The sequence below is a fragment of the Protopterus annectens genome, chromosome 1.part1 (assembly GCF_019279795.1).
Source record: "Protopterus annectens isolate FY-2018-M chromosome 1.part1, PAN1.0, whole genome shotgun sequence".
Lineage (NCBI taxonomy): Eukaryota > Metazoa > Chordata > Ceratodontiformes > Protopteridae > Protopterus > Protopterus annectens.
Window position 1 is genome coordinate 739971218 of NC_056726.1, and position 72089 is coordinate 740043306.

Sequence of the window (72089 nt, forward strand, 5' to 3'; positions counted from 1 at the left end):
AATGTTCCTGCAAATACACAGCTGTGATTACCCATTCTATGCACTTCAGCTAACTGCTCCAAAATGAAACATACAGCTATTCTACTCTGGTTAAGCATAACAGTTGTGCTTAGGGCAACATGGCAGCCTTTAACATTCTTAGGGTATATCCAATCTGTCAAACAACAGTATCACACTTACCAGTAACAAGACCTCGGACTCCAGCCACACCTGATGTACCTATGAAAATGTGAGGGACAGGTATTGTCAGCAATAACACATGTTGCAGTGTTACAAGGTAATATGTGCATATATCCAATGTACAGTAGCTAATGTGTTACTGCCTACATTGCCAACATTCTGAGTATGTGTGCACAACTGTACATTAAAACCAAAGCCTCCCCAATGCAGATAGACCTGACATCCATGTACTGGTATGCAGAGTGTGCCACAAGGACTGATACAGTATTACACTGATGAACACAGTCAGCTTACCTGGATACTCCTCTAATGTGGACACTGTGGCACCCACCTCCAGGATGTATGGGGTGATGGATGGCTGGGAGCTGGTGGCTGATCCCAGGTTTGCAAGGAATTCCTCTGTGGCCAAGAGGGTTGTGCTGTTGCAGGCCCTCCACCAGTGGCAGCATGGTCCCTGGCCACAGCAGCTGCCCTTTGCCATGCAGCATCAACCATATCTGTGGCCCCTCAGTGTTGGACATTCTCGTAGGTCCTGTTCTGTTGGGAAATTTAGTAGACTGCTGTCACAAGGTCAGCCCACAGTGCTTCACACTGGTCATGATTTTGGTGACTCCTTCGAGAGAAGAATGTGGTGATGCATTCTGAGGTCATCCAGGATAACATTATTTTCTGTAGCTGTAAATGCTGGGTGCTTCCTGCAAGACATTGTTCTTGAAAGACAACAAGAGGGAAACACATCACAGGGCCAGGTATGTGGACTTCCACTATGTACAGACCCTGCACAATCAAAATGGGCTGCACTATCCCCCACTCCCTTACACGTTATACCCCAAAGTCTATGAACACAATACATGTGTGGCTACCACCCAAATAATAGCAATAATGGTTATGTCCCTATTTCCTGTAACAGACTCTGCTGTATGTCTCTACACCCATCACTGCAGTCTACTGTGGTGTGGCCCCAATGGGCAAAGTCACATTACTATGTCATACAACCACTGTCAGACAAATAGCTGCATGCTGTAACAAGAACTATATAGGGACAGTACAGCAACACCAGTGTGCCACAATGACAGACAGGAATGCAAACCTGATGTAGTTTATCTTCCCTGTAGGCATCATACCTCTCCACTACACAGATGTTTGCTGAATGTGAATGTGTGCCTCATACATGTGGCCCTTTTGGCATAAACATGTAGATGTCTGACAAACAGTTGGCCAATTATTGATGTTTTTTGTCAGAATATAGAAAATCTGGTTGTCAGACACCAGACCCTTCAAAAACACTTATGCTACAGTAATCTCCATTAGTCTATTCATAGTCTTACTTTGTATGGCCAATATGTACACTCTATCACTGAGTTTGGGCCTGTATCCCCCCACTAATTATGGCTATGAGTTGAATTCCTGCTGTAAGGGGTTGACAGGTATGTTAGCCATAGCTCTCAAGCAATGACGTGTGAATGTGAACAAAACAGTGACCGAGCCAGAGTACATCAGAGACAGTCAGGGACACCTTTACAATGTCTGAACTATTTCTGTGTGACATTGACAGACTGAGAGGAGGTGAATTAGAGTACATTGTATGATATTACAGCTCTATACACCCATATTTACTGTCAGTATGTCTAATTCATAATTCAATAGCTTTCATACAGGAGCCGACCATTGTAGGAGGGCGAAACAGGTAGTGCTGTGATTTGATTCAAAGTAGGGAAAGTTGAGAGGCATGCCTGTCACTGTTGGACAGCAGAGTATCACCAACATGTCAATGACATAGATGTGCTACAGGCCTACTGTTGTAATCCTTTTTTCCCATATCTACATCCTCCAATCTGCATCCCATATGGGCACATGTATTACATACCTGGTAGAGTGAAGTAATCCTTTTTTTGACCAGATCTTCTGCAAACAGCTTGCTAAATTGTAATGTGTCTGAGTAAAGCAACATACAGACCATTTCCCATAGGCAGTTGATTGCCTTTTATAGGGAATGTTCATTAACAGGTAATTGCCTGAGCACCAATCTGTGGCTCATACTTGATAATTGCATCCAAAATAGCTGGGTTGCACTTGCATTAGCCAATGACATGGCAACACAGTGCAATATTTATGGGCTCTATGTAGGCCTTGGCATCTTTTTTAGTCTTTGAGATAGAAATTCATGAAGTGCAGAGACTACAGCATCACAGAGGGTAAGTACAAATATTGTCCACTGTTGAGATTTCTGAGGTATGTCCACAGTTTTGCATAATATGTTTGGCCATTGTCCCATGACATTGTGATTATCTGGCAGTTTAGTGGTAAACATTATGGGTTGAGGTCAGTAAGGAGAGAGAGGCATGTGGGTGCAAGACATCATACCCATCAGAATATGCATGCTGATGCAGTAGCTGCTAATCTTTCAACTCACTATCTTTGTAGGGGCAAACTGTGAAACATGTCCCTGTCAATGGACCTTTGCCTCCCCTCCCCACTCTTTATGTACAGCTTTGTCTGGATCCCTTTTTCTAGGAGGCTATGAGGTATGGTAGGTCTGCAGCAGCTAGCTTAATGTAAAGCTGCATATCTTTCAGGCTGCAGCTGCTGCAGCCTAGGACACAAAGAGGGGAGTGTGAACTCTTTGGAGGACACAAAATGCATATGTAACTGAGGCAGCAGTGTCAACTGTGTTGTCACAGAAGAGCCAGGGTAAGGGTACGCTTTATAGTCCAATCAAGGCATGTGCATAAGGTACATCTGTTATGTAACAGTGCCAATTACAGACTAGAAGGCAGCATATAGTTTGGCTATGCAAATATGTGCAGTGTGTCCCTAACTACAGGCCTTTGACTTGCAAACATGGGTAACAGTTAATGCAGTAGCAACAACCTGTGTGGGTTAAAATAGCATGGCTCAATCATTACTTGCTATGTTCACAAGAATGTAATTGATGTGCAATGCACTGAATTCAAACACAGGACTGTGGGTGGTAAAATTTATTTATTTACATTTGTTAACTGGGTAGTGTTCAACTGGGCAAGTAGCCTGTGACCTGGGAAGAAATGCTCCAGACAAATTAACCATTGTTAGCAACACAATTAAAAAGAAAACAGTAGCAAATAAAGCACAAATACAACAGTACAGTAGTTAAAAAAGTCACAGTCCGATAATACAATAATCAAAGATGCTAAGCAAAAAAACTAATAGTTATAGGAATATTATATTGAAATTTACAGTAGTACAGATATGTTTATTAGAAGCTCAACTAGCAAACAGGTTGTAGTTGATTGAGGTGAAGTAGAGTACAGAGTAAATGTACTGCATGCAAGGCATTTAACAGACTGAACTACTGAGTCAGTGCTGTAGCAGGTGTATTTGCATGATATATGTGCATGCATACGGTCTGTGACACTTGTCTGCATCAATAATTATGTGCATGGCTTTCAAAGGCAGTTGTTGTGCAGCAAGATCCCAGTTGTACACATGTACTTTGCCAATGCTGCCTTAGCAGATGTGTTTAAAGATGTTGCTGCTAAAAGGGAACAATTACCTGCTATCATACCTCTGAACCTTTTAGAGCAAGAAATCTGGACAAAGCCATAAATAAAAGTGGGACAAAGGCCCAAAAATAGGGGCAATCTATAAATATTGCTCTTACAAACTTAGAATGTTGATAGATCAACAGGTTTTGCATTAGCATGTGTTTTGTGAAGGGTGTGAAGTGTGAAACTGAAATGTCTGTTGTGATTTTCTAACCTCAGTCTTTAATGACTTGCCACTACTTTGCCAGAAAAATACGATTTTATGAAGACCGGGCCAAAAACTGGGGGCAAAACTCTGGACATTCTGCAACAATCTGTACAGTTGACAGGTATGCCTGCTATCTCAGGCTTCACATTCATCCGTTATTATTTTATTGGCTGTGTACTGGTGTAGTGTTTGCATCACAGTCCCAGGTACACTCCCATTTTTACCATTATATGTACTTGCAGTCTGTCAGTGGCAATCAGTATATTTTGCTGGAAACAGCTGTTTTAAGTCAGAGCTCAGTCGCCTAGTTGGCTAATGCACTATGCTGTAGTTGACAGGGTCCTGGGTTTGAGCCATGGTAGAGGTGATTATTTTGCAGATGTGTCTAACACTGAGAAACGCATAAGATGATTAAGGCATTTTTAAGCTCATTTAAGCAGGTTTGAGTGGTGTGCCATGAAAGAAAAGGGGGTGATAAGACAGTGGTAAAATGGGACAAGCAAGGGAAAAAACATTCTGAAAAGCAGGTAGGGCTGTGCAGAAAGGATGTAGGAAAGGACCATAGCTTTCCATTTCTTGTACAGCAACAACTGTGTAGTTTTTTACAGACTTTGTACATGAATTTGGACCCTCAAACACCAGAGACAGGGATGTGGACAATATAAATGTGTCATCAAGCCAATTGGACCTAATTAGTTGTGTCCAGTCTACACATGTGCAAAATGTTGAGCTATGTATGGGGCAATATTATTATATTTTTTTTTTGTGGGACAGGTGCTCATTTTTATTTAAGGAGAAAGTGGAATTTGGGGAAGGGATGCAGGTATATATGAGGAGGTACGTTGGGTAGGAGTGGTTGTATTTGCAGACAGAAAATACAGCATACAGGGGCAGTGTGTGCCACCTGAGGGGGGTAAACACCTTGGATGGGGAGGTTGTTGTGGAATCAGAGATGTATGTGCCCCCCAGACAGCAGCAGCATGACTGAGCTGCCCACCCATGGGTAGTCAACACTGCTTCTTCACTGTCCCTAAGGTGGCTGTGCTGGAGGCTGGGTACCAGCACCAACAGGCCCCACCAGGATTTTGAGTCTGCCCTCAATCCAGTGCAAGCATTGTTCATAGATCTTATGCACAATCCTGTGCACCATGGCCGGTAGTTGATCTTGGGTGACTACCGCCCCTCCACCATCGCTTCTCGGGGGTAATGGGCCTCATCCTCTGAAGCAGTTCCACCCGAGGGTGGTGCAGGGAAGGCAGAGGGGACACCACCAGCCTGGATACCCCGATGCACTGGTACCCGATGTCATGGCCAGCTGACGTAGGCTAGGCGGATCAGCAGGAACTGGTCTACCCTGTCATGCTGTTGTGATAGAGGTATAGCAATGTGTATAGGTTTGTTATTAACAAAATATTTTGTTAGCTATAGCATCATGCCAGAACACTGGAAATAACCCATTAACATATCAATGCATATTACATGGAACACAACAATAAATAAACTAACAGTCAGTATATTAACAGCATGCCAGTGACAGTTACAGCATAAATCCAACAACATAGGTAATTCAACAAGATATGTTAATATGCAACCATTGTAATACATAACAATAATATAACACATGCCCCAAAATAAAATTTAGAGAACAACACATGTTAATAGTAAGCCATAACCAATGTATAACAATAAAACAGTTAGATAAAGATAAGGGGTGGGGAGAGAAAGAAATGCAGTCCATTAATACTGGTATAGGCTATATAGTTTACAACAGTACTGCTATATAGTCTACAGGTCTGTCCTTCCTTTATGTATAACAGTGCCCTGCAGCTGCTGCAGCACATACATACCTCTCAAGCTATTCACATGGGACAGTATGGGTCAAGCAGTAACACCTGTGGGTACACAACTACAGAGAACACCTACACATCAGGTGGACCTATATAACTATCAAGGTGTACTGTGGACTGATGTAGAGTGACTGTACATTTGACATAATCATGTCAATATCAATGAAACATCTGTGACAGAGGGATTATGCAACAGTAATTACAGTCCATGACAGCGTGATACTTGAGAGACATGTATGTGCACAGTACAGAGAGTAAACAACTATCATACTGTCCTTGGCAGGCATGGGGATAGATCTTCAGCAAACTTTCACAGACAATCCAAGCATACAGCCATAGCAAGATTTCACATTTTATTTATTTTATTTTATTTTATTACTATTGTACTTTTTGCCTTTATTTCATGAAGTCTTAGCACATTCCTGGTTAATGCTGTTAACAGTCTGTTACATCTGAACACACAAATTATTTACTCATAATAAGGGCTACATCACCCATTTACCTGTATTTCCTGTGGAGAGAACATCTCTTAGCAAAAGTAACTGATTCAGTAATATTTATTACTACTTGGCATTGGATTCGAACCCTGGTCTGTGTGTGGCAAAATCTACTTTAGACAGAGCATTTAACAAACTGAGCTACTGTGCCACTGCTGACTACTGAGTGACTGATATTTCCCTAGAGCTCATCTGGTAATAGTACTGCAGTTTTATACTAGACTGCATTGACAGCTGAACATACATGCATGGGATTCATGCATGACAGAGATACTAGGTAAACTATACATTACTACATAGAATGCAGGCAATAATATAACACATGCAGGCAATAATATAACACAATATACTGTTAGTGGGTGGAAATATCTGTGAAGTCTACAAACCATATCAGATTATTGTGTTGGCTACTACACTCATATATAGTTGCAGATGATATATTTGCAGTATACAGCTATTATACAGTCATACTTGCCTGCAGCACGGTGCCTTGGAGCATGAATGCATGTAGCTGAAATGCAATGGTTAACACAAGACAATCCTGATATACACAATATGCCTTGGGTGTTCATGCTTTTGCTTTACATGTTAGTGCAAAACAGGTGTCATAATGCATTTTTTATACTACAGCTCTGAATCTACAGTTATTGTGTAGCACTCTTTATTTGCTATACCTTGAGGCAGGTACTGGTATTCTTTTGTGTTTTTATTTCAGAGCAGATGTCATAATCGATTTCATGTAAAACAGCCCTAATTACACACATATTGCACAACACAGCTTTATTAGGGGTACCTTCATGTAGTTAATGGTATAGTTTCAAGTCTTTATTGCACAACAGTTGATATAATGCAGGTGTTGCAGTACAGCTGTAATTCCACAATTATTGCAGCAGAAACTTTATTTCATTTACAATATCAGGGTTAATGCTTTAGTCTTCCCTGTTTATTGCACTATAGTTGGCAGTACTCAGTTATTGCAGTACAGGCCTACATCCACATTCATTGCAATACACAAATCTTTACTGTAAGTACCTATCGGCAGTTAATGCTTTACTCTTTCTTGCTTATTTGAGTATATATTGCAAATTAATCTGTACTCACCACACTCACAGCACAACCTGGCCAAAAACTATGCATGCCCTTCTAGGTTGCAAGTTCTCTCCTCTGCAGCTGTAGGAAGAGAAGCACACAATTATGCATACCTGTCTATCAAACATTCTGATTAGCTATTGGTAAAACAATGCTAACAGTACTTACAAACTTGTGGGGCATTCTCAGCACAAGCTTCCTGGACCCAGCTGTCCAGAAGATCCCCCTTCTACTGCTTCAGCTCATCATAGTGGAGGCAGACCTGCTCGCCTGTGCATGGGATACCTGTAGCACTGGTGAGATCATGTGCTAGCTGGTTCCAGGCCTCTGCCCTGCACTTTGAGCCCTGGAACTACCACTGCAGCAGCTGGTCTTCATGGTCTTTCACCAGGAGTCCAACAATGACCCTGAACTCCAGAATGCCCCACTGCTGCACCAAGAAGTGTGCAGCCTATCCAATGTCTACATAGTTCCGGCACAGTTCAAACTCCAGCCAGTTATGCTGTATTTCTGTCTGTTATGCTATGGGTTGGGAGGGTGGCCTAATGGTTAAGGTGTTTGCCTTACAAACACAAGCTGCAGGGTTTGAGTCTCACAAGGGATAATTGGCTAGGCTGCTTAAATTGGCTTCTTGTACAGGGCAGTTAGCCTAAATCTATTGGGGTTGGGTGGGGAATGGTTAAAAAGTGTTTGCCCACAAACAAACACAAACAAGGTTTGGTTGAATCTCACAGGGATAATTGGCTAGGCTAAAACAGCTAGCCTAGTACCTTAGCCTAGTACTAATCTATATCGAACCTCTATAATATAGCCTGTTTTCCCACCCTTACATGCCATTGGGCAATTTTTAAAAATGTGTCATGTCGCTTGGCACTGTGCAAACCAGTACAGCTGAGCTGAGCAGTGCTTAAACTGACAATGCTTAGCAGTGCTTAGCAGTGCACAAACTAGCTAAGCACAGCCAAGCAGTGCCTACACAAAGATTGTTTTAGCAGTGGTTATTATTGCTTAGCAAGGCTTAGCAGAGCTTAGCTGAGTGCAGCAGATTATGATTCAAAAATAATTGGCATAATTTATATTTTGAAAAAACTGCTTAATTTCCTTTCCATGTATTTAAACACCACGCCTACTGCACATAAGTCCGTAACACTATCCACTTGGCTATGGGGGATATTGCTATACATTTACAAATACCTCTGAGCCAAGTTTAAGCACTGCTAAGCACTGTGACATGCTGCACAAACCTGCTAAGCTATGATTATCCTTGACCTTTGAATCAAAAATTAAATGCATGTAGTTTCTATTTTTAGATGTCTGACGTGTCAATTGCTGTGCACAGTGCCATGCAAACTTAAAAAAAATCAAATCCATTAATATCATGCACTTGGAAAGTGCAGGGGGATGTTACTTATCTGGGAACACAGTTAACAACACACACCCTACACTGATTCAATAACCATGTTCCACAGCTCTCCCTCAGCAATGTGCCATCATTAATATGCATGGAGTGCTACCAAGAGGAACCTCGTACATGGACACAGTAACTTCAGTGTAGGCTCTACACTATGCCTACAGTGAATTTATTAAATCTGGGGATGAGTCTCTCATAGCCCCTACTTGTACAGTTAAATTCAATGTGGTTTTGATGAACCATGGTCAAAGAAACATGATAAAACACTCTTAATTCAATGACAATCACTAAGATGCTCATTTATTAATTTATGTATTAGTGTGTAAAGTAGAATCATTACCATTATTTGAACAGGTAATAAACTTACAGGTTTTAGAGTGATGTATCAATGCTCAAGGCTAGGAACTCCTTTGTTAAACTGAGTTTGCTTATTCAAAACAATGTATAGATAAGGATTCTTGCAGCCAAATTTGCTGTTTCTCTATGAAGTCCACATTCATGGTTAAGCAGAATGACACATTTATCCTATAGACTTGTATCTTATTATCAGAAAATATGCTAGCCCATTAGAAATTATTGCTGACAATTTAGTTAGGATTCTTTCAATATGTATACTGACTGAGAGTGCAGAGTCTAACAACTGGCTCATTTACTCCCTGGAATTTGTTGAGTAACATAGTTTTGGCTCCTGAATAAATATTGCAAGACCTCTATCATGAAATCAGAGGTAAGCTGTTATAATGTTATGAGTTAATTTACCTTTAATGGTGTCACTAGACTATTCTCATTGAATCAGGATAATATCATCTACATTCAAACACAAATTTAAGTCAATGTCACAAATTGTAGTTATATTTGTAACCATTGAAAGGGGAATTATCTTCTCAGTGCATTGAAGAACTTCTTAAGTTCCTGTAAAATAATAGAGATTTCAGTTATTACCATGAACATGAAAACATGGGCACTGTGGAATCAACACAATTGAATTCAAATCTGAGCAAATTTTTGTGATAATAGTTGCATCTTCATGAGGTTTCCCAATATTACTTTAATTGGGTAATCCCTCTTTCAAAACATTTAGCATCTAGTAGTCCACATAACTGAAATCAGGCCAGTAACTGAGTAATAGTAATGTAGTCAAGTCTCCATTATTTAGCTTCTGCCTCTAAGCACTGCTCCTCTTGATCTGCTAATTAAAAGAGCCATACAAATTACTCCTTTTTCCAACATTGATTCCTTTTTTGCATTTGGTCATGACCTGCTGCCCATAAAATATTGTAAATGGCTCTATCCTATTTTTTTTTAGCATGGTCACATGTAAATCTATACATGCCTGTCACAAATGTTTTGCCTGTGAAATTAAAGACATAGGACTTCCTGAGCTTCCTGAGATTACACTGTAAATCCGCTCCACTCGAATACAAATGTGAATAAATTAGATAAACCAAGATTGTTCCTCACCATGGCAAAACATTCATGGGCAGAATCTCCCTTGGGGATCACCTCAAATCATTAGTAACCAAATTGCATGGAAATTTAAAACTGGTTTGCTAAACAGAAAATCCTCTTTTCTATACTATTATGAAGGTTCAAAGTCTAGGTCACATCTGTGGCCTCCACTCTGCTAACCATGAAACTAGGTGCAAGCATCTCAAAGCATCCATATTTACAGCTCTTTGTCTTTACTGGAATTGGGGCTCAAGTTATATCCCTCTTACTCAAGCACTTGTTTTAGCTATGCTTTAAAGAAGTCTTTGGCTCCTTTTAATTTTGTCAAGAAAGATAATTTATATTCTTTAGCTGGGACTTTAATAAAACATTAATACATTAGCAGTTTCAGTCTTCTGTGCTGTGAAGGTAGGTGAACCCCTAGAAGTTTACAAACAAGGTACATAACTGTCAGGCAATATATCCCTAGTTATCTTATGTCTGTCCTTTTCAATACCATCTCTTCTAAGGCACATGAATTACAGGTCACATCAGAGTAGGCTGTAGAGTTTTAATCACCACAACAGTGAACTCCTTAATGTTAGACACCCAAAATATTCTAGCTTTTCCTTAGATTAGCAAATCTATACTTGAAAACCATTCCATCTACATGTTCACACATCCACTGCTCTCACTAAAACATGCTGCACTCCTTAACTGCCATGTTGACATTGTTAGTATTCATATGTAAATGTCAGCTTTTCTTTGAGGATCTAACACTTATTTTTATTTACTAGTTTTTTGTTTGTGGTCATGGATCTTTCAGAAAGTTCCAGCAGTCATTTTGTCAATGACTGTGATAACTCCAGGAAATCCAGTGAAGTGGGTGAACTTCGTAAACTGATTGGCCAGCTCTCTGAATTGGTCGGTGTGTTAATGTCACTCATCCAGTCACTAACACAACATTCTACACAGTCTCTTATTCCCTGTAACCAGGAAACAGCAGGATGTCCAGCTTCAAAAGAAGGGACAGTTACCGGCTTAAACAATGGATTCAGTGTGAGACAAGAGACTAGTTATGGCTTAAGGAACAGTTTGGATGGGTTTCCCAACCTTTTTTCCTCTGGAAGCGTAACAGCAACCACCAGTGGAGTCGCTAGGTCGCAAGTTAAACAAACAGTTACTTTATTACCAGCTACTGCAGCTGCTACCAACAAAGGTATTGAAATTCAATTTAAAGACCTGCTTGAGTTTAAATTTGACTTTAAAGAGCCGATTAGACTTCAGGCAAATAACAAACATGATTCTTATGTTGAAATGGTGTCTAAAATGAACAATTTACTTTTTAAATATAAATCAATGGAAATGGACAATATATATCTGAAACATTGTATTCAATCCAATATAGTCCCTAAGGGGCTTCGAGTGTGTAAATACCCCAATAATGTTAGGGAAGGCTCACAGTTTCATAAAGATTTAATTACTGCATTTGATAGGTGCGGTTTAGATATTATGCAAGCTATCATAGTCAACAATGAAGTAGAAATGGAGAAGTTATATGTTACAATTGATGAAATCAATCAGAAAATTATGAATGACTTGTTATTTGTTATTGAAACTGAGAAAAACAAATATCATGACGTTGAAGGATGTTGAGTTAAAATGCATGAAAGTATTTGAAATAAAAGCTAAGAAAATTGATAGACATGTTTGAGTATGGTAATAACATACATTACACTTCACCAAAAAGGGGGGGTAATAATAAATATTCCAATCATGAATCTGTGGCATACAATGAGGTTTTTGACAACCATGACATGTGCAATGACCAAGGTCCATTTCATAATGAAACTGACCCTTTAGAATACCCCTCCCCTTGGAGATCCGAAAGGTTTAAAAAGAAAGAACCCATAAACTACAACAACCGGAATTTTTACCAAAATTGAAGGAACAGGCAGTGGAAATAAAAACTGCAGAAGACATAATTATCAATGAATGTGTATACAGTTATAAATGCTTTAAAATATTTAACTACACTAATCTCACTGTCACTAAAACACATTTCAATTTGTCTTCCAAAGGTTTGACCTACATTCCCAGGGTCAAAGCCAACATGGTTGATTTATTGGTGGATGTTAAAATGTTTGTGAGACAAAAGAACTTTGAGATACTTTTTAATGGTTTGGATAAAAGAGAGAGTACTAGTATTTTAAAGAAAAAGAATACTTTTTAACCCACTGTTACATCCACAGCTCAAAAATTTTGAAAATGTTTTACAGAAGCGTCTTAGAGATGAGCTTAAATTTAATAAAGTACCCCCCAATCTCACAAAGGGTGAAATCAACATCCTTGATTCTTGTAGAACAGACAAGAATCTCAGAGTCATGAAGCCTGATAAAGGAGGAGGGGTAGTTCTGATGGACCAAACAGACTATGAAGTCAAAATGCTAAACACGTTGAATGATGAAAATACATATAAAACAGTGTCCTTGAATGAGTTTAACATTGTGAAAAGGAAAGTTTCAATATGTCTTAACGACTTACTTCTTGAGGGGCTTATTGACTTAGAAACTTGCAACTACCTACATGTTGAAAAACCCAAAATTCCTTCTATTGTTGGTATACACAAGGTCCACAAGAACCATTTTGACCCACCTCTTAGACCCATTGTTACAGCAGAGGGCTCTTTGACAGCCCCCCTAGCCAAATATATTGACTTCCATTTGAAGCCATTTATATTGGAACATTTCAACATTTTAAAAGACTCGTGGGATTTTTTGAAACACATTGATGCCCTACAGAAAACAAATACACCATTCTTATTTCTTTGGATGTGGTAGACCTATTTACTTGTATTCCCCATGAAACAGGTCTTTTATGGTTTGAGCAATTTTTGGAGAGTCAAATTTCCATTTCTTTTAACAAGTTTTGTACCTGTTTGATTCTTATGGACTTAATTTTGAAAAACAATTTTATATACTTTCAGGGTGAGTATTGCAGACAATTAAAGGGTGTAGCCATGGGTGCACATTGTGCCCCCTTATATGCCAACATTATATTACTCAGTTGGGAAAATAAATTCATTTTCAATTCCCATTTCAAAATGTTGTGGAATTACTATGGTCATTTTTTGGACGACATTTGTCTTTTTTGGAATGGCACTGCTGACCAGTTTCTTGAGTTTTACGAATATGTCTCACATACCACCGATTTTCTAAAATTTACTTACAAAATAGACAGTTCCCAACTTTGTTTTTTAGATGTGAGCATACAGAGAACAAATCAGGGGTTGAAATCTAAAATGTATAGGAAGGAGACCTTTTCTAACACATACTTGCATTTTTCTAGTCCTCACCCCCTCCTTATCAAAAGAAGGCAATTGTCAAGGGTCATCTAGTAAGAACTAGTAGGATAACCTCAGATGAGACAGATTTCCAGATAGAATGTGAATTTATTGCAAGTATGTTTCGAGAAAGAGGTAACCCCGATGATTTGTTAGAAAGACTGATACAAGAAGTTAAAACAGCAAGGGCCACAAGGTTTTTGCCTATCCTGGGGAATTAATAACGAGTGAAATAGGTTTGCCAGTTTTTCAGATTTGAATATGAACTTTGAAGAACCCTTAAAAGTAGTATTTAAAAAAGAACATAACATTAAGAACATACTTGAGGGTGGAAAACAGGTCACACATCTCTCAAACAAGTTGGGTACACATAAATGTGGAAGCTGTCATTATTGTGTCAACATCAATGAAGGTGAGAAAATATATTTGAAAAGCAGAGGCAAAATTATCACCACTAAAGGATTTGCAAATTGCAATACTTGTGGTTTGGTATACATGGTGACCTGTGAGGCATGTGATTCCTTTTATATAGGGAAAACCGAGAGAAGGCTGAGACAAAGGGTGTATGAGCACCTATATGACATAAGGAAGGAAAACACTAACAATGCTTTGTTTAACCATACTTTAACATGTAAATCTGCAAAATTCCTATTCTTCATCATAGAGGTATTACCCCCGATCCCAGGGGTGGTCTTTGGGAGGCCTCTTTAGAATACAGAGAGTTATTTTGGCAATTAATGCTTGAGGGTAGCAGTCATCCAGGTTTAAATGAAATGATCTCTCTAAAACCTGTATTAATGTTGAGATCAGCCAAGTTATAACCACTCACCCATATATCAGTTGTACTTATATATGTATATATATATATATATATATATATATATATATATATATATATATATATATATATATATATATACACATTTTAATATTTTTCATACATACATTTTTATATGTTTTTCAAACATTTTGCACACAGGTACATTTTTTATGTATTAATTAAAATGGTTTTTAGAGCATACAATATTTATATATATATTTTACTAAGTATTCCTGCCTGTAAAGATTTTGTTTCACCACTAGATGGTGATATTGTTTCTTTGATTTTGTTAAGAAATCTGCAATTTCAACAACAAGGATGTTAATTGAATGCATTAACATTTTAATTAGTTAGGAGACACCATTGGTAGATTCAGATAGCATCAGACATACATTTAGCACACTGAGCACTGTTTAGCTTTTCTGATGAAGTGCATGTCGACGAAAACGCGCTGAGAACTGTAGCAGCGTTATTGTTTTTATTTCTGTTCTGTGAGGTTTGTTTGTGGAGTGAAAATAAACATCTCTTGCTGATCTGCTGTGCCTGTCTTTTGAGTTTACCACTGTGAGTTTGGGTACATTGACCACTTATTTTTATTCATAAGATAATTTATATTCTTTAGCTGGGACTTTAATAAAACATTAATAAATTAGCAGTTTCAGTCTTCTGTGCTGTGAAGGTAGGTGAACCCCTAGAAGTTTACAAACAATGTACATAACTGTCAGGCAATATATCCCTAGTTATCTTATGTCTGTCCTTTTCAATACCATCTCTTTTAAGGCGCATGAATTACAGGTCACATCAGAGTAGGCTGTAGAGTTTTAATCACCAAAGCAGAGAACTCCTTAATGTTAGACGCCCAAAATATTCTAGCTTTTCCTTAGATTGGCAAATCCATACTTGAAAACCATTTCATCTACATGTTCACACATCCACTGCTCTCACTAAAACATGCTGCACTCCTTAACTGCCATGTTGACATTGTTAGTATTCATATGTAAATGTCAGCTTTTCTTTGAGGATCTAGCAGTTAGTCTTTACTGGAATTGGGGCTCAAATTTTCAACTCATTAAGAATCTGAAACTTTGCAGCATCATGGTTCCTTACTACATTCTCACTATCTCTTCAAATAAGTTGATATCATAGGATCATAGGAGGTTAGTAGGTTAATGGCCCTAGGGCACTTTCAAGCCTAGCCAAGTTCAACGGTTGTTTCCTATAGGTCATAGAGATATGGTCAGTGATTACAAGCCAATCTAAATTAGCACCAACTTCCCCTATCCAAGAGGGACATGGGTAAAACTCCTGGTGTGAATTTACAGTTTCCCATCCAATCATCCAAGTTATGCTTAAATAGGGTCAATTGACAGGTTCTGTTTAACCTGAATTGGAAGTTTGTTCCAGAGGAGAGGTAACATCTGTAGACATATCTATCTCTCTAGCATGCTGTTGATGTCACAGGCTAGGTTAAGGTCCCTACAGCGAGTGAATCTTGTATTATTTGATTTGTGAATGTGCAGCATAGCCATTAAGACAGGATCAGTGATCGCTCTGTATGCAAGGCACAGGTGACCTCTGAGTAGTCTATATAAGACAGAGTATAGTGACAGTGATTTCAGCCTGTCTGTGTATGTCTTCTGTTGAAGACCCTGAATTTTTCTTTGTGAGAAACCTTTGAGATCTTTCTAGTTGCTGCAGGTGCCTGATAAGGTACATTCCAAAGGGAGCATCGTATTCTATAATTGGCCTGATGAGGGAAGAGTACACAGGTGTTTGTAACCTCATTTGTTTTATAAGCTATGCCATTACTTATGAGGTGAGCAATGTAGAAGGCCTTCATAACCACTGTGGAGACATGGTGAACAAAGGTAAAACTGCTGTCAGCCTGTGTGCCTAAATCTCTCACCACTGATTTGGAACTTAGCATGTTGTTATTAATATGGTAACCCACAGGGATATCGCCTTTGCCAAAGGGGATGATGATGCATTTTTTGCATTGAGTTTAAGTTGATGACTTTGGCACCAATCATTGGTTTGAGTAAGCTCTTCTTGTAGAATGTTGACATCATTTGGGGACTCAATGACTGCATCCACATTGCAGTCATCAGATTTTTTTTAATGACATTGGCTCCAAATGTCATTGCATATATACAGAAATTTGCTTAACCCAGGGTTTCCAGCACTGGATGCAAATGTTTATGTAGGTAATATCGATTGAAACCCTATCTGAATTTCACCATCAATTGATATGCCTACTAACATGGCTTAATATTGCCTTAAAATGAATTTTGTGAGAGAGACATTCTCTTCATGAAGGCATTCCTGTAGTGAATCTTTATCACCATAGTCAAAGTTTCAGCTTGGCTCCCACACAATGGTCATTGTTTCTGCCTCTTAGTATCATAACTACATTTGTAAACATGCATATAAAGGGTGAGCTCTGTGTCTGTAAACCATTAAGCATATGCTTAATTAATAATATGCTAAGTTAGTAAATTAATTCCTTTATTGTTGGTAAAATGCTACAAAATAAGGGCCGGCAGTTCAGTTTTGCTTAAAGGCTTATTCAGTTTTAATTCAGTCACAAAAGTACTCATTTTGCAAGTATGTTAACATTATATTAAAAAATTTAAGCATCTACTGACTTTTATATTATTACACATTTTATATAACTAGTGACTATGCTAACCTGATATCCAAAAAGGAAAAAAATATGCCCTGGGATTCAGTAAAGTCCGTGAAGCCTACATAGAGTTTACATGCATGCTTAGTGATGCATGGTGAGCAACAGCTCACCATGTTTAAACGTAAATCAGCGCAACTTTGTGACAGCCAAGAAACTGTGTAAAGCAACACAGATAACAAAGCTGTTTACATCAGGGCACAGTCGGTTAGTGTGTTTGTGCGGAATGCCACAATGATCACCTGAACTTAACATATAGTTCTCATAACTCTCAACCGCTTAGTGCAAGAAATCTGGACAAAGCCCAACATAATGGGGATCAATGACACCGAACTAGGGACAGAGTTTACATATTTTCTCTTTTAAACTTAGAAATGCACTACAATAACAAGGTTTGTGTTAAGATACATTTTCTGAAGAATTTGAAGTCTGAAACTCAGATCTATGTAATTATTTAGTGACATCAGTCTTGAGATCATCCCAGTGATATCACAGAAAAACACAATTTTATAGGGAACAGACCAAAATATATAACAGAAAAATCTGGACATTCTGTGAAAATCCAGACAGTTGAGAGGTATGATATTTATATGGTCCAAACACTGTACAGGACAATGTAGACAGTTTAGAGGATTGTGAAATCCCATTCCTAGCATTCTTTACCGAAGTTGAATAAATTATCTGTAAGGATACACAGACTGCCATGTAAAATAAACACTCTGGGAAGTTTGTATATTGAATATGAACACACTGATGAATTATAGGAATGAACACGGGGAAAGATGACAGGTGAAACAACCTAATGTACAGCAGATGAGGGCATGTCAGTGGAAGACAGTTGTAGCGGCAACACAAATCACATATCAATATGATACAGTAGGGACTGCATAGTGACAATGTGTATTATGTCACTGTCACACAAGGTGGCATAACAATGGGGAAGATGTCTGTGTGAGATAAGCATCCTTACATGAGCAATGCAGAAGACATCTATCAGGAATGTTATATACAATTGGATGAGGGTGCACATTGTCAAGCTATGCAAGCTGACATGCCTGAATATGAATGTAATCTCAGCAGAGGTCTACAGCAAGTGGGACATCATTAAAAGAAGTGCACACAATCATGGACAATATTAGAATAATACCACCAGTAATCCCATGTCTCTAACATAACATATATGATTTAGAGTGATCAGAGATGATTCTGCCCAAAAACACTTGTACAACTATTATGACAACTGCATTCTATGAGGGTAATCACACACACTGTCCTAACACTGTAACATCTGCTGGAGATGTTAAGAGGGACACTGCTATACATGTATGTAGCATTATGATCAACACAGGCAAGTTGACTGGTGTGCATGGCATACAAATACGGCACAATCTACACTGTTATGAATGTTACCCATGCCATTAATGTTGTCAAATAGCTATGCATGTACTGTGTGCATCACCAGAACAGGTATCATACATGCATCTGGGATAATAACTTGATGGGGGTTCCACACCATCAGACAGTAATGTTTATGCCACAAAAAAAATACCTATGTATGGCCAATTAGATGTGTGACAGCTCACTGTAGCAAAGGTGGTACACTTCAGTTACACATCACTGGAAGATGTGTAGTGAGGAACATAAAGAAGGGTGCATTGTACTCAGTTATTGGTGTGATGAAGGCTATGAACTATGAAGGTATTATGGCCTGTGATGTGGATATCCTTCACATATTCAGTAGTTATGTTACATATAAAGGAGTAGTCAAGGCTGTTTCCACATGCTGATGGACGTTCCACATACCATCTACCTCAGGACACAGGTCACATACCTATTGGTCTGATTACAGGGTGTGATATCTACATTATTCTTGGGTTGCATATTTGTTTTCATGTAAGAAATCCCCCCATGTTTTTGTGTCATTGCAGGTGTTGTCATAGTGGTGGCAGCAATCTTTGCTGTGTGTGGATGCTGTCTGTTTTATACTAATAACACAGTTCAAGTCAATGATTGCCCATGGTCTGTAGGCCTTCAGACAGCTATTTGGACACAAGATACATATGTCATTTGTGATGTATGTGACTTAAATAATGGACAGGAAAGGGCCTGGCAGGCAGCCATTATGTATGGTCCTGCTTAATGGACCTAAGATATAGGTCACTGCACACATTTCAACATTTTTAGATGCCACATAAGTGATACATTGGTCTCCTCACTTGGTGATATAGGTGTTTATGGCCACATCTGACAGTGTTGAGTGAATAACTCAATGCAGATTTATGTCAAATGCCTTGGGCTTATCAAGTTCCAAAGGATGTTAGTGTTGTTGTTTTTCATACCCTTGATGACCTCTTTGAGGACATCTACCAGATGTAATAGAAATGACGTAGCATTATCAACTCACACAGGTCTGTTGAACACATCCGGGATATTACTAGTGTCCACTTATAAAGGTCCATGATGACATTCTGGTCTACCGTACAGATGAGGAGAGTCAGGATGTGTCTATACATGCATGCATCAGGTGCTGTCCCACCCAGCTCACATGGATGCATGTTGATGTACACCCTTCTACAGGAACCTAGTCTGTATGGATGGTGTGTTGAACTGTGTATTCAATGGTGTTAGGAAGATAAACATGCTGAGTCATGCAATAGGCAATCTGTCATGTTGTCACAGCCCATTGATTCTATGTGATAGGTCTGGATGAATGTAAGACAATGCATACTGCCTATCCTGATCTGGCCTAGGGTTTGGACACAATCCCCCATGCAGAAATCATTGAGTAATTCTCCCAGCTGGGGATTAACTCTTACATCACTAGATGGGTAACCAATTGGGTCAGTGACAGAACACATACTGTGAAAGTTGGTGAATCAACCTGTACCAGTAGAGCTGTCACCACTGACATACCACAGGAATCTGTGCTTGGCCCTTTACTGTTTTGAATCTTTCTCGACAGTTCAGGCTGAAGCATATGGCCTTTGCTTTACTGTGTTTGCTAATTCTTGCATGCTAGGTGCAATCACTGAGTCCACCTGTGATGATAACATACTAAAGGGGGGGCTAATACAGACAAATGAGTGGTGACAAAGTCACACTGTCTACAGATAAATGAAAAAATGTGTCTTTGTTTTGTCCTTTTGCAAAGTGGAATTCCCTGCTAATTACAGAATTGACAACAGTTCTGCTATGGTGAAACCCAGTGATGCAAGCACTGGGAACAACTTACATAGCAATCTGAACTTCAACCACAAAGTCTCCACACTCGTATTGAAAGCCTATGTTGTGCACATCATAAGTCATACCATCATATTCAGGTCTGAGGATTATATTACAGCACTGTATTTGAACCTCATTAGAACACTAATAGAGTATAATGCTCTCTTTTGCATGTACCTCATCAGACAAATGCAGCAGCTGGAAAGACCACAGTGGTTTCTCACCAGTAAATGTTACAATTGCCTCATGTACACAGACAACCTTCTCCTCCTCCCAACCAATACAAATATATGCGAGAGATGCAACTATATAGCCAAACTGGAGGCTGAGCTCTCTCAACTCAGTACTGGCAAGACCAGTCAGGAGGAGAAGGTAACCACGCACACCACAAACCCAGTCTCACATAGAACTATCACAACTGCAAACCAAACACATAAACACATGAAAACATACTCTGAGGTGCTGATTAAAAATCTACCAAAACAACAGAGACCTCCAAAGCAGACTCCCAAGCAACCGCCACCTCAAGACATAGCACATGCAACACATAGTTCACAAAGTCAGTGTGCTAAACAGTCACAGCCCTTAAGGCCAAACAACATGCCAGACATACTTGTAATAGGTGACTCCATAGTCAGACACACTGACGTCCCACTCACCAGACTGAACAAGGAAAAGGTCACAGTAAGCTGCCTGTCGGGCGCTAGAATCTGCCACATAACACAAGCACTCAGTTCACTCCACAGCAAGTACAAATATGACTCAGTCATTGTACATGCCAGTGTGAACGACCTGAAATGTACCTCCCTGGACTACATGAAAAGAGACATAGAGGAGCTCTCTGATTATGTAGCCCAGGCCGGTATGACCCTGACCCTGAGCAGCATCTTACCCTCACCAAGAATGATGCCACAGTACAAAGACAAAATGGTCAGTTTTAACAATTGGCTTAATTACTGGTGTCATTCTAAAGGGATCCAATATCTGTCTGCTTGGGATGACATGCTTGACAAGCCACGCTGCTTCGCAAGGGATGGCTTGCACCTGTCACCCCTGGGCTTCCGGATATTGGCCAAGGCTCTTGCCACCCCCATAGTGCCTTTTTAGGCAAGGCTCAAATGACAAACCTACCTCCCTAGAAAACACAAATGGAAAAAAACTAAGGGTAATGCTGCTCAATGCCAGAAGTCTAAACCTCAAGATGAAGGCTCTCGAAGCCCTCCTCAGTATGGAGAACATTGATGTCTGTGCAGTGGCTGAAACCTGGTTCAAGGCTCCTGAGAGCACCCCAGCACTATCAGGTTTTACCTCATATCATGCTTTCCGGCCCCAAAACTTGGACCGAACCACAAAAGGAGGGGGAGTATCCATATTCATCAAAGATACCCACACCTCCAGGTTAGTGGCAACGCATGAAGCATTGGAGACCATCCAGGTGCAACTAACCATAGGCAAAACTGCCATACAGTTTGTAGCATGCTACAGACCAATCTCTCAAACTCAGGAACCCCACACAGCCTTCCTAAAGACACTGGAGAGTATGAATGTCTCTCCAAATACCATCATATTGGGAGACTTCAACTACCCAAACATAGACTGGGAACATTACTCAAGCCCCAACACCCTTGCCCAAAGGTTCCTAGAATTCATAAACTCAGATGCGATGGAAGAACTAGTCACCATTCCCACAAGAGGAGATAATATACTAGACCTGATCATAACAAACATGGGGACAAAATGCTCCACACCAGAAGTATATCCCTCATTGGTGAGATCAGACCATAAATGAATCTCACTGGAAATCCACATCCCGCCCCCACCCCCTGCACAAAAGACCACAGTGAAGAACTTCTCAAAAGCCAACTTCACTCTTCTTAAGACTGAAGTGGTATCCTTCAAGGCCCCTGGGCCAGTGGAAACCACAACCCACACTGCTGAATCCTTTACAAATGCCTTCTACGGGCACCTTCAAGAATGCATGGATCATGCAATCCCAAATAAAACCAAGACCCATTCCCCCAAAGGCAGGCACCTGGTCTGGTGGACCCCAGCCATAAACAAACTTTACAACAGGAGGAGGAAGCTACTACATGACAGAGCAAAATCCCTAAAAGGGAAGGCATCTCTGATCAGTACTAGCAAAAAACTACGATCACTCATAAAATCATCCAAGGCTAACTTTGAGAGAAAAATCGCAAAAGACACAAAAGACAATCACAAGGCCTTCTTTAGCTATGTTAGAAACCTGGGCGGAAACTCCCAGATATGCTCAGTTAGTCCAAAATTACACAAAACACACTGAACCCACAGACATTGCCAACATTCTGGCAGACAGGTTCAGTGCAAATTTCTCCTCCCCCTCCCCCCCAAAAGGAGAAATATCTATCCCAGCAGAGTGTAGCCTCCCTAACATCTCAGATGCCCAGGTGAGAGCCGCCCTCTCTAAAGCTAAAAACACAGCATCAATGGGACTGGATGGTGTCCTGGGCTGTGTGCTACATGAACTCCAAGAGGAGCTAAACCCACACATAAGGCTGTTGTTTAATCTTAGCCTTACTACAGGATACGTACCCAAAGAGTGGTGTACAGCAACAGTGGTCCCACTCCACAAAGGCGGTGCTTCTACGGACCCTGGAAATTACCGCCCCAAAAGTTTGACGAGCCTGGTCTGCAAAGCTATGGAGAGGATCATTATGGAACTCATAAACAAAGACATTGGGGACCTACAGACATTGGATCCTACTCAATTTGGCTTTGTCAAGGGCAGAGCCTGCCTTTTGAACTTGGTCGACTTTTTTTGAAACAGTCACTAAGGCCATTAATGAGGGTAAGGCAGTTCACACAGCCTACCTTGACCTTGCAAAAGCCTTCGACAAAATACCCCACTCAGGCATCATAGACAAACTCACCAGCTTAAATGTAAACCCATATGTCACAAGATGGGTTGCAAACTGGCTCAAGGACAGAACCCACAGGGTCAGAGTTGCTGGAGCTATGTCAGACTCTAAGCCGGTCACAAGCAGTGTCCCAAAAAGCTCAGTCCTGGGACCCCTCTTGTTCGGCATTTATTTTTCCGAGGTGCAGGCAAACATAGGAGGATTGTGGCTGACAAAGTTCGCAGATGACTGCAAACTGGGTGCCATAATTGATACTCCAGCGGACACAAGTATCCTTCAGAGAGGCCTCATAGAAATGGATAATTGGTGCCAGAGCCATGGCCTAAAGCTGAACGCCAAAAAATGTATAGTCATACCCTTTGGGAAAAACAAGGTACCCACAAATTACCACATAGGTGGTAATCCATTAAGTACAGAAGAGGTAATCAGGGACCTAGGGACCCAGGTTGACAGTAACCTCTCATTTGACACTCACATTGCCAAAGTAGTTAGGAAGACCTTCTATATTGCCCACCTTATCATGAAGGGTTTCACATCTAGATCAAGAGAGGTCATTGTGCACCTGTACTCTTCTCTTATCAGGCCAATGATTGAGTACAATGCCCCATTTGGGATTTATCTTACCCGACACCTGCAGCAGTTGGAAAGACCCCAAAAGTTCCTCACCAAGAGGATAAAGGGTCTCAAACATATGTCATATGCTGCCTGACTGAAGAAACTCCAGCTCTATTCAGTCACATACCACCTGCTCAGAGGTGATCTGTGTCTGACGTACAAGGCCATGCCAATCCGGAATTAATGGACATGATCCACCTCAGAAAATCCAAATCCATCAGAGCCACGAGAGCAAGCGACTTGAACCTCAACACAGAAATAAATAGGATGTGCTGGAGGGACAGATTCATAACCCAGAGGCTCCCTACACTCTGGAACAGAATCCCGGTCCATGTTAGGCAGAGCCCCTCACTGACTCTGTTCAAGAGATATCTTGACGAGTGGATGGGAGATCGTAGGTTTACCCCGGGGGTCATCTCTGTGTCACTACTAGACAGAGGCACAGTAAACTAAATCCTAAATGGGTATAGTATTCTCATCCTAGGGGGTGGTGAAAAACCACACACACTCTGGCTAGGCTTATAAATGCCCTAGGGCAGATAGCCTAGTACAAACCTATGAACCTATGAACCTAAAACACAGGACCTAAAAACCATGCCATGACGTATGCAGATAGACTAAAATCCATGTCACTGTAATCTGTGTCATATAGGATGAAGTGACTTCTGCTGGCCTCCAGGCCAGCCTCTTACCCTGGCCTGGTGTGAATACTGCACACCCACAAATCAGATATAGTTGATGACATCAGCAGTGTCTGGTGAGGAGAATAATGTAATAATTGTCCCACATGCTGGTGTAAAAGGTAAATGCACAAACATACACTCACACACACACACACACACACACACACACACACACACACACACACACACACACACACACACACACACACACATCCCAGTTGACTCTAGTGAGAATACAACCCCTCCCTATCTAAGTACACAGACTACAGAATTTGTATTTGAGACGAGCATGACAGCTCAAGTCTGACTTGGACTGTTTCAGACAACTCTTTACAGCTGATGACATCAGCAGTGTCTGGTGAGAAGAATATGGTAATAACAGTGCCCCACATACTGGCGGAAAAGGTTCTCTGTAATGTCAAGCAAGTACACATACACACACGTGCGTGGGTGCGAGCATGCACACACACACACACACACACACACACACACACACACACACACACACACACACACACACACACACAAAAACACACACACATGCACACAAAACAGTTGACGGCAGTGAGAAGAGAACCCTTACCTAAGTACACAGACTACAAAACTCTGTAATTAAGCAAGTGACACAGCACAAGGCTGACATAATGGATGACATCAGCAATACATGTTGGAGAGAAGATGTTAGGAGGCCTGCATGAAGTGAATGTGTAGGCATGTGCAGGTGTCAAAATACTGTCAATTCATGAGATTGGAGTGGCAGCTGTAGAATACATACTTATGATCTTGTGGCTAGATACATACACACAGACACACACACACACACACACACACACACACACACACACACACACACACACACACACACACACACACACACACACATAGTTGACTACACTGAGAACAGAACCCCCTACCTATCTGAGGTGTACAGCCTACAGGGCTCAGTACTTTACTCAAGCACCATGGCACAAGTGTGACTGTTACAAGGCTGTAGGACAACTTACAGTGAATAACATCAGTACTAGATGTATGAGAGAAGATTTTAGGAGGCCTACCTAGGTTCATAGCTTAAAGGTTCCTAATAGGTTACTAAGCTAATGGCCCTAGGGTCTTTACAACCCTGGCTGTGTAAAAACCCAAGTTACCTTTATGAGCATAGTTAGACTGTTATTGTTAGCAGAGCAATTTTGTGATCAGCACTGACTGTCCCTGTCCATGAGAGACATATCTAACACCCTGAGGTGAATTTATGATCACCCATCCAGTTGTCAAGGTTGCACTTGAATGGGGTAATTGAGAGATACTGCTTTATGTACAGCAGGAGCCTATTCCACAGGATTGGCAATTGCTGAGAGATAGATCTGTAATTCCAGCATGTTTATGTCACAGGTTAGGTTGAGATGCCTGGAGCAAGTTATTCTTGTCTTATTTGATTTGTGGATGTCCAGAATTTCCAATAGGGCAGGGTCTGAGACTGCTCTGTAGGTCAGTCACAGATTGCCTCAACAGCCTGTATGATACTGAGTGCAGTGACAGGGCTTTCAGTCTTCCATGTATGTCAATTTTTGGAGGCTCTGGATTCTCCTGGTCAGAAACCTCTGTGGTTTCTCCAGTTGCTGCAAGTGTCTGGTGAAATGCATACAGAAGGAAGCATTGTGCTCAATTAGTGGTCTGATAAGGGTCGAGTACAGTGGAGCTATGACTTCCCTGGTCTTGGATGTGTTGCACTTATTTATGAGATGCACAATGCAGAATGCATGTCTCACCACTATAGACACATACTGATCAAAGTTTAGATTGATATCAATCTGTATTCCTAAGTCGCACCACTGAGTTTGAGCTTAAAAGGGTGCTATGTATACCATAATTAACAGGGGTACTTTTTTGCCAAATGGGACAATGAGGCAGTTTTTTTTTTTGCATTAAGTTTCACAGTCCATGACTTTGGCACCGATCGTTTGTCTGTGTCAACACTTTCTGTAATATTTACCATTGTTGAGATGCTATACCTTTGCTTGGACTTCAGAAGAATAGTCTCCAAGCAGTAGACGGCCTTGCAGAGATCCTTGTGGTACTCCACTTTTAACTGGTCTATTGGTGGTGCACTCCTCAACTTTGTCAGTGTGCATTCTGTTGGTGAGCCAGTTGACTACCCATCTAGTAATGTATGGGTTAATCCCCAGATGATAGATTTTGTTTATGATACCTGAATGGGGAATTGTGTCAAAGGCATTGGCTAAATCAACAATGGCCGGCATGTCCTGTTTTTCCTCATCCAGGGCTTTGAGGACATTATCAAAGAAGTCCACTAGGCTTAATAAGCAAGATCTACCCTTGACAAAACCAAATTGTGTCAGGTCAAGAGTGTTGAAAGTCATCTATGTCTTTGTTGATGAGGTCCATGATGATTCTTTCCATAGCCTTGCAGGTAAAGCTGGTTAGGCTTATGGGTCATTAGTTCCCAGGGTCAGTTGATGGATGTGTAGGCATGCTCAACTGTGAATATATTTCTAGTTCTGCATGTTGACAGATGGATGTGCATTGCATATCATGGAATATTTGATATTAAATTATGTAGTGTAGTTGATATATTTGCGAAGAAGTAGAGAGACATCAGGGTTGCAGTGCATGGAGGGATGGCAACGCATGGCTGCATCATAAATATATGACATATTATTAGTTAGGGCCTTAATTTTTGTTATGTTTCCACATGTAGTTTCATGACACAAAGACTAAATGGACAGTAAATAGCACTAATACATGCTAATATTTACTTTGCATAGTGCAGTGGCAAGCAGCTGGTTTGTGCATCAGCAGTGTGCAAACACGAGACACACTGCTAAAGGTCTGAGAGTTACTACTGAGTCTAGGAAACATGCCTGCTGCTTATCTGAATCTGTGGCAGATGGTGTAAATGCATTAGCACATTTCGTTTTTGCTCAGATGATTCTGGATTCAAATCAAGGTGGATCTAATACTTTTAAACAAACTCATTATGCAATGACATTAATTCTTTATAGTACCTGCTGCTGTTTGTTGGCATACCACAGCAGGTTTAAGTTGTATTGTGCAGAGGTAACCACAGCATTATAGGTCCCCTCACCATTGCTTGACATTGGTGCACAGTGCCAAACACCACAGAAACATGAGGGTCAAAATGTGAAGGGATCTAGTTCTTTTACTGGTACTTATGCATGCTGTGCATGATTCTATTTTTGACCAGATTATAGGCGTTAAAATGGGGTATACAGGAAAGAGGTGAAATGGGGGGCAAGCAGGGGGAAGGACAAAAGGAAATCAATGCAGGAACTTGAATGAAGGAGGTAGGTAAGAACTACACCTATCCATTTCTTCAACTGTAAAAACTGATAATGGGTGCAGGATATTAGCTGAATTTGGACTGTCAACTCCAGAGAGAGGGGTGACAACAATGTAATCATATTGTATAGCCAACTGGACCAAATCAAGTGTATCAAGAACACACATGTGAAATGGAGAGCTAGTTGTGGGGCAATATTTTTTTGTTGAACAAGTGCCCATTTTCATTTCTGAATTCAGTAAGAGAGGAACGATGGGTAACAGGCGTAGGTATATCTGTGTCAGGTAAGATGGGTAGGTGAGGAAGCAAATGCAAACACAAGACAAACAAGACACCAGGATGGTGAGGACACAAAAGTTTGAGGGACACCATGGGGTGAAGGAGGGGACAACACAGGCTCATGCCTGTCAAACATGGAGACAGTGAGAATCGAATCCTTACCCATTGAACTGTCATCATCATCCATTTACTCTGCTAGTGGCTGGAGTGCTTGATGTCTTTTCCTCCTACATACTATGAAGGAGAGCATAGGTGTACACCAGTGGTGCGGTGCACAACCCTACACACCAACCCTGGCATCTCCCAGTGAGTGATGAAATCCCCACCTCTGACACTATTCCTGGTGGGTACCACAGCACTGGCTGCTGAGGTACTACTACCTGAGGATGCATGTAGTGCAGGGCAGCCGAAGCAGTTCTGCCAGGTTGTGTTCTAGATGTGCAGGGTATTGGTGCTGGAGCCAGTTGAGCGGGGGCAGGCTGATCCACTGGGGCTGATCTATCTCATTGTGCTGTGTAGTTACTGATTTGTTACACATGGATGACATGGAGACATTTTGATGACACAAAATAGAAAATAAAAAAGAGAGATAAGGGGTGGGGTGAGAGAATAAAAGAGATAAAATTAGTACCATCATATGTGACATACAATGCATTAACACAATTATACTTCTATTTTTTTCTGAAGTATTACATTTAAGTATACTTGCATCAAATCCACAATAGAAATACAGATTGCTCAAAAATAATCCCTGAAATGTGCATATATTGCACATATGTGTGTTCTAATTATACAGATTACAGTTGGCAGGGCATTTATGCCACTTGTATAGAGTTTAATTTAATGTAAATATTATTAAATAAATGCAGTCTTGTATAGTTGTGGCTCGTGGTATTTGAACCCAAAACCTCTGACTATAGTCTTATATTTGACTCCTAAAGCTGGTTAAAGATATGCATGCTCAATTTCCTACAACTGTATAAAATCACCAATACATCTATCTTTAACTTTTATAGCTACAATAATACATCTTGTGTGCTGAGTATATACACTTGCTTCCCTCAGTCTCTCCATTCAAGCAGCATGAGCCCGTCTATTGAACTCAAGTTTGGAATTAACTGGGGAAAGAAGAGAAAAGAACAGAAGAGCATTATGCATACCAGTCTTGTCTGTATTTAGCCTTCTAGGTATTACAAGCATTCTCTTGTTATCATACTTAACACAGCTGTGGGATATCTGCAGTGTCAAATTCAGCCAACCAACAGTTAAGGGGATGCCTTTTGCACCTCTGTAGGCCATTAAAATGATGCCTATACTGTTCTGCAATGTGTGGGATACCAGAAGCACTGGATACAGTCTGATCCAAACTACTCCACACCTCAGACTTGTACTGGGAGCCAGAAGAGTCCCTCTGCAGAAGTCTTTGGCTGTGGCACTTTTCCAGAAGTCCAATAAATATCCTAGACTCCTGGAGCCCCACCTCTGCACCCTAAACTGGGCAGCTTCTCCACTAACTCAGGACATGTATAACACCTAAATTAGAGCAATGGCAACTAATACTTTCCCGCCAATTACAGTTATTGCATTTACTAATGGTGCACAAACTCGAGCAATAATGCCAAACATGTTTGTATGATGTTAAGCAGAGAGCAACAGTGACAAGAAGAGATTAAATAAATATTTGAGATGGGAAAGTTAATCTGACACTTCACCTTAGTTTGAGAGGTGTCTGCTGATATACCTTGACACTATATATTGACAATTGGAAGGTAACTGTTAGGTGAGTTAGGTTTGTAGACATGCACTGGGGACGTAACTAACATGAAATGACACATTTTTTTTGTCATTATACACTGACAAAATTGATTTTTGAAGTGTGTGACTCAAACCTAGGCATAATGGACAAAAAATGTTCTTCCACAATGTTGATTTTCTATCTTTGTCACAGAAGTGTTGCTTAGACATAGTCAGGAATTATTCATAAATTCAGCTGACAGTTTGAGGTATTACACATGTATGCGTGTGACCTGACAAGATTCTTGTATATAGATGTAGTTATGTATGTGTTTTATGTAACTGTGAAAGCCATGCAAGTCCAGATAGCAGAATTTTACAGTAGACAGTATAGCCTCAGCCATACATCTGATAATGCAATAAGGGTGTATTATCCGTCATACATATAATTCATATCAGCTCCACAATCTAACATATTTTAAGTGATAGTGAATATAACGGGAAGTGGAACAACAGTAATACAGTCTAGAATATCCTAGTATTGGAATCTAGAATCATGTGTATGGCAGTCCTACCCTTACACCTGTTGCCACAAGAATGTTGAAATAGCATTTGCCTATTTTTCAGTTCATTGCTATAAACTGCACTGTCACAACAGTAAAAAAAGGTTGCACACCCTGTACTAGAACCCAAGACCATCTGTATTCCAGCCCAACACTTACACCTGCTGTCCCAGAAATAGTTACACGACATTTCCATAATTTCCTACTCATTCTTAAGTTCTCTTTGTTAACCACCTCAAAATGCCACTTAGTGTGTTTGCATGGTATCCAGCAGAATTAGTTCAATGAGTGTGTTTTCAATTACTGGCTGTCTGTGTCCTTTCTGCAGGTGTTCTATGACTGCAGGTGTTGGGGAATCTTGCTAACTGCCATGCAATGCCACATAGTAGCGTTGCGAGATGGAAAGCAAAAACTGCAACAATATATTGTTTTTGACCTTCGCATTTTTACAAAAAAAAAACTGTCTGCATGTATTCTGCAGGTATTATGTCTGCTTCCTGTGTGGGTCACTAGTCTGGGTATGTGCACTGCTAAACACTGGCAAATGAGATAAGCACAGGCAAACCTGACATTCATTTTCTCTATTTTCCTTGTTTGTGCTATGCCCTGCACTGTGCAAACAATGGCAAAAATAAATAAATAAATACATGGGGAAAGTAGTTAAAATGAAGAAAAACAATCTATGAAATAAACACTACAAAATGTTTATCACACATGAAGTATTTCTACATAGGTCTGGATTTGAACTCTCACTGCAGTGAACCTTCAGAACACAGTAAGGGTGCCTTATCCCTTTTTGCCACACAATCAGCTTTGCAGTAGGGAATTGAAATCATTCTGTACACAACCAACTGCAACATCATCCACAGTAGTAAGAAACTATGTAACAGTTATTTCTGCATGTATTAATTTTCGATGTAGTACAATGAGTGATCACAGATTTATGGCTATTGTTTGTAAAAATGCAGCTCTGTCTTACCTCTCTGTGTTTGCTGTTCATTCTTGTCTTGATTGACCAGTAATCTGAGACATGCAGTCTGTAAGGCATTCTATATCATTGTCCTTAAAATGTGTGAAGATATTAAATGGCAATAATATACAGTTGTCAACAAATGAAGGCAAGGTTGGATGTTAATGAACAGAACATATGAATTGTGTGCTGCTTACTTACTTTTCCTACCTTGATAAAATTACTTTTGTAAACTTTGTAGGTCTAACCTGACATGCCCACTGGAGATAGGGAAGTCTGCATTGCTGTTGTGTTTTTATTCTCCCTACCAATAATCATTTACAGTTGCAACCCATTAGCAACAAACACTGAAGGATTGCCTGCTCTATGTTTATATCTGATACACAGAGCCAAGTCTTTGGGATTCAGCAATTATAATGAGTTCACACCTCATTTACATCTCAACTGTGCTAACAGGCCTGAATCTACACCATCAAAAGGCAACATTGTAGCTAGGGAGCCTGAAGGTGTGGAGACTTGCCTATGTGGAGAACACAGAAGAGGCCATTACTTTGGGATATAGCTGTACAGAACACTACTGAACTGGAGAAGGTATGCTTGCATTTTTCAGCTATACACTGCATATGCTGAAATGTTATTAAGATAATCTGTATCATATTTATACATATATTAATTAGGAAATGCTACTGTTATCTGTATGCATTGCTTAGAAGTGTACTGATGGCATGTGCATGTGTCAGGGCATTTTACAAGTATACATGATTAGCAATAGCTTAAGATGGAATGTTCTGTGTTAAATCTGTGCACATGTTTCAGGGACAGTTCATTTGATGGCACTTTTAGCATTTCACTGATGGTTTGTTAACAAAATGTGTCATTTGCATGTTCTTTTGTGGGGGGGGGTGAGTAATGCTACATTTCTGTTTTGACACATACAAAGATACATTGCTATTCTTACTCTCCCTTGTTGCATCCAGCCTTGCTTTGTGTGTAAATTTAATATGTTGCAACCACACAATTCCTGTTGTTCATATTTTAAATATCTAGACTGTTTTATGTTTCTCCAGTGGGTAATACCAAAATGCTACCTTTACTGTTTTATCTGGGAACAGGTATTTTTAGTTATGTGATACTTATGTGTATTATCCTTCTGCTGTGTTTTAGGACACCTAGGACTGTGGCACCCATGCATCTCAATCCCCCAAAATAGCTTTCAGTGACCCTGAGAATAAGGTCATTGTGGAAGCTTTTAGGTGACATGGTACCTTTCTACCTGAGAGGGGACATGTAGATATGTCAGGTTGCCTACCTGATAGCCTAAGTAACCATCTACCAACCTTTCTGCTTAGACAGCATGTCCATCTCAACAAAGGAACTGTCTACCAACTAATAATAAATAAAAAGAACTTTAGCCCCAACAACTTCATTACTGACATAAAACACTGTAACTGGACACCATTACATCTTTACCTAGAAGAGGCCATAAATTTATTTAACTCCACTTTTCTAAACATGCTAAACATACATGTTCCTTCCAGAAATATCAGAATCAAAGCTAACACTGCAACTTGGCTAAGCAAAGATACAAGATCCCTCCTTAAAGCCAGAGACAAAGCCTGGGACCTATGGAACAGGGTCAGGTCCCAATCAACCAAACAAATGTACCAGGAGCTTAGGAATAAAGCTAAAAAACTAGTAAAACTTGACAGGATTAACTACTGCTACAATATACAAACAAAATACCAAAACAATCCTCAAAAGTTCTGGGTAGTAATTAACAAAATTCTATTACCAAGTAAACATAGTACTCCCTCCCCTACCTTAAAAAACACATCAGAGAGCATATCCACACAATTTAACAAATTCTTTACTCTAACCATTCTAGCTCTATCCAATCAACAAAATAGTACTAACAACCACCCTTGCACAGAAGCCTGTAAAACACCTAACAGCTACAACTCATTTTACTTCCAGCCTGTATCTATTGATAAGATAAAAAAATACCTCAAAAAACTTAAGCCTACAACACTAGCATCTGAAAAATTACCTGCAAAATTTCTAAAAATAGCTGCAGATGCTGTAGCCTATCCAATAATCATTCTAATTAACAGATCACTATCAGAAGCCCTTGTCCCCAATATTTGGAAAATATCACATATAATCCCTCTCCACAAAGGAGGCAATTCTACAGACCTCACAAACTATTGTACAATAGCCATCCTATCACCCATAGCCCAAATCCTTCAGAGATGCATACATAGCCAAATTATGGGCTACTTGCATACTCACAAACTTCTATCAATCACTCAGCACAGCTTTTGTCCCTTTCATAGTACCACCACAGCTCTAATGTCCTTCGCCAATATAATAAACAACCAGAGAAATAATGGCAAATTTGTATCTGCTACCTTCCTTGACCTGTCAAAGGCCTTTGACATGGTAAGACATAGTAAACTTATTGAAATACTTTCTGACCTGGGTGTCAGTGAGTCCTCCATTAACTGGTTCCAAAGCTATTTAACAGGCTTCCAGCAAGCAGTACTCTGGCAGTAAGAACTCTCTCCTCTTCTACCAGCCACTCTTGGAGTACCTCAAGACTCTATCCTAGGCCCTTTACTCTTCTCTCTATATACTAACAACCTAGCGACTGCTGCTCCTCGTGCATCAGTTATTCAGTACGCAGATGATTTGACTCTAATCTGTGCCGCTTCCTCATTACATGAACTCCAAACACTAATGCAACTATCTTTCCACTTAGTTGAAACATGGCTTGCCAATATCCAACTTATACTAAATCTTAACAAAACAGAAGTCCTACTGTTCAAACCTACTATATCTATCTCCAAAGACTGCAGCATTAACATCTTGTCCAGGTACAAAACTCTTATCTCTCCCATAGCACACACTAAATTACTTGGAGTCAAAACTGACAACAATTTGAGATTTGATATACACATTCCCCATACCATTAAGAAAGTACATAAAAAACTAGAAATAGTTGATAGTCTAGATAGTCTATAGAAATAGACAGTCCCCGGGATTCATGAAGCTCAGCGCAAGGCTGGTGTTAGGCTTGCACCGACCGTGCGGCATGAAGATGGTGCAGTAGCACCAAATACATAGTAATGAAGGCGTGCTGCCGACACAGCCATGTGCACAGGAAAGGAGCGCGAGTGAATAGGGCGTGTCGAAGTGCCGCACGGAGGCGTGGAAATGGCAGCTGTTGATGTGCAACCTAAAATGTTTGCATATAACAAGTTGCAAGATAGTAACCATGTCAGTGTCCCTGGATACTGAAATGTATGCAAAGCATGCAAGAAAGTACCTGCGAACACAAAGTGATGAAGCAAACACAAATGCACGGCAGGGAATAATGTTTCCCTATCCGGCGAACAAATGACATGGAAGATCATGTGGACATAGTCCAACGCAGTGTAGATAGCCATACCAAGTGGAAGTGAAACACATCATATGTTAGCTATATGCCAGTAGATATGTCCAGCCCAATGGTGAGGGTCACTGGCTGACCCATAATGTGAGGGAGGGTACACAGCTGGGCAGATGTGTCCATAACAAAATACATGAGAAATGTAGATATCTAGTGACTGTATGTATGAATTATATCCAACAAGGCATGTAATAGTCACATACAAAAGGTATGTCCATATTTCACATACCAAATGTGATAGGAAATAGAATAAACATGTAAACGAAACAGAAGGAGCATACAAACAGCCACAACAATAAGAACACATGTAGGCTGAAAGGAACAGTATTATCTGTACCATTGACTAGGATTACCACCTGTCCCACTTTGCGAGCGGCAGTCCCTCTTTGGGCAGTTGTGTCCTGACAAAAACCTGTAACAATGGCAAATGTCCTGAGATTATAGAACAAAATTATTCCCTATACGTTATGTAATAGTTGCATTAAACAGGTTTTATGTATCTAAATTACATAAATGTTATAAGAAACAGAATAAGCAACTGAACTGCTACAAGAATAAGCTTTTATAGAGGCAAGAAGTCTACGTTCTATCCTGTGTACTGACCATGGGTATGTGTTGGCCTGTAAAATGTGATGTGTGTACCAAAAATGTCCCACTTTGGCCAATTGAAAAGGTGGCAACCCTACTGTCAACTGTGGGGAGGCATTGTCCACTACAGTTGGATATGTGTATGGAATATATCCCCTCTTGGACATAGGAAAGGGTGGCATCCTACCAATGAGTACAACAGGCCAGCAACATCCGGAAGTCAGCGGTATAAGCCGAACTTGTCAGGATGTGTCACAGTCAAACGGTTAGTACCCGGGTATACCAAACATGTAATGAAAGTGAAGTATGGGCGTGTACCTATGTGCGTGAGGTATAGCATGTGGAAAGCAAACATGGCAGGGTAGTCCACACAATCATACAGGTACCACACACATGTAGGGTATTAAATGTGTTACTCTGGCAATTTCATGGGCCAACAACCAAAGCAGTGATGTATGGGGTGTGAGGAATCTGTGTGTGTGGGGTGGATGGGTAATGGTACAATCCCCCAAGGTGATACTGTGTCGTACGCAGAATAGGTGAACCGGAGGTGTATGAGGGAGCAGCTGGTGAAGCTGAAAGAAACACAAACACGTGTATAAACAGCTGAAATACAAGCAGACAGGCCATACTGTAGAATACAATCCCACAAACAGATGAATATTGAAATGTGCAATACAAATGTATAGATATGTCAACGGCACATACCTACAGATTGGTCCTGATGGAACTGGCCATAACAAATGCAACACACCTGGATGGAACTGGCTTTAACAAATGCAATACACCTGGATGCATAATGGACTACCCAGCATCCCCTCCACATCACACAACCCGCTCCCCTACCTGAACGTCCACAAAATCCAGCCGTACTTGGCCTACTGGTTTGGTGCAGCCACAGCTACATATAGTGACCACTAAGCATATGTAGTAGGTAGTGTCACCCTAGGCAGTTGCAGGATTGCACATGACCTCAGCACATTTTCGTAACTCCAAAACGATGTTTGGTAATCCTCTTGTTGTGGATCGATACAATTTTTGGATATCCCTCATGGGATACGTAACCTGTGTAAACATTAGAATGGAAGACACGAAGTCCAGTCCTGTAGATATCTGGACAGAAGTTGGAATGTGCATTAGAGGTGCACAACACTGTCCAGCCCTAAGTGGTCATGCATAACCTACTACCCAGGATCAAACACTTGCCTGTGACGCACGTGTCCCGACACGAATAAGCGGAAATATATTGCACACATTCGCATAGTGGCAAATGGTATAAGGGTGATGAAGGCACTGACGTAAACAGGATAACCCTGATCTACTGTGTGAGGGACACTTAATGTGTGTATAGGTGTGACCGACCATACCTGTCAATCTCTGAGAGCAAGATATCTGGACAAAGCCGTGAATAAAAGTATACCTGTCAACCTCTGAGAGCAAGATATCTGGACAAAGCCATGAATAAAAGTGGGACAAAGGCCCAAAAGTATGGACAATTTGTAAAGATTGCTCTTAGAAACTTAGAAAGTTGATAGAATAACAGTTTGTACATTGACGTTAATTTCCTGAAGAGTATGAAGTCTGAAACTCAACTGTCTATCATTATGTTCTGACTTCAGTCTTTAATGACTAGCTACTGATTTGCCAGAAAACAACAGTGTATTACAGAGGTCTGTACATATTTACAGTAACAAACCTTCACATTTGTTTACTGTACTACTGCATACCTGTAGTTAATTCATGTCCAAAATAATAATCCTCGTATGAATGCATACAGGAAATAGTCAAATGTGAATGGGAACACCCCTCACCGTGGATTATGTATTGTAACCACCCCCACCCATATTATGTATTGCCAACATAAAAAGCTGCTGACAGGTGCTGAAAGACCTGCGTCTGTAAATGCAGGTAAACCTCTATAAAATGGACAAATTCTGTCCATGTGCTTCATCTGACATTTGAACTCGGTCAGGGCAGTTCAGTTCTCCAGGCGGACAAGCCTAAACCCAGATCACCACATGAACACCCTGACAATCAAAGCCTTGTATGTGCCAGGACTATAAGCCTTGGAGTTCTGCATATCCTTGGAGTGATTAAATATGCAGCTTGGGTCCAGAGCAGTAGGGAATAGGGAATGTGTAATATTTAGCACCGCATTTTTCCCAGCAGGAGAATGGATGCCTGTGTTGTAAGTGAAGCGGTGAGGCGTATGTTAATGTAGCTATGTACTATAGGTATGCATATAAATGAGTCAGAACACCAATAGTATAGTGGTTACAGCATCCAGCCAACGTGAATGCAGTCCCGGGTCAACTACGACTACAGCATATATGAGTTAATGAATGCGTGTGTGCTGTAAAGACATTTAAATATGTAAAGGTGAACGTGTGTTTTGCATATGTCCATTAACTGGATTACAGATATTGTACTGGTACCATCACAATTAAGAAAGCCCACGTAAGCACAAAGACTTAGTAAACATATGTAACCCACAATAAGGATATGCAAGTGTACCTGCGCATGTGTAATTCGCTCACAGCATAGCAAATGAATGCTGTTTTCTACACATTTATTTATATATCTATATATGGATATATATATTTGTGTATAGATATATATCCACAGACTTAAACTAAATAAATATATGAAATAAAGAATGTACAGACATATATATATATATATATATATATATATATATATATATATATATATATACACAATTTCATTAATCGATATATACATAACAAACATATAAACATTTGTCCTTGTAGATATAACACATGTACATAAATAGGTTACGTCATAACTATTATGGATAGACATACAGACATGTGAGAAAGGTAAATACACTGCTGCTTTCCAAACCATTGCCCGGAAAGTACCAGTGTGCCAAATCTGCAAGTTCTACTCTTTAAACATGGATATAGGTGTCCTTTGCAGGACTCCAAAAATTAGCCCACTACAGGCACTGCCTTATAATGATTGAAGCAAAGGAAATCACATCCGCAGCTACAATATAGCTATACATGCAACAGTAGCTTGTGCAAGAGCAATAACACATGGGTTGACAGAATGTATGACATATGTCCCGATACGCGGAGAGTGGATAGTGCTTAGAAGTGTCTTCATACTTTATTATCACTCACATTAAATATGTCTTATGACTACTGTGGAGAGGTGTCAGATATGGGAATCATGGGTATGCAATAATGGGCCTAGGTTCACAGGTGTTGGTTGTCAAAGATTTATTAGGTCCACCCCATGGGAGTGATTAATAATCCTATGTGGGTATAGCACACGCCTATACCTTCCAAAAATGAAGAACCCATCTACTGGATATTGTGTAAACCACTGGGGGAAGACATAGGGACTTATATCAGTGTCATGTAAGCGATTATCATGGACGTACATGCGTAAGAATAAGATGGTAACCATACCTCTCAACCTTTTAGAATAAGACATCTGGACAAAGGCATATTTAAATAAGTACAAATAGGGACTATTTTAAATATTCCTCTGACAAAGTTAGAACGTTGATAGAATAATGGATAATTCATTAGTATGAATGTTTTGAGGGTTATTAGTTATAAACTACTAATGTCTGTCATTATTACCTAACCTCAAAGTCCTTAATGACCTGCCACTAATTTACCAGAAAGGCACAATATTATAAAAAAAAGGAACAACATTATAAGTCTAAGTTTGGGACATTTACCCAAAATGTGTACAGTTGAGAGGTGTGAAGGTACAGAACTAGTGATATCAGGTGGACAGGTGTGAAGAAAGACGTGATGACAAATGACAAAACATGTATAAGTCAAAAGCATGTACCTTGATAAATGTGAATGAATACTTATGCCCTGTGATAGTCAATGTGGAAGGTTAATAGAAACAAAATAAATGTGTCCCTCAGGGTGTTATGCAGTGTCCCCGATACAGTGTTCAGTCTCCCACACTTGCATGTGAGTTCTGCCACTGACGGAAAGCGCAAATACCAGTGAACACATAAGGCAGATGATAGCATAATATGTTTTGATTAGCACCTGTTGGCTTTTGTGAGGAACACAACACTCTTGGCGGGTGTGTCTTGCAAAAGGAATGTAATGGCATCTGGCCTGTGATTTCTTCTTGTGTGTAGTGGTGTAATAAAATGATATATCTTGTATCAGAAACAGATACATGTTATAGGAAACAGTATTATCGAATATACTACTACAAGAAAAATCGTAAGGTGTGAAAAGCGCTGAAGTAATCAGTTTAGTATTGACCGCAGGTATGTGTTGACATGTCAAATGTCACAGCTGTATATATGGTGCCTATAGGGCTGTCACCATTACAAATGATGAAAGTGGGAGCTGCTTTGTAGAAATGTCAGACTTAGCAGGTCAAAACATACCTACAGCCATGCATACTATAAAAATAGACATATTAGCACACAGCAAAGCTTAGGCCAGGAGTCATGGAGCCTTGGCCGGTGTGTACGAGTAGAGGAAGAGTAGAGCAAGGCAAGATGTCTGCCGAGCTATTCAGCAATATCCTGTAGGGGCGTGTACGACAGCCCCTAAAACAAACATTGCACGGACAATGTTAGGATATGCAAATTACCCCATTTGTAGGTGAAAGCTATGCAAATGATGTAAATCTGCAATGCATGAAACAGTAAGCTGTCCGTGCAAGAGTAGAGTTATGTGTAGAAATGTACTTGGATGTTAACCGAGTTACGTTCTGCAAGTAGCTAAATGGAGCAATGTCAGCTGCAAATAAAGGATGAATTCAGTTGAAGAAACATGCCAATGGCCAAACATAAGGCCAGTGGCATATTTTTCCATTGGAAATTAATAAAACTCTATTTGTCTTCCCCCGATCTCCGGTGTGTAAGCGTAGCGCAGCGGCACTATAATGCGCTGCACTTTTAAAACAAGAAAAATATTTAAAATACACATAGAAATTGTAATTTTAGTTAACAGTTAGTTCACCACGCAGGTGAATGGCAAGCTGAAGACAAGATGGCTACTGAGTACTAGTTGCTATGTGTGGAAGCGCTCTGTCAGAGATGTAACCAAGCATTAGTAGGCAATCTGATTCAATTGAGGCTGAGGATAGTGAATCACAATTTGTCATGCCATATGAGCCAAGCCACTACAGGGGAAGAGTAGGTTAAGGGGACTAGCAGAGTAGAAAATAGGTGACATCATGAGTGTGTATGTATAAAACACTGTAATCCTATCGGAGAAATGTGTCACATGTTTGCTGTCAGTTACTCATCAGTGGAAGAGGCGTGTTATGATTTATCCTAGTTACAGTCAGGAAACCGACGGTGTACGCCATGGATATCACTGAAGTTTCTTGCAAACCTGCTGACAGTGTGTTCGCGCCTGTGCATGCCTGTAAGCCCGAGTAAGCATGTGTGCATGCTTGTCAGCCCGTGTGCACACGTTGAAGAATGAGTAAGCTAGTTTAAGAATGTTGAAGCCCGTGTAATGTCATGTAAGCCAGTGTACGCATTTGTAAGCATGTATAAATCTGTACTACACACATCACACACATACTGCACACTCTGAAACACATGCTGCCAATACTACACAGGTCAGTCAAATGGCACATAGATGGATAATAAATCTTCAGAATCAACAGTGCTGTAAACTATACTACATTGATGGTCATAGCTGCAATGCATCATGCCTGCTCACATACACCTAGAAGGATATCACACTTTGTGTTAACAACATTTTAACATTAATACGGTGCTATAAAGCCACCCTGTGCATCAGCACCATGTTAGTCTGTTCCTGCATCAATGTTACACATTACAGGTGGTGGCACAGGTGGCATCATATGCACAGGTTATGGTGTTTCTTTTCCAGAGCCTGTCATTGAGTCATCCAATCAACATGTACTTATGTGTGTGTGTGTGAGGGACAACAGTGTTTGCATGGCCCAATGTTGATGCAATGTGTGTGTGTATGTGTCAGCCCTAGCTGTTTGTTTCATGTGTGTGTGTCTGCATGTACACAGTTTCAGCATATGTCATGCATATACAGGAGGTTTTGGGACAGTCACAGACCGTACCTGCCAGGCTGTACAGATCGCCATTACTGGCCATGGACACCCCTGCATGCATTCAACAATATTCCATTCCTGCACCTGGCAATGTATACACATACATTCTTGGGATCTGTATCACAACCTGTGGATAAACGGGAGTCAGTAATGTTAACCTGATTTGCATAGTATTGTCAGTTAATACATAGTTATATGAGCCATACTCATCCTCCAAAGTAATAACCACTGCTGACTGTTGCTGAGATGTGCACACAACCATTTAAAGGTCCTGTACTATCATTGTTGTCAATGTCTCTTGTAATACCCAGCAACAAAATAACTGGTCACTACACAACTATAACCCAGGATCACTACAGCACACAGTATGTGCACTATCACAGAGCCATAGCAGATTTACATACATCAAAGGTGTTCACGTACAGATAATGCAGCACATTCAATAGTGCTAATATCCACATACATATCAATAACTATCTACATTACATATATATATATATAAATAAATATACACACACACACACACACACACACACACACACACACACACACACACACACACACACACACACACTTGGCAGGGTTGGGATCAGAACACAGACCTAACTACCTTATTGCACTACAGCATTACGCATGTACAGAACACGCTACCTTGATTACTAGATCACAGCATTCACACAGGCATACGGCTAGCTTGCTGGCATCAGCATCAAAGGCAAAGACGCTGTATGGATTCTACGGAGAGTGAATAGTGTAAAAGCAATGTACTATTGTCATGCAGCGGTAAACTCTCACACACACATACACACGTGGTAGGATTAGGATTAGAACACAGACCTAACTACCTTATCACACTACAGCATTATGCATTTACAGAACCCGCTAACTAGATTACTGAACACAGCACTCCCAGAGACATACTTCTAGGTGGGTGACATCATCTGCAAAGGCAAATACGCCGATAGGGAATGTATGTGGTGTGAGGCATCTAAAAGCATTACCGTGTCCCCAGGCAGCTGGAAACACACACACACACACTTGGCCAGGGCTGGAAGTCAAACATACACCTAACTACCTTATCACACCACAGCAATACACATTTACAGAACGCAATACAGAGATTACTGAACACAGCACTCCCAGAGGCATACTTCTAGGTGGGTGACATCATCCCCAAAGGCAAAGATACCGATAGGGAATGTATGTGGTGTGAGGTGTCTAAAAGCATTACCGTGTCCCCAGGCAGCTGGAAACACATGCACACACACAGGCACACACTTGGCAGGGCTGGGAGTCGAACATGCACCTAACTACCTTATCACACCACAGCAATACGCATTTACAGAATGCACTACTGAGATTACTGAATACAGCACTCCCTTAGGCATACTTCTAGGTGGGTGACATCATCCGCAAAGGCAAAGACGCTGATAGGGAATGTATGTGGTGTGAGGCATCTAAAAGCATTACCGTGTCCCCAGGCAGCTGGAAACACACACACAGGCACACACTTGGCAGGGATGGGAGTTGAACATACACCTAACTACCTTATCACACCACAGCAATACACATTTAAAGAACGCGCTACCGAGATTACTCAACACAGCACTCACAGAGGCATACTTCTAGGTGGGTGACATCATCCGCAAAGGCAAAGATGCCGATAGGGAATGTATGTGGTGTGAGGCATCTAAAAGCATTACCGTGTCCCCAGGCAGCTGGAAACACAAACACAGGCGCACACTTGGCAGGGATGGGAGTCGAACATACACCTAACTACCTTATCACACTACAGCAATATGCATTTACAGAATGCGCTACTGAGATTACTGAATACAGCACTCCCAGAGGCATACTTCTAGGTGGGTGACATCATCCGCAAAGGCAAGGATGCCGATAGGGAATGTATAGAGAGTGAGCAGTCTGAAAGCATATGACTGTCCCAAGGTAGATGTAGACAAACACACGGCAGTCATGTGATCGGGGCAACTAAATATCTATGGAGCACTACAACAACAATACATAGATACAGGACGCGCCACAGACAGTACACCCTGCAAGACAGTTAGCCAGTCTGTTCAATGTAGGTATCCATCTTGACATTGAAAATGGACATCTGTTGCCTGGATGTCCACCATCGCTATACAGGATGTCAATGGCCGTGCCCATACACAGAGGCACATCACCGACACAAGGTGTCACTGGCCATGCCCACACACTTAGTATCACACATCCGTTTGAAATGTACTGTGTGTCCATCTACACAATGGCGTACTGGGCATGCTAGCACACAGCAGTTGCAAAGGGCCATCTTGCATGCACACGGACTCTAAACACATAAGGGTGCAGTTTGGAATGTACTGTGTGTCCAACTACACAATGGCATACTGGGCATGCTCACACACTTAGCAGTTGCAAAGGGCCGTCCTGCATGCACACGGATTCTAAACACATAAGAGCACAGTTTGGAATGTACTGTGTGTCCATCTACACAATGGTGTACTGGGCATGCTCACACACTTAGCAGTTGCAAAGGGCCGTCTTGCATGCACACGGATTCTAAACACATAAGGAAGCAGTTTGGAATGTACTGTGTGTCCAACTACACAACAGCATACTGGGCATGCTCACACACTTAGCAGTTGCAAAGGGCCATATTGCATGCACACAGATTCTAAACACATAAGGGCGCAGTTTGGAATGTACTGCGTGTCCATCTACACAATGGCGTACTGGGCATGCTCACACACTTAGCAGTTGCAAAGGGCCGTCTTACATGCACACGGACACTAAACATGGAAGGGCACAGTATGATATTACTGTCCCCATGTACATGAAGGCCACTCACATGTATTGACAAGTACAAACTCAGGAGCCATCACAGATGTCTCAGGTGTAGATCACAGAGGTACACACCGCAGTCTACAATGTAGCCCTCAGACATCACCATGTCGTTGGACCAGCAATACATCAACACAACACCGTGTGACTCATGACCAGTGCACTGTACATAGGTGTACAGCAACTGTGCAGACTACACATGTACCAACAGGGTTCCATCATGTGTTATGCATTGCAATGATACCACTGTACATAACCAGGTTGGCTCTACACATAACAGGGGCCCTGGGTCTTACACAGCTGTGACAGATGACTGTCACTGTACACCAACGAATACACATGTTTGGATATGTCATACATGTAATTGCAGTGGATATGTGCATGGACCACACACACACAACACATGTGTACATAGCATAGCTTTTGCTATTCTCCATGCAGACAAGTGGCTACAGCAATCATACACACGCAAATGGAAGGTGGGTCCATGGCTGTTGAATGCCAACAGTACATGAGGTAGCAATGTTGACCAAGGACACATTCCCTCTGTACTAGTTACCCATGACACCCATCATATCATACAACAGTCCATGTGTTATGTATGTCAACACACAGGTCCACCGATTGCAATGCATACAAACATAGCTACATGACAGGCATGTAGGACCAACACACATGTACAAACTGTAGTGTGCATGCAGCTGCCATGCATGTGCAGTAGCTGATGTAAGTAACTCATTTGTGCCTAACTATAACATGCAGTTGCAATGCAGCTCCATCACTGACACCTGTATATGGTGACATACTGACAGTACGGTAGGATGTACATCAGGTATGGGTGGATGTGTGTACGTAAAGTGGTGATCCACCTGTGTAGATAGATGTTTGAAGGGTACGGCTCACAGGTGTGTCACATGCCATCATACCATTACATGTGCAAACAGTACGCTATGTTACTGTTAGCTGATGGTGAAGACATAAAACCTACACAGTGGTCAGGTGTTACCGACTGTACATCACTCGACACCTGTAACACTTACATTCTCCCGTGTGCATATAGCAGCACAATTGCCGGACATAGCATTGGTACATATAATGCGGCAAATACTGCTGCATGTCTGTCAGATGTATCATCATATAGCAGGTGTATCATTACAGTACTGCCATGTGTGTTTGCATGTGTGACCATATATGCCACATATGGTGTGGAATATATCCCAATTGTGACACACCCCTGTACACTGTTGTAGACATCTGTACATACTGCAGTGTGGAAAGCATGACGTAGGCAGGTGTGGTGTGTGTATCACACACATCAGCTATCCATATGTGTATGACAGTTGTGGTCTCCACAGTGTGTGTGTGTGTGTGTGTGTGTGTGTGTGTGTGTGTGTGTGTGTGTGTGTGTGTGTGTGTGTGTGTGTGTGTGTGTGTGTGTGTGTGTGTGTGTGTGTATGTATGTATGTATGGCTGTCTGGTGCATGGAGTGAGGGTGTATGCTATCATACAGAACACACAGGATCTCAACCCCTCATGGTGATGCAGTCTACTATCCTGTTGATGCCATCGGTCTCAGCCGTACTGGCTACCTGTACATGTCCCTTCTCTGTGTTGCATCGTGTGGGTGCACAGTACTGTGAGGGTAATGACCACATAGGCAAGTGTCCTCACCTCAGCACTATGGGGTGTGCGTTATAGTGTTGTCAACCCTGTGAGTGTGGGCATGTTCCTGTACTGTGACAGAGTACTACTGCTACACAGTGAGGCCTCATGCTATCAAGTGGCCTCTAACATTATCATTGTCCAGACTGCTGTGTACAACCCCTGCACCATGTCAACATACCTGTGATGTGACCTGGTTTGGATGTCCCATCTCTAGCCACTGTAGCCTATTAAACTGCACACAGGTTGCTGGATCAGTATATGTGTGGACATCTGTGGTATGTTAGACTTTCCAGCTGTCCGGTTGAGGCTACGTATAGCATGCTGAGATTGCCATACATGCCTGTGAGTACTCCACAGTTACACATGGGAGACTGCAAACACTGCTACCTGTAGGCACATGCAAGTAGACCATAAGGAGGGAACCAGGGCATCATTACCAACATGCTGTTACTGTTGTTACCGAGACACATACTGTGAACATATAACAATGCATGCTACACCTGTACTACATGGTTGTGCACATATAACAATGCATGCTACACCTGTACTACATGGTATGTCTGCTGCGTGTCAACAGTACACAACTAATGTAATATACACATCTCTCACCATTCTTACACAACTAACATAATATACACTTCCCTCACTAGTCATACACAACTAATGTAATATACACATCTCACTATTCTGTTCACCCTGTGCATCAGACCATTTGAGCATGTCCCTGCACCGATGGTGTGGATGACAGGGATGTGGCACAGGCTTCATCATATGCACAGGGTGATAATGTGTGCCAAGGGCATAGGCTGTACCAATGGCTGACATCATGTGTGTGGGTAAGGGCCGGTGATATGATTGGACATGTCTGTTCAGTATGCATGTGGGTGTTGTGGTGCCCTACAGATGTGTTTGCTGTGTGCGTGTATGTGTGCACACAGTTCTGCCTTTTGTGAGGCTTACACAGGGTATTATTGACAGCTCCAGATTGTACAGACCAGGTTGTACAGCTCACTGTGTCCAGCCACGGCCACGTGACCTGTGCCTGCCAGGGGTTGCACGGGCACTGCCAGGCGGAGGTACAGATTGGCTACTGTCCGACGACACATGTCCACTGGAACCGTGTCCCCACTGGGAATGTCCAGGGCCATGTCCACGTGGCCTGCTGTGTCCTGGTGTGGACAGTGCAGCACCAGCTGCACTGCTACTGCTACCGGCACTATGGGAGTGGGCATGTGAGGTGGCATGCTAATGTCGACCTGCACTAGCTAGTGTAGCTGGCCTACGTCCACATGGCCTACACCTCATTCCTACCAGATGTTCCAGCACAGACAGCTCACACTCGCGGATTGCCATGCCACGGTCAAGGATTCCGACCATGTCACCCAATCGCCTGTCCAGAACATCAGCAATCTGCTGTTGAGCATTTGTCAATGCCCGGATGTTGTCATTTACAGTACAGATAGCAGCCCACTGCAGCCTCTTCCCTTCTCTGTTCTGCCATTCAGCACGTGCCTCTGCCGCCATTACAGTCTGGAACATGCATCTGGTGATACCAGCTGCTGCGCTCTGTCCTGCAAGTGCATGTCTGCCAGAGGTCCTCCTATGAGCAGCACCAGGCACATGCCTGTGTGGCAAATCTGCAGACATTGCACTGACACCATGATGTGGAGACACACCTTCTGTAGCCACCACACGCTCCTGCTCCACGCTAACAGACGCTGACTGTCCTTCCTCTATGGCCACTAGTGATGCGGTATGTGTTGGCAGCAGAACTGTGTGCGGGGAAGAGGGGGGCATAGCTGGGATGGCAACCACTGGCATATATTCAGCCCCTAACAACCCTGCCTGTACCTCATGCATATGTTCATCACTGCTAGTATCTGTGGGGACACTAACATCAGATGGACCGTAGGAGGGTAAAGCACCTACATCACCTGTGAATGCAAAGAAAGACTCTAAATTACAATAGACACACACACACACACACACACACACACACACACACACACACACACACACACACACACACACACACACACACACACACACACACACACACACACACACCATGCATGTGATTTGACAGACAGCTGATATAACTGTTTTTTATAGCTTGTGTGTTACCTAACTCAAGGTTCCCTGAAACTGACCTGTTAATAATAGCCTGCATTTAAATTGGAACCTGTGTTCTGAGAGACAGCCTTACAAGACTATCTGCAAATATACAGAACTGAATATAGTTTTCTTTATTATAGAGTTTAATTGTTGCTTATGCTTAGATATCTGTTGTCTCACTGTTTTGAGAGTCTGATCTGCAAATATACAGAGCTGAGAATATTTTTTGGTTTTATAGTTTATACTATTAGTGGTTGCTCAAATCTCTGCTGAAACTGTCTTCCCCACTCCCCCTCCCTGTTTTTGGTTTGCAGTTTAAATTTGGTGGCTTTTGCAGTGCCCGCCCCACTGTAGATATGATCTAGGACACTCCCCCAGTGCTATCTCTTTACTGCATTCTACCTAATAAACCCTTTCTGCACTTGCTTTTAGTCCTTTTTAATTTAATTGCATTTTTCAAACTGTGTGTGGTCTGATATTGCTACATACTCAAGTGTGCTAGCTTGCACTGCATGTGAATTGTTTTTACTACTGTTTTTGCTACTTTTCTGTAAAAAAAAAAAAAAAAAAAAAAACCTGTAAGCCTGTTTCCTACCTTTCCTGTAACTTGTGTTCCAGATACAGATTTGCTGTATCCAGGACTGTTTGTAAGCTTCTGAACCCCCCAAGCCATTCTGTGTTGGAGGGAAGCCTTCTAGCTTATCAGTGGGAGTGGTAAGCATTAGGTAACCTGTCTACCACGTAAGGAGTGGTTCTGGCTCAGAATTTGTAATTATTGTCCGTTTGGACAATCTTCCATCTCTCTCAACTTTCTGATTTGAAAGCCTGCATTTGCACTTGTTTCTGTCCTGCAACTCATCTACTGCAGATACAGATTCTTAGTTTTAGCACTTAAATTTGCTTATTCATACTCAGCACTTGTTCAGAACTTGTAAGCACTAAATAAGCTACTAACGACTATAGCACTCGATCTTCCTCATTACCTAAAGGAAAACAGTTTTTGTACTTACTTTTCTCACTGGCATTGAGAAAAACAGCTCTTGTACTCACTTTCCTCACTTATCTAGAGGAAAATAGTTTTTTATTCAGGCATGTCCAAGGGTCAGCTCCTAGTGTTCTCCTCTGTCTATCTGATGAATCTGGGCATCTTGAGGCAATGTAGAAATTGCCTCATGTACACAGACAACCCTCTCCTCCTACCACCCAACACTGCAACCTGTGAGAGATGCACTTATCTAGCCAAACTGTAGGTAAAGACTGAACCTGACAGTCATGAGGAGAAGGTAAACATTTGCACCACACCACACTCATCACATAGTCTCACTACGTCTACACCACCAAAATCCACACATATAAACTCAAAAACATTCACAGAGGCTCTCAATAATAATCTGCCTAAGCAACAGAGACCTCCAAAGCAGAAACACAAGCAACCTCCATCCCCCAACACAACCCAAATGACACATAGACCACAGATTCAGTGTGCCACTCAAACACAGCCAATAAGGCAAAACAACATACCCAACACACTAGTCATAGGTGACTCTATAGTCAGGCACACTGATGTCCCACTCACCAGGCTAAACAAGGAGAAAGATACTGTAAGCTGCCTGTCGGGTGCCAGGATCCACCACATAACCCACACACTCAGGTCACTCCACAACAAGTACAAATATGACTCTGTCATTGTCCATGTTGGTGTGAATGACCTGAGACATACCTCCCTGGACTACATGAAAAGAGACATGGAAGAGCTCTGTGATCTTGTAGCCCAGGCAGGTATGACCCTAGCCCTGAGTAGCATTCTGCCATCACCCTGAATGATACCACAGTACAAGGACAAAATGATTGATTTTAACAATTGGCTAAGCTTCTGGTGTCATTCAAAGGGGATCCAGTATCTGTCTGCTTGGGATGACATGGTCGACAGACCATGATGCTTTGCCACAGATGGCCTGCACCTGTCACCCCTAGGATTCCAGATACTGGCTAAGGCTCTTGCTGCCCCTATAGTGCCTTTTTAGGGAGGGTTCAAGTAACAAATTCACCACCATAACAGGAACAGGTAAGCAAAAACTGAGGGTAATGCTACTCAATGCTAGAAGTCTAAATTTCAAAATGCACTCACTCGAGGCACTCCTTAAAATGGAGAACATTGATATCTGTGCAGTGACTGAGACCTGGTTCAAGGCTCCAGGAAGCACCCCTGCACTACCAGGCTATAACTCATGCCACACTTTTCGGCCATCTAACCTGGACCGGAACACCAAAGGTGGGGGTGTGTCCATATTCATTAAGGATATCCACACCTCCAGGCTAGTTGCTCAGCATAATGCATCCGAGGTTATCCAAGTGCAACTAACTCTTGGCAAAACTGCAATCCAAACTGTAGCTTGCTACAGATCCCCCACCATGCCCCAGGATTCCCACTCCTCTTTTCTTGATGTACTGGAAAATATTAGGGTTCAGGCAAACACCCTAATAATGGGGGACTTCAACTACCCCACCATTAATTGGGAAAACTACTCATGTACTAACTCCTTAGTGCAACGCTTTCTGGAATTCATAAACTCCAATGCCCTAGATAAACTTATCCACACCCCCACCAGGGGCAACAATATCCTAGACCTAGTCATTACCAACATGAGTGACCGGTGTTAAACACCTGAAGTCAACTCCTCGTTGGTCCGATCCAAACATAAGCTAATCACCCTTGATATCCACATCCCACCCCACCCCCCCATTAAGGAAACCACAGTAAGAAATTTCTCCAAAGCCAACTTCATGCTTCTTAAGACAGAAGTAGTGAACTTCATGACACCCATGCAGATGAACAATACAGTTACAACTGCTGAATCCTACACAAATGCACTCTATAAGCATCTACATGAGTGCATGGATCGTGCTATCCCAAACAGAACCAAGGCGCTATCCTCCAAATAAAGGAAGCCAATCTGGTGGTCCCTTGCCATAAATTAACTGTACAACAGAAGGAAGAAACTGTTGCAAAAGAGAGTAAAATCCCATGAGTGTAGGAGCTCCCTGGTCAGCCTCAGTAAGAAGCTGAGATCCCTTATAAGATCCTCCAAAGCTAGCTACGAAAATAAAATTGCCACTAATTCCAAGGACAACCACAAAGCATTCTATAGCTATGTCACGAATCTCAATGGCAACACCCAGATCTGCTCTGAGTTACAGCACAAAGGCATGAAAATTACAGAACCAACTGATATTGCCAACATCCTGGCAGACAGGTTCAGTGCTGACCTTACCACCACCCCCCACCCTCTAAAGGGCCCATATCTATACAGGAAGAATGCAGAGTCCCTGTAATCAAAACTATGCAGGTGAAAGCTGCACTCTTTAAAGCCAAAAAACACAACATCCCAGGCTGCGTTTTATACGAATTTCAGAATGAACTGGCTCCCCACTTAAGCACCATGTTCAATAATAGCCTTGCATCAGGCTTTGTGTCCACTGAATGGTGCACAGCAACAGTTATCCCACTCCATAAAGGGGATTCTGGGAACTATAGACCTATTAGTCTGACGAGCCTGGTCTGCAAAGCCATGGAACATATCATCATGGAACTCATAAAGAATGACATTGGTAACCTCCAAACTCTGTATCCCACCCAGTTCTGGTTTGTGAAAGGCAGATCATTCCTCCTGAACCTGATCGACTTCTTTGAGGCAGTCACCAAAGCTGTAGATGACGGTAAAGTGGTTCACACAACCTATCTTGACCTCACCAAGGCTTTCAACACCATCTCCCATTCTGGAATTATAGCTAAACTCAATAAACTAGGCATAAATCCCTATGTCACAAGATGGGCTGCCAACTGGCTCACTGACAGAACCCACACTGTAAAAGTTGCAGACTCCAAATCTGACATCAAACCAGTGATAAGTGGAGTACCACAGGGTTTCGTCCTGGGACAGCTCCTGTTTGGTATCTACTTCTCTGAAGTACAGGCTAACACAGAAGGCCTCTGGCTAATGAAGTTTGCAGATGACTGCAAACTAGGAGCCATAGTCAAGTCCCCAAATGATGTGAACATCCTACAGAAGGGCCTCTCTAAAACAAATGCCTGGTGTCAGAGCCATGGCCTAAATCCCCTTTGGTAAAAACTCTGTACCCATGAACTACCACATAGGCAGCAATCTACTTAACACTGAATACATGATAAGAGACCTTGGGACCCAGGTGGACAGTAGTCTCTCCTTTGATAGTCACATCGCCACAGTAGTCAGGAAGTCCTTCTATGTGGCACACCTCATCATAAAAGGGTTCTCGTCCAGGAAAAAAAGGTCATTGTTACCCTCTACTCATCACTCATTAGACCCATTATAGAGTACAATGCCCCTTTTGGAATGTACCTCACAAGACATCTGCAGAAGCTGGAAAGGCCACAGAAGTACCTCACAAACAGGTTACTGGCCTCAAACAAATCCCCTACACTGACCGTCTCAAAAAACTCCAGCTTTACTCCGTAGCATATCACCTACTCTGAGGTGATCTCTGCCTAACATATAAAGCTATGTTAAACCCAGAGCTGTTGGACATGCTGCACCTAAAGAAATCCCAATCCCTCCAAGCTACATGCTCTAGGGACCTAAACCTTGTCATGATAATAAACAGGACATGCTGGAGGGATAGATTCCTATCCCAGAGACCTCCCATACTCTGGAACAGGCTACCCATCTATGTCAAGCAAAGTTCTTCATTAGCACTCTTCAAGAAAAATCTTGATGAGTGGATGGGAAATAGGAAATACACCCCGGGATCACTTCTGTGTCTCTGCTCATCAGTGGCACAAGAAAATAACTTTCTTGGGTGGCGTAAGCCAGGGAACCTTGTTGGCTAGGCTTGCATAGGCCCTTGGGCCAATAGCCTAGTACCTACCTATGAACCTATGAACCTATGACTGTATGACAGCCACAAGGTGCACTGTGCATGTTAACACATTCCCCTGTACAATAGCATATAGTATACACATGTGTGCATACACAGGCTAGCATAATGTAGTATGCAGCATGTGTGTCCACATACCATGCATATGTTGTTACATTACATAATGTACAATGACACATGCACGTAAATGGCATATAGTAGCCATATGTGCAGTACTGACTTACCAGGAAACTCCAGGATCATTGGTTGGGAGACACCCACCTCCACGATGGCAGCTAATGTTTGTGGATGCTGTTCTCAGGGTGTCCCCAGACTGGCCAGTAACTCCTCAGTGTGTGTGAGCAGGGGCTGGGTTGATGGCCCACCACCTGTCCCACCTTGTTCCCTGGTGATTGCAGTGGCACGCTGTTTTGCATGTCGTATCAGGTCCATGCAGTGTCTGTGCACCTGCTGGTAGGTGCAGTTATGGCCACCCACATCGTTCACATTCCTGCAAAGATCCTGCCACAGGTCGTCCCGCTGCTGGGCATGCTGTGACACATGGCTGAACAACACCTCATATTTCTCATGGAGGTACAGGGTGAGGACATCATCTTCCTGGCAGCTATATGCTGGAAGGCATGTACGAGGCATTATCTGTATGACATAATGATGGTGACAGGTCACAGTTTCAGAGATGTACAGAGATACTGCTGCACATACATCTCTATGACATCTAGTACATCCGCAGAGTTATCTTTGCAAATCATCATCACACTGACACGACTGACATGTTTGTGTCATACACATGTAACACCCATTATGCATTGGATATCATCACCATATATGTGTGTCACCTCATTACAGTGTTCATACTCCATGTGAATGCTGTCTTGATGTGGGCATGTCTGTTTGTCTGCACTGGTGTTCTTACCTATCTGCATATGCCTGGATGTGTCCACGGTAATGCTGTTGACCTTGATGCTGTGTATATGTCACATATCAACACAGACACAGCCTTAATGGACTTGAGCAGTGACAATGCACACATACGCATGGAAACCTGTACATGCATGTGTTTTGCCATATACATCTACACAGCACTGTACAGCTGTGCATCCTCCTGCCACAGATCGCCTGTGTTGCACATGTGATAGACATAGGACAATGGCTAGTCGGATGTCATTCGCAGGGATGGTTATCAACCATAGCATGTACGGGCAAGGTTTCCTAGCTGTAACTGACAGCCATTATGCCACCACGAGGTGCATCAGTGCCCCATTACTGATCCAGACAGTTGATACTACATCTACCATGCGGCCATCACACCATGTATGGCTGGGATGACATGTGCAGCTTTGATGGACAGGGTTGCATGGTATGGCGGGAGTATGTCACATGTATGGCACAGGGATCTGTCAAGCATGTGGCGATCCTAGTATTAGGATGGTGGCTGTCCATGACGTATGTCTTTCAGATCAGGATATGGACATGTAGCATGTCCATCATCATGGTGTAGCAAATGTCTTTATGCAAGGTAGACAGCATGCTGCATAGTGGAGGTGAGGATTGTGATGGCTGGTATCGCCCATCCATGCATGGCCATTACCCCTTAAAGGTGATATGTGATCCAATATTGGTCACCCCAGTGCTGTGTATGCCTGTCCAATGATCTCCGTGCTCATGGATGGCACCCTGTCATGACATGGGTACCTCGTATGACTACCTAAGGGGCCTGGATATGTCACCAAGTCAGGGAGGTGTACTGCACAGCACCATCCCTTACACAGTGTCCATAATGTTGACCACAGCCTAGGTGGTAGTTAATGGGTGCAGGGATGTTCACCTAGCGGTGACAATGCTGATATCATCCATCAGAATGTGCACATATGTCACATACCTCACCCACACAGCCCATTCTGTATGTTGTTCACAACACTGACACAGCTATTGCTCATATTTCATGGCCATTCACATCCTTACATACACAGATGCCTAACATTTGTCTGTGTGGTATGGGCTACAATGAGGGTGGAGTACAGCACATTAACCCTGTTTTACTGTAGCTGGCAGTGGTGTGATATGCACATGTCACTCTGGTACCTTTTGTAGTTGTGAGTCTGTCAAAAGACAACTGGTAGAACACTCCTGTGACATACAAAGGTATTTGTAATCAAACATCTGTACTGTCTTTTACATCTGTACTGCTAACATCTACATTGATAATGGTTTATGGACATGCAGACCATACTCAGCAGGGTTATAGTGCGGTGCCACCCATTATGACTGTCATCACCACTTGTGGGTTGATATTATCCAACACCCTATCTGTATTGTATGTTCATGCTAAGCACTTGTTCAGAACTTGTGAGCATGTCATGAGCTACTGATTAATATAGCACCCATTCCACACCATTTCCCACTGGTACACTGGCTGTCCTCAAATTTCCAGCTTGCTTATGGTACAACAGCTGTTGTACACATGCAACTCACATATCCTGTGAGAAATGGTTGTATATACAGGCATGTCCAACTGTCACGTACCAGTGCTATTGCCTGTCTATATGATGGATATGTCGTACATGTGGCAATAGAGCAATTGTCTCATGTACACATTCAATGCTTACCTTCCAACATACGACACTACAGCCTATGGGGGATGCACTTATGCAGCCCTGCTGGGGGTAATGCTGTCACCAACCATGACTACACCTGACAGTCATGTGGGGATGTGTAACATTCGCAACACACCCCACTCATCACATAGTCTCACATGATCTCCACCATAGGCCACACATATCAGGACAACTTGTGCAGTACCTATCCATACTCTGTGTAGGCCCCAGAGGCAGCCCCCATCACGGAACACAACATCACCAACTTATAGCCCACAAACTCATGTGTGCCCATCACATACAGCCAATAGGGTGTTATAACATACACAACACACCAATCATAGGTGACTCTGTAGGCGGTCACACTGCAGTTCCACACAGCAGGCTACACAAGGCAATAGTCGCTTACATCTTGCTGTCGGGTAACTGGTTCTGCAACATAACCTATGCACCCATGCCACACCTCACCAGGTACGATGCGACTGTCATTCTCCATGTTAGTGTGACTGCCCTGAGATGCCACTTCACAGACTATGTGTGCAGGGACATGAAATAGCTCACCAGTCTTGTAGCCCTGAAGGTGCGAGCCAAGCCCTGGGGAGCATTATGCATTCATCCAGACCTGATACCACTGTACAACAACTGACTGTGTCACTTCAACAGTTGCCTATGCTTCTGCTGTCATTCCACAGGCATCTGGTATCTGTCCGCTTTGACTGACCTGGTCAGACACAATGCTTTAGCACAGATTACCTGCACCTGTCAGCCCTGGGAGTAGAGATCACATGTAAGGCTCTTGCTGCTTCTATACTGCCTGTCTTGCACAGTTTCCAATAACAGTCACTGGCAGAACAGGAACTGGCAAGCAAGACATGGGGTCATGTGACACAATGCTTGCATCTTCCTCTGTGACGCACGCAGGCAAGGCACACTTTATAATGCACCACTTCGATATCACTGCAGAGACTGGGACCTGCCTCTAGGCTCTGCAGAGCACACCTTTAATGACAGGTTATAGACAGACCATACCTTTCAGGCACATACCTGGACCGGCACACCCACGGTTGAGGTGTTCCTATATCCCACTATGTTGTACACACATCCTGGCTAGTTACTTAGCACAATGCATCAGAGGTGCTCCATGTGCAACTAACTGTGTCCAGAACTGCTATACACATTGTAATAAGCTGCAGATTCAACAACATACCCCACGGTTATCAGACCTCATTTGTTGGTGTACTGGACAGTAGGGCTCAGACAGCTACTACTGATGTGTGACTGAAACTACCCCACACTTAACTGGGATAGCCACTCATGTACCGACACATCCGTGAATCATACCCTCCACTCAGCTGGATCAACCCATACACACCACCTCCAAGACCGACATTATCCTTGACATGAACACTACCAACATGTGACTGGTGTTCCACACCTGGGGTTATCCCCTCATTGGTAGATTCTGAACATATGCTATTCACCCTTGTTAGCCACATCCCAGCACCACACCCTTCACGGCATACACAGTACATGAGTACTACAACACCTACTACAGACATCTTATGACAGTGGTAGTTAACGTCATGACACCCATGCAGATAGACAATGCACATACAAATGCTGAAACATACCCCAGTGCACTTCATTAGCATGTACATGACTGCATGGATCATGCTATTCTACACAGAGCCATGATGGTACACACCAGATAACAGATGCCACTCTGGTGGTCAAGTTCCATGGACATAATTTACAACAACAGGTGGAGGCTGTTGCACAGTGGTGTACAATCCCATGGGTGGGGTAGCTCACTGGTCAGCCTCGGTAGGGCCATGGGATCCCTCATCACATACTCCAAGACTAGCTACGTGAACATTACTGTGACACATTCCTGGGTGTACCACAAGGCATTATGGTGGCATGTCAGTAGTCAATGGCAATACCCATATCTGCTCTCACATACAACAGTAACTCAGGAACATTACAGAACCAGGTGATGTTGGCAACATGCTGGCGGATGGATTCAATGCTAACATTACACCCTCTCACTCACTACAGGGCCACAATCCATGCAGGAACATTGCGGTGTCCCTGCAGTCACACCTACACAGTACTAACCTGCACTCTATATGTCCTGGGACACTGGCCCCATGTCACCTTCCAAAGTCCCAGGCTGTGATGTCCACAAACCTCTGAATGACATGTCTCCCCACTAGGCCACCATATTCAGTAATACCCTTGTATCAGACATTGTGGCCCCTGAATAGCACAATGCAACAGTTATCACACTCCACACAGGTGATGCCACAATGCATGAGTGGGACTATAGTCCTACACACCTGACTGGACTGTTCTGCATGGCTATGAGGCACATCATCATGGACGTCATTCACAGAGACATTGTTGAGCTCCGGTCCTTTGATGCCACCTGGGTTGGACTTGTTAGGGCCAGTTCATGGCCCCTACACCTGGTGGACTCCTTTCATACAGTTACCAGGGTAGTTGATGATGTTACGGGGGTCCACACATCCTACATTGTCCTCTCATTGCCTTTCAGCACCGTTCTCCATTCTGGTATTGACAACATACACATCCACCTGCACATCGTACCCTATGTCTCAGGATGTTATGCAACGTGGCTCATGGACAGGACGCACACAATGAGGGTGGCATACCATAGTACCTACTGCATTTCAGTTGCACTTGGCATACCTCAGTCCTCAGTCATAAAGCCCCTCATGTTCAGTATATGCTTCCCTGAGGTACAGGCTAGCACAGAGGGACTTTCCCTGGCTAGCTTTACAAGCCCTTGCATATAAAGAGCTATGATTGATCCACCAGCTGATACTAACTCCATCCATACAGGTGTCACTGTGACAGATACCTGATATGAATATCATGGCCTCAAGCTGCATGACACAAGGTGCATGAACATCAACTTTGCATTACACCATTCACCCACTGACTATCACATAGGTGGTAGTCCCCTACATACATGTCACATTGTACGTGTTCATAGTACACATGTATGTTGCACCCACTCCTGTGGTTACCATATTGTCACTGTGGCTTGGATATCCTTCTACGTGGCCACACTTATCTGTACTGGGTGTGTAGCTGGTACATAGGCACCCATTGTACCTCTGAACTCCAGTCTTCTACACACATTCAAAGGTACACCACCCCTTTTAGGGTGTACCTTATACAACAGCTACAGCTTTACATACCACAACATTAACACTCCATGACGTTTATTGAGCTCCGACAGTTAAAGTATGTGGCTGAACTACGGACACCACATCTGTACACATTTGCATACTACATACTCAGGGGTGACCTCTGCTGAACAGACAGGGCCCATGTCCACAACAATATTAATGGATATACTCCACATTCGCGACATAAGCAAAAGCCACTGTGAGCAACATGCTCATGGATATGTACACACATGCAACGATGAGTGGGATGTGCTTGAGGGTTACATTCCCAAACCAGACACTCACCATGCTTTGGAACATGAGTCCTATGTACATCACGCAGGGACACTCAGTAGCACTGTTCATGTGATACCTCACTTGGTGGTTGGGAGACACATCTACATCAGGGATCACTGCAGTGGCTGTACTGTGCAGAGGTGCAGGTAACACATGGCTCTGCTGTTCACAGGACACTACCCTAGAGAGGTGCCACTGGTGTGAACACTGTAGTTGTGCTTACACATAGACTTGCCAGACTGCATAGTACCCCACTATGAACCTGTGAAGCTATTACATGTCCTTTTTGCATGGTTACTTGGTAGCCCTTCCATTTAGATTATCTATCATGCTATTACAATGTCCCATGCCTACAAGCCATATGTATCCTGTTATTGTACATGCCATTAGATGATATCTTTGGTATGCATGATATGCCTGTTATGCTGTGTAGAATATCTGACATATCTATCTACAATACTATACATTACACATATTTTACATAGTATCCCATAATGCAAAGCATACTTGCACAGCGGGACCACCTTAGACATGTCATTGTCATTATATGCCCATACACATGCCTACTGTGACAGTATATCAACATATACTATCCCCTGCTATGGCACGTACTTGTTGGACATACCCTACCACTGACGGCGGGTTGTATGGAATTGCTCTGTTTAAAGCCCTCATGTAGCATCCCTTGTGGTGTCTGTGATGTGTACCTTGTGGCCCACTGCTGGACGCACAGTTTCTACAAGCGTTAGTATGCTCAGCAAGACATCACTACATAAATACCTTTTCCCACTTTATTCATTGTGGACACTTTTAATTAATGCAAACCAGGCTATACATACACTAAATAATTAATACAAAACATGCTATACATAAACGTACATACTGAGTGTTATACATACCTTGTTATCATTCCGGACTTTTGTCTCTATCTCTCTTGCACTGTTTAAACAGGTATATGGTATGAGCATACGGTTTGAATGTCTGGCAAGTCATCCTTATATACGTTGATACCTGTAACATGTGGTTTCCTGCCACCAACTGGTGTTCCTGTGTGACTAATTACTTGCACATCAGCTGTGCAGCTACTCCATTCACCAATTACATGGCAACAGTGGGGTATAATTGAATTCTCCACTTGGGCATTGCCCATTTGCCCTACCTTCAGGGAGATGGGCTGTATTGTGTTTTGTTGTGTGTAATTGCAACTGCTATGTGTAGAGACAAGTATACTTTGGATTCATGTCCCCAGTGGATTGTGTGTGACAGCTAGAGTATGTGGTTCAACATGTGGGTGTACCTGTCATCCCAACCATCTGATAACGGACTATTGCAAACAAAACCTGTAACATCGCCGTTTGTTCCATTATACAACGGCTACAATTTTGCATGGTGTCTTTAATTGTGTCTCTCACAAGGTATGTTGACAGTTCTGCAGATGCAATTGCCTGGTTGGATGTTTGTGCTGTAATTACAGTCTGTATTGCTATAGTTTCTAGTGTGGGGGATGTCGGTGGGTGTATGTAGCATATACAGGTTTGTGGGGCTTGCATTTCTACATATTCCATATATATGTGTGTGGGCTCCGTCCCTAATTAAAGAGCTATCAGTTAGTAGACTTATGTTACAGGATTTTACATTGGGCCATTGTTAATTGTTTTTTATATAGTATGCAGGTGAGGTTGATACTTCCATACCTCCAGAATTGTAGCAATATGTAAAGGGATATGTCTAAATGACAGCTATCCCGTGTATTTCTGTCTCAGATATTTGCAGTCATTGCAGTTGTGTTGGTAACAGAACCTCTTTGCCATGGGTTGCCACCTTTTCATATGACCATTGTTGGACACTTGCAGGACACACAGTGGTGTTTACAGGCCAACACATAGCCATGTTCAGTACACAAGATAGCACATACTTTTATCCTCAATACATACCTATTGTTGTGGGACTTTGGCTACTTATCATATTGCATGTAACATTTACGTTTCTTACATACAGGCATAACTATTTAGTACAACTATTACATAATATATGGGACATAATAATGTCCTACAATCTCGGACATTTGCCCTTTGTAATGTTTTATGTCAGGACACACCTGCCCAGGGAGGGGCTGTCCCTCCTAATGTGGGACAGGTGGTAACCGTATGCCTACAGCTAGCTATACCCACACCTACCGTAATGATCTACATCCGAGTTGGCACTAACAGACACATGATGCGGACACACACACACACACACATTACAGTCACATGGAGATGCACACGGCACCCTCAACACACACATACACAGACTACGGCACTCACAAACACAGCTGAACACAGTACCTACATGGACCGCAACATTGGCAGCGGTAACTAAATGTTCATATCGTCATACTATTACTCGCAGTTGTACTATGTTCTTTTGGTCTTTCTGCCTCGTGGTTATGTGTGTCGGTATGTTACACATTCCATAGTTGGCAGTATCCTATTTATTTGTACCTCCAAGGTGTTATGAATGTCGGTGACCTATCTATATATATTTGCAGATATCGTTGAATCCGTATATATCAACATATATCACTCTATCGCCCTTTCTATCTGTATTATATATATGTATATATGTGTATATATATATATATATATATATATATATATATATATATATATATATATATATATATATATATGACAGGGAAAGTGACAGGCAAGCTACACCTTTCATTGTGTACTTGTCGGTGTATACTGTTTCCTGGACTCCGCACATTTGTGTCTGTACCTGTCACATTACACAGCTGCTGTAGGTTAGGGTTACCAGCTGTCCCACTTTGTGAGGAACAGTCTCTTTGGGCAGTTGTGTCCTGCAAAATATTTGTAAACATGGCAAATGTCCTGAGATTTTAGGACATACTTCTTTCTTGTAGTTTATGTAATAGTTGCATAAAACAGTTATTCTATATCTGAACCACCTATATGTTATAGAAACAGAATAAGTAAGTAAACATTACAAGAATAAGCTTTTATCTAGGCTAAACAGTGAAGTTCTGATTTTCGTACTGGCTGGGTGTATGTGTCGGCCTGCAGACATCTGACGTATGTCCCCCATTCGTCATTTGAAGAGGTGGCAACACTACCATAGGTACATCTTGGCTAGCAATAGTGTTAGGTGATTGTATACATGATTGCATGTTCTACTCATGGCAGTGGTCATTTTACCCTTCAGAGCAGGCGCTATTAGTACAGGGGCGAATAATGCTGGCTTCACCTGTTCTGGACATCATTGACCATGATCTGCGCGATATTTGGAGAAGCTTATCCCTGTTTCGCGCATATCCGTATAGTCATATTTAAATGTCGCTTACCAGCAGTGGGCAACGCATATTCTCGCTAATGTGTGCTAAACATGATCTGATGATCTGCATCTGACATGCATTACTCGTGCCTTTGGGATTACGTTACATCCCTTGCAGGACGTGGGACCAGGAACATGCATGACGGTCACTGCATTTAACACTTGGACATCTGGGATTTGTACACGTGTTATGTCATTTTGTATGTGGAGTATACTACGGCTGTTACTCCATACTGCACTCACATGGGTAACTCAGTTAGTTTACATATTGATAAGTCCAGTTAATGGTATGTCCATGTGATGTTTACTGGATGTGCTCTGGCATTGGGTATGTATATCACAGTGAGCCACACATGATACTGTGCTACACCTTCAAACGACTGTAGGTGGAGCATGCTGGGGTGATGAATACCTGTCATGGGTACACCCCATGCCTTGACACAACATCCATGATTACATTATGTGGAGCCCCTCATTAACGCAGCAGGGACTGCGTGCTGAGTGTGTGCAGAACAGTGCTTACATACATGTGCTCCCGTGATTGCTTCTGCTCCACTAAGTGACAGTTGGTTACTCGATGTTGTGGCGACAGTGGACACTGTTTGCCCCATTTGGTGTATGGCCTCTGACAATCGGCCGTGTACCTACCGAAGTACCTGGGAACCTATACACACAGCACCACCATATGCTGATAGGTGTATGTACTGTTCAGGTGTTGACATTCTGTGTTCCAATAGCTGTTGTGTGTACAATGTTTGAGGGCTGCCTATGTAGGATTTACACAGTGGGCCATCTATACATGACAATTTACAGGTGGTCATGTTTGTGTGCCATCCATTTTACTGTGTGTGCAGGTGGAGAGGTGTGTCAGTCTGTAGGGTCCTACACTGTCAGAGTATGTGCTATACATTCCCTCTTTGCCAAGGAGTAGGCATATTGGGCACGCCTCCATCTGCCTACTGGGGCTGGCACAGTGTGTTCATGGTCTGAATCCCTCTGTGCCTGTGATGGCCTTGGCAATTGCGGTGGGCTATGAGGGCCTTCACCATTTTGTCCCTGCTGCAGCTGTTTCCACAGGATCATATTATGTAGTATGGCACATACTATGATGATGTGGGCACACGTGCCTGGAGAGTATGCAAGGCTCCACCAGATGTGTCCAAGCACCAGAACTGTGATTTCAGCATCCCAAACACACGCTCTATGATGATTCCGGTTTGTGAGTGTGCCTCATTATGGCATTCTTGCATGGGTGTGTGTGCATTTCTGATGGGAGTCATCATCCACAGCTCCAGTGCATAGCCAGCATCCCCCACAAAGTGGCCATGTGGGATGTCCCCCCTGACAAATACCTGATACAGCTGTGAGGCATGCCAGATATGGGAGTCATGGTAGCTTCCAGGGCTGCCAGCACACACATCCATGATAATGCCCTGGGCATTGCACGTGACCTGGCAGTTGGAGTGGAATCCCTTGCCGGTTTATGTAGCACCTACCATGCTCACCGGGTGGTGACTTGATTTGTATGTGTGTGCAGTCTATCGCACCCAGTACCTCCGGGTAGTGTGCCATTCGATGGAAGTGATGCATATTGCTGGCCAACTCCTCCTGAGTTTGGGGGAAGTATATATGCTCATTGGCATGTGGTAACATGGTATCCAGGAACTGGTGTAGTACCCTGGATGCTGATGCCTGAGAGATCCCCATTATATCTCCAGTTGGCCTTTGAAAGGCACCTGTGGCTAGTATTCGCAAGCTTACACATACCTTGGTGTCCACTGGGATGGGTTCCCCTCCGTTGTTTCTGGTTCTCAGGCATGGCCGGCACAGCTCCACTATTTGCTGTAAGATGTCCCTGTCCACCCTGTAATGCTCTACTATCTCCAGATCATGTAGCCCCTGGTAGGTTACCCTTGGTCTGAACACTCTTCTTCTCCTCCGGGGCCTGCGGTGGTTGTCGGCATCATCCTCCACAACACCGTCAGTCTCTAACACATGCTGATGAATCACAGCTATGGCAGCTCCCAACATGTACATTTTAAAAGTTCCCCGTGTGTTTATACCTATGGTGCAGTGTTTGGGAATACACAGGTGTGTGTAGGGTGTTTTCACACTTTATACTATTGTGCTGTGAACACTGATGATGTCATAGGGTGTGTATGTACAATCGTAGCTACAGGGTATCTTATGCGTTTTACTACCGGAACTACTATTGTGGTGCCTTTGGTGGTGAATTACATTTGGCTGCCGTGGATTACCTCTTGACCTTCCCTTTACATTTCTGCACGTTCCACCTACCATTTTCTGGCATACATCCAGCAGCCTGCTTTCATTTGTACTTTCCTAGACCTGGCTTATCTTGTGTAATGTGTGCTATTGCTGGTCTACTGTTGGTTTGCTTTGCTCTGCTATGACAGATCTCATGGCTTTGCAATCCAATGCCTCCCCTCCTTTCTTTGCAATCCAATGCCTCCCCTATCCTGTTTTGCAGGTTTCTGCGAGCAGACTTGTCAGCTGCTGTCGATTGGCCACCGTGAGTTGATTGGTGTTAATTGCTCAGTAGTACTCCAATTACCCTACTTTGGCATTTCCTTCTTTTCTTCCCCTGACCTTCCTGTTTGTGCTATTGTTCATGGCGCGTGCATCTGCTTACCAGGTTTCGGGCACGTGTTCATCCCTGTACACATACGCTTTTAGGCACCATGTGTGCTCTCAGCTAAACGATTCTATACCTTCCTCCCCACACCTGTCCTGCAGCTTTGCTTAGCAACAGCCAGGCCAGATTTGCATTGCTCCAATGTGCTTATTGCTACGGTGGCACACCCCTCTGCTGATGTCATGTATCTCCTCTGAGCCACTCCTCTGTGTTATAGCACTGTGCCATATGGTACATCCTTCTTCTGGCGGGACGTTTGCGATTCAGTATTACCTGCCTCATTTGCATGGCATTGCCTACTAATTCATAGTTACTGCGCCGAACACTGTCGCAGGCCCTTAGGAACCCTTGCACCTTGGTTGTGGTGTTCCATGCCTACCATTGCGTATTATGGTGAAAACCTGATTTGTATTACATTGTGATTTTATGACATTTTTATATATTTTCTTTATGTTCCTGTTTGCGCACACATGCCCTTCGGTTGTACTGTGCGTTACTGTGGACATGACATTAAATGTTTTTTAGGTGTTGTGCATCTTTTCCTATGCCACTGGCTGTGTATTTAGCCATTGGCATATGTTAACTTTGTAATACATGAGTCTGGTCCGCTTCCATAGCTCCGATGTTCTGTTTGGGAAAATGCAAACCGTGTTTTTTGGTTTACATTTCTGTGGGTTTAAGCTACGCCTGCACCACTTCATGAATCACTATCTTCCTTCATTTGCATGGTGCAACATTGCGCATAGGGTGATTAGCATACCTATGCCGAGGGCTGCACAGTTCTGGCGTATGCCGGTAGTGCACGTGGAATTGGACCGTACCTGAATCGCTCAACGGCCATATTTGGTGTTATTCCACCGCTTCATGAATCCTGGGGAGTATCTTATCAAGCACACAAAGACAACCATAGCAAACATGCATCTCATCTCCATACTACTCTATGCCTCCCCTATTCTTACTAATCTCAAAAAGACTGATTTAACCAAGTTATAGTCCTGTTACAACAAAATAGCTAAATTTGTTTCAGAATCCACATATAAAACCCATCTCTGCATAGCATTAAAGCAACTCAAATGGCTAGAATTCCTACAACTCTTACACAACAACCAACTTTCTCTTGCTCATAAAATTCTCTATATCCTTGAGAGAACCCCTTCATTGCAAAACCTACTTCAACCCTACTCTAACAACAGATCTCTCCGCTTTAGCAATAAATTCCTTCTCAAAGTAAAAAAAGCCAATAACACAGCAGGGGAATCACTTTACTCAAATTACTTGTCCAAAATATGGAACTCACTACTTACCGACATATCCTCCATTTATACCTCTAAACCTCTTTGTGCAAGAAATCTGGGCAAAGCCTAAAATAATGGGAGGTGGAAAGGCCCAAAAATAGGGACAGATTTTAAATACCGCTTGTATAAACTTAGAAAGTTGCCATAATAACAGTTTTTGTGTTAACATGCATTTATTTTCTGGATTATATTAAGTCTGAAACTCAAATGTACGTCAATATTTAGTGACTTCAATCTTTAGTAATTTGGCAGAAAAACTAATTTTATGAGGAACAGACTAAATATATGAGACAAAAATCTAGACATTCTGCAAAAATACAGTTGAATACAATTGAGAGGCATGCCTATATTTCTTACTTAACACTGTTTAAAAAAATCACTAAAGACTCACTTTTATGCTACTTGGTTATGTTCCTGTTCTACACTAGACTAGTCCCCATTTTTAGCTTCCCTGCCCAATACTCCGAATAGCTGCCTTTTACATTCTGTTTTTCTTACTTAAATATTCCAAGTTTTATTGTATATATGATTACTTAGTCATCTGTATGTACATAGACTTTTAAATATGTATCTTCTAAAATATGATGTATATTTCAGTAACCAGCATAATTATCATTATTTTTGGCAGATTGTATAACTCTGTTGTTTCCTAGTTAATTGATTATCTGTGGAGCTTTTGTCCCCAGGCCTCCACTGAAAATGGACATGTGTCCAGTAGACTTTCCCAGTCAATAAAAATAAAATAAAATACAATAAATAAATAAGTAAAAATGCAAATTTGGCAGCAGATAGTTACAGATGTGAATGCATAGGCAGCCACAGCAGGACATATGATCAGGTGCATCATGGAGCCACTGACATGAACTCACCTGCACAGAGGAGAGCAGCTGCACTGGCCCAGGATTGGATGGCTCCCATGGGGTCCTGCTATAGAGCAACCACAAACAGCAAACAAAGAGTTTCTATCCACTGCCAGGGATCCAGATAGCTCCCAGGAAAGGGCAGAACAGCATATCCATGACATAGGTGCTACTGTTTCAGGGACAGCAAGTATGTCCCAGGAGGAGCTTCCAGGTAGGCTTATGTATGTCAGTTGTTAAATACTCTTTGTTAGCATATATTGGACTATAATAGTGTAAGTATTATTTTTTCCTTTGTCTCTTGCTTATTATCACAGGTTATCCTGACAGTGGAAGTGTGGGACTTCTACCACCAGATGTCAGAGTATCATCAGACTCTAATGATGATGATGATGACCAAACAGAGGCACAGTCAGGGGGTGCTGAGGTTCAATCTTACACTGAGGTTGACATTCAGTCATCCCCTGTAATTCCATCTGACACAGCCAGTAGGCCTACACCTAACCATTCCAGTGAGCCCTCAGATAGTGGGCAGGTGGATGGTGAGGCAATCGATCAGGGAAGTGTGGTTACTGCAGCTTCAGAACCTGTTGACTCTGGCCATAGCAAAAATGTGGGTGAAGTGCTATTCAGAAGGGTTGTTAGGGGTGTTCAGAGGAGGCCTGCTGTCCATCCTCCACCTGATCCAGGTGTCTCTTCCCGTGCCACTCAATGTATGTTTAGAGCCATCATGGAGGCACAGGCATGTTCCCATAGGCCTTCCAGAGAAATGGTTAGGGTTGCAGATGTGGCATAGGCTGACATGCATGACTGCCTTAATCATCTTGCCAATGCAATGGATCAGATGAATGACACATTGGAACAGGTAGTGTCTGTGATGGAATGTTTTCTAGGAGGGAAACAGCATCCTTGTGGGTGTAAGACAGTTACATCATTTGCTGTTAACCGATATGGCCATGTCCAATCATGTTTCCATAGTAGCAGTACTTCCACTGCTCCATCAGTGGTTGAGATGTCCACACCCAGACATGGCAGGCCACGGGGTCATGGTCCTAGGTGTCTTCATGAAAGGAGCTCATCCCGCAGACATCAGTCACATTCAGGTAGCAGCAGTGCATCTGATTGTGGGCATGGACATGTCGGTTCAACTCATGGCAGAGCCAGTTTTTGTGGTCGGGTGCAACAATGATGAACTGCCACCTCTACCATGCAAGGCTCACAGCTGTCTGACATACCAAGATGTAGAACTAGCACAGAACATGGCTGTGTTCATGTAGACACTTGCACACCAACTTCACCTGGAGGACCCATACAGACACACACACAACAGTTACATGGTTCAGTCATGAAGCCTAAATCTCATTTTGTCTCATTGGCCATTTGGTGCTTTATCCAAATGTCTGCCTGCTTCCCTTTCTTACTCACACAAACACACTCACAGACCTTTTTGTGTCAGTATAGGCTTCCTGCCCCTCTACACAACATCCTGTGCAAGTGATGATGACTTTGCCATATCCCTGTTGGATTAAGGAATACATAACATTTGTGCCTGATGTTCAGGGTGCATAGCTGACTTAGTGCTTACTATATCTGCATTTGTGATGCTGAATTGGTAATTGTACCTTTGACTTATATTGGTCTTAGAAAGTTAAACAGTTGATAGCAGCAAACATTTAGTGCAACAGTATTGGTAATGATCTTCTGAGAGTTTGAAGTCTGAAAATGAAATGTGTATCATTACTTTTTAACTTCCCTCTTTAATGATTTTCCAGTACAAATGCATGGTGCTAAACTTTGGACATCCGTTGACCATGAGTACTTTTGAGAGGTATGACTGTGTGAATCTTTGATGCCTGAAGATTACTACTTGGTAATGGACACATATAAGTCACATAAGTCTCTGTCACATGTTAAAGTAATTTCTGTACAAATCACCCATCTTTTACTTGTTTGCACTATCAAGTAGCAAAATGCAAGAATATGCCATTCATTTGTATTATTGCACAATACACTCCAAGTTCAACACTTACCTTGTAAATCCAGCAGTTGCAACAGTTTTAGTTCAGGGCTGACTCTGTCTGATGCTAGTAGTACACAGCCATTACATGGGTAGGTAAAGGTCGTGAGCATTGCCTGACATCAGTGTTACTATATTATGTTAGTAATATGAAGGATTTAGCCCCTTAGGTGGTGAGTGAGTGTGTTATGCTTTGCCTCTTAGCCAATGTGAAGGCATATTGAGCATGCCTATATCTGCATACATCCACAACAGGTGCTGGTTCCCCCTCTGACATCTCACCTGTATGCGTCTGTGGTGACCTTGCCATTGGTAATGGGATGTCTGGCCTTCTCCTTGTTAATCCTGCTGAAGCTGTTTTCCCAGGATGATGTTGTATGGCATGGCATGTACAATTAATATTTCCGTACATATCAGTTAATTGTAATGCAGGGCTCCCCCAGATGTGCCTAGGCATTGGAACTGTGACTTCAGCAGCACATACACATGCTCTGTGATATTTCTGGTTTGAGTGTGTGCCTCATAATGGTGTTATTCAGCATGTGTGTGTACATTTCTGATGGTTATCATCAGCCATAGTTCCAGTGCATAACCTGCTTCCCTCAGTAAATAACCCTGCAAGATACCCCCCTAATAAACATCTGATGCACTTGGGAGGTGTGCCAGATATAGGAGTTGTGGTGACTGCCTGGGCTGCCTGGGCTGCCAGCACACACATTCAAGATGAGTCTCTTGGCATTATGCACGATTTAGCAGTTAGTAGAGTGAAAGTCCTTTCTGTTTATGTAGAGTATTCCCTGTTCCCCAGGTGGTGTCTTAATTTCTACATGTGTGCAATCTATGGCACCCAGTACTTCAGGGTAGTGTGCTGCATGGTAGAACTCCTGCATATTTCTGGCCCTATCATCAGGAGTATTGGGAAAATATATGTCATCACTGGCATGTTGGAGCATAGCATTCAGGAACTGATGGAGAATCTTGCATGCTGATGCCTGTGACACCCCCAGCATGTCCCCTGTTGGTCACTGAAAGGTACCTGTAGCTAAAATTCTTAGTACCACACATATCTTTGTCTCCACTGGTATGAGTTCCCCCCGGTTTGCCCTGGCTCTAAGTTGAGGACGACAGAGGTTGTAGAGTTCCTGTAATGTGTTTCTATACCCTGTATCCCTCTACAATATCCATTTCATGTAGATTGTGATAAGTTAAACAGGGTCTGAAGACCAAAAATAGTGGAAACAATATTAAAAATATAGGAATGCATTCCCTTAATTGTTTGATGTCTTTCTTTGAGATCAATAAAGTTAATTGAGATCCAGCATCTTCAGCATTAGTCCATTATGCAAGTGGGAAGTGATCTAGACACATATTTCAAGAAGGGAAAGCTGTCTTAAACTTGAAACATTTTTTACTGTTACTAAAGCTCCAGGGGAACCAGAATGCATTACTAAATAGAGCTTTAATCCAGCTAAGGATAGTACAGTATACTTAGGAGGACATTTACATGCTACTTGTACAGAGGAAAGTTATGCATAAATGACATGATGCACACATGGAATGGAAAGGTAGCATTTATAGGGAGCTGAATGATACTTAAGTTAATGATTCATATCTAAAATGCTGTAGAGTGTAATTATTTCCAACATTTCTTAGTACTGACTTAACATCTCTGTAGTCTTCAGTAGCTCAGAAATTGTCATTTATAAAGTTTTTGGAAGAAGTTGAAGAAAATCTTTATTGTTATAAATTAGTAAATCTCTATTGCTTTGAAACATAGTCTAATTTCAGATTGAATTTTACCACACTCACAAGAGGCAAGTAAAATGACTGAGCTAACACCTAAACTGATTGTTTTATAGTTTGAACATTTTATAATGTTCATACATTAAAAATGTTAGTATGCTGTACTTTTGGTTTAGCCTTTAACTCTTGTCATGACATTTTTTTCACTTGTCTGGTGAAAGGAGATTGTATAAAGGGCTTGTGGTTTATTTCCACAGAATTACAATATTAGCTAAAACTACTTTGGTCATTGAATATTTTTTAAATTAAGTTTCATGTGAATAAATAAACAGTATGTCAGAACAAAACCAGTATCACAATGTCTCACAAAAAATATTTGTGTATAATATTTACAGGATCACTGACTTATCTAACAATTTAATATATATAAAGAAGGATGTCTTTCAAAGTAAATTCCTTATATATGGAATATCAGTTTGATATACCTTATTATCAAACACACTGGAATATTCAGAAAGTGCAGCTCCATAGTGATAATATTGCACTGTGGTTGTGTTCTAGTAGAGATACAGAAGTTGCCAGCCAATGCAAGATGTCTGTAAAGTCTGACAACCATTGTACGCCTCATCACAAAAAAATTCTCATCCAGGAAAAAAAGAGGTCATTCTTCCCCTCTACTCATCACTCATTAGACCCATTATAGAGTGCAATGCCCCTTTTGGTATGTACCTCACAAGACATCTGCAACAACTAGAAAGGCTGCAGAAATACCTCACAAAGAGGATTAATGGCCTCAAACAAATGCCCTACGCAGACCGTCTCAAAAAACTCCAGCTTTAATCCATCGCATATCGCCTACTCAGAGGTGATCTCTACCTAACATACGAAGCTAGGTCAAACCCAGAGCTGTTGGCCATGCTCCACTTAAAGAAATCCCAATCCCTCAGAGCTATATGCTCTAGGGACCTAAACCTTGTCACCACAATAAACAGAACATGCTGGAGGGATAGATTCCTGTCCCAGAGACTTCCTATACTCTGGAACAAACTACCTATCTATATCAAACAAAGCTCCTCATTAGCACTCTTCAAGAATAATCTTGAAGATTGGATGGGAAATAGGAAACACCCTGGGGACCACCTCTGTGGCTCTGC